The sequence below is a fragment of the Solanum tuberosum genome, unplaced genomic scaffold (genome assembly GCF_000226075.1).
Source record: "Solanum tuberosum cultivar DM 1-3 516 R44 unplaced genomic scaffold, SolTub_3.0 scf00450, whole genome shotgun sequence".
NCBI lineage: Eukaryota > Viridiplantae > Streptophyta > Magnoliopsida > Solanales > Solanaceae > Solanum > Solanum tuberosum.
Window position 1 is genome coordinate 192,280 of NW_006239379.1, and position 72,089 is coordinate 264,368.

Consider the following 72,089-nt stretch of genomic DNA (forward strand, 5'->3'; position numbering starts at 1 on the left):
AATAAACATTTGGTTAAAAGTTTACCTTGATCTCTGAAGTTCTGCAAAATGTTGGCTCAGATGACATGGCGGTATACTTACAATCTGTGCTTTTTGCAGCTGGCAAGAGAGACTTTATCATTCTGGGTGAAGGCTTTCTCTGAAGATACAGCAAAACGACTAGAGAATTATGGGTTCTTACAATTCAGACAAGGAGGTATATTTTTCTAGAGGCTAAAACATAGAGGTTTCTGAAGTATATCTTTTCATCATACAGTATCCAGATCTATGGAACCTAAGCAAATGTTGTAAAACTGTATTGACCTTTAATGTTGTTTAAAGTCTGCATATACCATGCCAGTTTCTTGTGTATTTCTAGTTCAAGATAAAAACATTGCATGTGAGCGCTCTGGTAGATTTTCTTAACATGCTAGACTCCAAGCTTGTAGAGAGGTAGTCGTTAGGAAGCCAAGATTTACCAAATTGAGATTCTCGTGTCAACTCATAATGGTGGTCTGCTGAGTTTGTTAAACAGCCTTTGGCATTCTATTTCTTATGTGTCTGTTGTTTTTTTAACATTCTAGACTCCAAAAGCTAGTATAGAGGGTAGCTGACCCGGATAGCATTGTTATCCAAAAAAAAAAGGAGATTGTATAGGTATAGGTGTAGGTCAGAGTTGCCTCTCTAGTCTCTACCATGCAAAGGTAGGGGTAAAGTGTGCGTATATCTTACTCTCCCATACCTACTTAAGGGATTACAAAGGGTATGGTTTTTTTTAATGTATTAGATGTGTCGTAATTTTCTTGATTTTAAGACTAGGTTACTTTTAAACAAACATTTGAAGGGATAAGAGAAGTAACCTAGATAGTGTCGATTAGCTTCTGCCACCTTCACTTTTCAATGTCTGACCAGGATAACTTGTGCATTGCCAGAGTTCAGTGAGGAAAGTTGTGATTCTATTTCCTTCCCCCTCTATGTGCATTTTGCGGAGTCTTTTTTGAGAGAAGGGTCCAAGAAATAACAGAGTCGTGTCTACCTGCTGGCTAGTCCTATAGTTCCATCGTGTCTACCTGCTGGCTAGTCCTATAGTTCCATGTTACTCCAAGAAACCAGCTTTCTTAGAATCTTATATCTTGTTAAACTTGTGTTCCCTTCTTGCTTCTCTTGAGCAAAAGCTACATGGTGAAGGAAAAATCAATATGGTGCACTTACCTTAAATTGTTACAAGTGCGGCAATCTGGTGCTTTCGACATGAAATAGGGATGTCATTTCGAGCTGTATTTTGTGAATCAAAAGATACTCTTTTAATCGTCCTTTTTTTTTTTTGAGAAATGAAAAGTAGTGTTGGTATCTTTGTCTCAAGATGAAGTCTTAATAGACATGGGCCTGTGTTCCTTTTTGTTTTCATTTCTTTGACTCTCTCTTCCCTTAAATTAAAAGGTGAATACCATGGAAACAACCCAGAGATGTCAAAACTGCTCCATAAAGCTGTCCGCCAAAAGAGTGAAAGTGCTTATTCAGTATATCAGCAGCATTTGGCTAATCGACCTGTAAACGTGAGTTGTTTTACTAGATTCTGTTTCTTTTACTGGGATATCTTTGCATTTTCTTATCATCTGGATATCTAATTTAATCTTGTAGTTTACTACTGCCGACTTTATGTATTTCCTGATGCATCGACAGCCAAATGTCACTCCAGAAAAAGCAGACGCATAAGGGGCATTAATAGTAATTGCTGACATAAAACATTCTAGAAATTTCCCCTTTGTTGCTTATGCTCAGCCTAATATCACTCTTGAAAAAGCAGATTCATAAGATGCATTAACAGTAATTGCTGACATAAACCTTTGAGTAATTTCCCCTCTGTTGTTTATGCACAGCCAAATATCACCCTTGAAAAGCGGATGCATAAGAGACATTAATTGTAATTGCTGACATAAACCTTTGAGTAATTTCCCCTCTGTTGTTTATGCACAGCCAAATATCACCCTTGAAAAGCGGATGCATAAGATTCAATTAATAGTAATTACTGGCATAAACCTTATGGTAATTTGGCCTCTGGTGTTTATGCACAGCCAAGTATCACTCTTGAAAAAGCGGATGCATAAGAGACATTAATTGTAATTGCTGACATAAACCTTCTAGTAATTTCCCCTCTGTTGTTTATGCACAGCCAAATGTCACAGTTGAAAAAGCGGATGCATAAGATGCATTCATAGTAAGCGCTGTGTTATCAAAGGCGAAAAGCCCAAAAAAACTCTTAAGGTCCATTGGGGCTTTAAGCGCAAAGTTCAAATAAAGCGTCGGCTTTAACGGAAGAAGGTGCAAAGGAAGAAAAAATACAAATATATATATTTTGTCCAATGCTAATAATTATAAACATTAATGAAAAATATATGAACAAAGAAATTGAAAAAAATTTATGATAAAGTGAAATATCAATTGTTTAGTGTCATGTCTTCAGCAAAGGCTCACTGGCAAGGAAAAGTATGCCTTAGAACTTGATGACACCGAAGCACATAAAGCAAGGCGAAGCACTCAACACGTTTTGAGCCTCGCTTCAAGGCTTAAGCACACCTTTGACAACACTGGATTACTCTGACATAAACCTTCTAGTAATTTCCCCTCTGTTGTTTATGCACAGCCAAATATCACCCTTGAAAAAGCGGATGCATAAGAGGCATTAATAGTGATTGCTGACATAAACCTTCTGGTAATTTTCCTTCTGTTGTTTATGCACAACCAAATATCACTCTTGAAAAAGCGGATACATAAGATACATTAATCTAATTGCTGACATAAACCTTCTAGTAGTTTCCCTTCTGTTGTTTATGCACAGCCAAATATCACTCTTGGAAATGCGGATTGCATAAGATGCATTAAAAGTAATTGCTGACATAAGCCTTCTAGTAATTTCCCCTCTGTTCAATCTGTTAAAGATGAAAGAAGGGTGAATACACAAAAACAGATTGTCGTTTCTGAAGATATCTATTTATTGCAGGTTCTCAGAGATCTTCTTGAATTCAAAAGTGATCGTTCGCCTATACCAGTTGGAAGAGTGGAACCTGCTTCAGCAATTGTGCAGCGGTTTTGTACTGGTGGCATGTCACTTGGAGCTATTTCAAGGGAAACTCATGAAGCTATTGCAATTGCAATGAATAGATTGGGTGGAAAGTCGAACTCAGGAGAAGGTGGTGAGGTATGTTGTACCTGTGTTGTGTTGAGCACAGTACCATTGGAATTGTTCTTTATCACCGACTATTCTACAGAAATGATGATGTTTTGATTGTTAATTTCAAACAGGATCCAATTCGCTGGAAACCACTTACTGATGTCATTGATGGATATTCTCCAACACTTCCACACCTTAAAGGTCTGCAAAATGGAGATACTGCGACAAGTGCAATTAAGCAGGTATGTGCACTATGAGTTTGCTCTGATGTTTGTTCGTCCTTTTCATCTAAGTTGTGTGGCTCTTCCCTTTGACGCCGCACCCATGTCGGATTCTCCAAAAATAATGTACTTTTGGAGAATCCGACATGCAATCATTGACATTCTTGAGAAGTCTGAGCTACATAGCGTTTTAAAGGTAGGTTATTTTCTTGATCACTTGTGGAGAACGCGCTTGACTTCCTTACAACCTTTTCAGGTTGCTTCTGGACGCTTTGGTGTTACTCCTACATTTCTAGCTAATGCCGACCAGTTAGAAATTAAAATTGCTCAAGGTGCAAAGCCAGGTGAAGGTGGCCAATTGCCTGGTAAAAAAGTCAGTGCTTACATTGCTAGACTAAGGAATTCAAAACCTGGAGTTCCTCTTATATCTCCACCACCACACCATGATATTTATTCTATCGAGGATCTTGCTCAGTTGATTTATGATCTTCATCAGGTGAAATGCGTGTTTTCTTGTTCCTTTCTATGGCGATTTTCATTCATGAGCAGTATCAACCCAGAAGCTAAGGTATCTGTAAAGAATAATATTCTGTTTTCATTCATGAGCAGGTCAACCCAAAAGCTAAGGTATCTGTAAAGCTTGTCGCTGAAGCTGGTATTGGTACTGTGGCTTCTGGGGTGGCAAAGGGAAATGCTGATATCATACAGGTAACCAAATAGTTGTGCCTGTAGCTATGCATCCTTTGTGCTTTGACCTGTTCAGAGATTGAAGCTTAAATCTAAAAGAAAGAGGAGAAATTGGCCATGTTTCCTGAGAGAGAGACTGCGAGCTAGCTCAGCTTTCAAACATTTTTCAGCTGGCTGTTATGGTGGACCACTTGCAATTTCTTTTTCCTTTTTTTTTTAATGAAGTAATAGCTTATTAAGGTGATGGAAGAATTGTCAGTATGTAAGTGGCAAAACTAGAGACCAATAAATGCGTTTTTCTTCAAATAACCGCTAGTCATCCATACCAAGTAGAACCTCATGTTTGCACCATAAATTAACTAGAAATAAATGGCAGACCTTCATCTGCTAATAATCATTTTTATACCTTCAGATGCTTTCCTGTTCCTTTCCCTCCAAAATTAAACGACTTGAAGCTTTGTAGGAGTTGAAATTTAAATGACCATAACTTTTTATTTTTTTTCCTGTAGGTAAATCCAAAATATCATTATTAAGGTGTAGTTTCAAATGCCCTATTCCCTAACAAAATGATACTTTCCTTTTTATGTAAAATTAAATTATTTTTTGGCTTGGTACAATTAGATAAAAATTATATTATTAATTTCTATAGATTGGAGGGAAAGGTGGGAGTCATCTTTTACATTCTTAATGTTAAGATATTTGAAATCCTAAAACTAATTTACCTTTAATGTCATTAGGTATGACATGGAAACAAAGAATGATCCAATATTAGGTTCAAAATAGAATTCGAACATCTCATTGACAATCACTTCTGCAATTATGACACATCATGTGGAGATGCTAGTTGAAATATACCAAGACATTTCCATATACCTTTAATTTGTATCTAAGCAACAGAATTGAATTAATGGTTTCTCCAATGATGGTGAATTTTTAGTTGTGGGTAATTGCTTACTACACCTAAGTACAATCATTTGTATAGTCTTGGCAAGTTATACCTCATAGGTTCATAGTTATTCTATGGCCTCTTTTGTGATGTATCTGGTGTAGACTGTAGAACCTTCCTTGTTTGGGAGTAGGACGGTTGGGGGAGGAGAAGGTGATACCTTTGTGTAAGTTTTGGTACTAAAATTGCTCAATCGTATTCATCCATAGAGGTATAGATTTATATTAAAGAGAAAGAAACAAACTAGTAACCTGATCCCTTAGTTCTAGGAGATTTGAGAATCAAAGAATGATTTCAGCAGATGCAATTTCCTGAAATACTTGATTGCATGGCAGATCTGATTTTATCAGTTCAATTAAGATACTAGTCCTACAAATCAGATCTGATCACAATTGATCATAATCATATACAAATCAGCATTCCCACTCAAGTTGACATGTATATATCTGTATGCATAACTTGCTTACGAAAAATTCAAATTTTTGATGTTATTTTGAAAATCAAACACAGTAAGCTAAGTCTTTTTGGCGGTTGTCATTTGCAGATATCAGGGCATGATGGGGGAACTGGAGCAAGCCCAGTAAGTTCAATTAAGCATGCTGGTGGCCCCTGGGAGCTTGGACTTACAGAGACACACCAGGTTATCTTTTTACTGTACAAATGAGCCATTTTCAGTGTCTATTTAATAATTATTCTTATTACATGGAAGTTCGTTGCATTAAATACTTTCTTCGTTTTAAGTATGTTCTTTTTCTGTTTTAATTCTTTGAATGGATGTGTGCAGACACTCATTGAAAATGGGCTAAGAGAAAGGGTTGTTCTTAGAGTTGATGGTGGATTTAAAAGTGGATTTGATGTCATGATGGCTGCAGCAATGGGTGCAGATGAGTATGGATTTGGTTCGGTAGCAATGATAGCCACGGGTTGTGTGATGGCTCGCATATGCCATACTAACAATTGTCCAGTTGGTGTTGCCAGTCAGGTAGCCTATGTCCCATTTTCAATCATCTTCATCATATTTATTGATAATCTTTGAATTTTTCTAACATTTTGGTTCTCAAAAACTGTTAGAGAGAGGAGTTACGAGCTCGGTTCCCAGGTGTTCCCGGAGACCTTGTTAACTACTTTTTGTATGTTGCTGAAGAGGTAACCTCACTTGTATTTCTATAGAAAATACAGACTGTTCATTTCCTGGGTTAACTTTCAGTATTCCATTGAGAAAATGTCATGGTTACATTGATCATTTAGGTTAGAATTTGAACAAGAATAGGATCGTATATATTGTCTTACTTGAAAAGGATTGTAATTTAGTGTCTATAAATAGGGCTCAATATAATAATGTAGAAAACACAATTCAATACTCCTTTTGTCCCAGTTTATATGACTTACTTTCCTTTTTAGTCAGTCCCAAAAAGAATGACACATCATTTCTATATTAAGTAACAATTTAACTTTAAAATGCCCATTTTACCCTTAATGAAATGATTTATAGTCACACAAATATCTATCAATTACTTTAGACCACAAGTTCCAAAAGTATTTTCTTTATTTCTTGAACTCCATGCCGAGCCAAACTAACTCATATAAAATGGGATGGAGTGAGTAATATTTTTTTCCTTTCTCACATGGTATCAGAGTATTAGTGAGAAACATCCGAAAAATACAGTCAAAGTGCCGTCTATCAATTTTGGTGACTGTAACAGTTGTTTGCGTCATCTTCTTCTTTCCTTCAGTGTTCGCGAAAACCAACACTGCCATCAAGCTCGGAAAGCTCCAGTGACCAAACCCCAGAAAAACACTCTGGTTGAACTCCAATCACACGCGACTTAAACCTCCGACGCCTATGACACATGCGCCGGTGCACGAGGCTTGTTCCAACATGTTCTTTCGAGCCTTGTTTTTTCTGTTGAGGTAGCCTAGGTCTTGCAAACCTTACTATCAATTTTATTTTGGATTCCGATCACTGGAACCCTATTCTGGCACCGCCAGTGGGCTTTTCTGCCGAGATTTGGATTTACCGATAACCAGATCTATGTTTCTTGTGCATACCAGTCTATTATGATAATATCTCATTGAGGGTAGGATATGGGAGTAGAGTTAGTTTTGGGGGAAATATATGGTATGGATCTTAGTTATAAGATAAGTTTCCAAGCATTTATAGGGTATCTTTTCAGAAGGAGGCGATAGTCAAACAAATTTAGGGGGACACAAGGGGAAGAAACACTGTGGGATTTGAGGTTCAGAAGGGATTTCCAGGATTGGGAGGGGAATGAATTTTAAAGTTTCTAACTTTACTCCATCAACATTGTGAGCCTTTAAACGACACGATACAATGAGATAGAAACTGGGGAACAATTGCTTGTTTTCTATAATGAGATGCTTCTGGTGAGGGCGGAGGAAATTTTTTCTGTAAGGTCGATTTGGATTCCTAAGGTGCTGAGGAAGGTGTGCTTTTTCACATGGTTAGCTGCTAGAGAGGTGATTTGATGGTGGAATACCTTAGAAAGTCTGTACAGCTGGTATTATTTATGCAAAGAGGCAGGCGAAGATCTTATCATCTTCTACTACACTGCCTGGCCAAGAGATTATGGTGAGATATGATCAGTTGGTTTGGTATGTCTTGGGTGATGCCAAGGTCTGTGAAAGATCTGTTGTTTGCTGGAAAGTTGGAAGAAGCTGGAGAAAGACCAGGACTAGGAATGCTGCACCTCAGGCTTTGATGTGGATAATTTGGATAGAGAAATAGAAGCGCTTTTGAAGGGGTAGAAATGAGTTTTGGGCAGTTAAGGAGTAGTCTTCAGTGTGTTATTTGTTTGGTTTACCCATGTAGTCCTGAATTTATAGAGGATTGAGTGTCTTTTGTACAAAACCATATTCTTTTGTAGGTTCTTTACTGTTTGGTATACTTTTTGTGTACGGTCAATTTTGGCCTTTTGATTTTTGAAATGAAATGATTTACCTGATCAAAAAGAAAAAGACTTCTTTTGTTGGAGGTTATGGACAAAGCACGTGCTCCCAGTGACACGAGATGAAAGAGAGAAAGATAAGTGAGGTAACAAAACCGGATGTGGAACTTGATTCTTGGTAGATAAGGAAGGAATACGATTAATGAGATAACATGATGTGAGAGCTGCATCAGCCAAAAATGTGATGGAACATGATTTGCGGATAGAAACCCAAATTGATTTCGGCTTTTAGCATGGGATGTCTGAAAATATTAAAACAACTCAGATGGATATTTCCTCTGCAAAATCCAAATCAACTAGAATATCAGCAAACAAAGAAAGTAGCAAAATCTTAGGGTAGAAGTGACCCGACTAGGACCTGAAGCTCTTCCTTGGTATCAAGATGTCAAGGGAAATGAGAGAAAGTATGGTTACCGAGTTATCATGAGTCACACTTTAAAGTAGACATCTGACACCAACAAGGTACCATTTTCAGAATTTATGATAAGCTGAGATGTCCCAACTTAGTATGTAATAGATGTGACCCGATTAGGACCTGAAGCTCTTCCTTGTTATCAAGATGTCAAGGGAAATGAGAGAAAGTATGGTTACCGAGTTATCATGAGTCACACTTTAAAGTAGACATCTGACACCAACAAGGTACCATTTTCAGAATTTATGATAAGCTGAGATGTCCCAACTTAGTATGTAATAGATGTGACCCGATTAGGACCTGAAGCTCTTCCTTGTTATCAAGATGTCAAGGGAAATGAGAGAAAGTATGGTTACCGAGTTATCATGAGTCACACTTTAAAGTAGACATCTGACACCAACAAGGTACCATTTTCAGAATTTATGATAAGCTGAGATGTCCCAACTTAGTATGTAATAGATGTGACCCGATTAGGACCTGAAGCTCTTCCTTGTTATCAAGATGTCAAGGGAAATGAGAGAAAGTATGGTTACCGAGTTATCATGAGTCACACTTTAAAGTAGACATCTGACACCATCAAGGTACCATTTTCTGAATTTATGATAAGCTGAGATGTCCCAACTTGGTATGTAATAGATCGAGTGAATCACTAGCACGGAAACTACGGAAGGAGGACAAGGTGTAAGTGATTTAAGATTTAGGATAAGTGATCAATGAATAAGAGATTAAAAGATCACCAGAAACATAGAGAATTGAATTTTGAAGTTAAGGAAGAACATGGGCTAGCTTGACCTATTCCAGATGCCATGGTTTGAGAACCATTGCGACTGCCGAAAGAAATCTGGAGTAAGAAATAGTAGCAAAAAGAGATTTATCACTAGAAATGTGACCGGATCCACTTGAATGAATGACTCAAATACAGGAAGAAGAAGATTGACGGCGCAAGTCACACTATTACCTGTTTGAACGACATAAGTTATCTCACGAGTTGTCTGCTTATGTGCTTTGAGTTGAAGCAACTCAATATAATCCAACAAAGAGACCAATAATCATCCGATTATTTGAAGTATTGGATTCCATTTTGTTGCAACCAAGTTTCTTGATAACCTCAGGAAGATGGCTGGAAAATGACTAAATTTTGTCGCCGGAAAGTTTAAACTTGCTGTAATATGCTCAAATTTGGCCATAAGATTTTGAGAACAATCACATGCTTGGTACGAAAAAGTGTCAAAAACATTGCAAGATCAATGTTACAAAAATGAAGAAAAACTGGAAAATTGACTATACTTGCTGGAAGACATAGTTCCCACAACTGAAATCCCCACAAAACTTTGATAGGTCGAGTGAGAAGGAGTAAGCGACTACTACAGTGTTGAGAATATGCAAAAGAGCTGTTGGAAATGATAGTTCACCAGAAAACTCATTGGACCTCGCCGGAACCCTAGTTCATGGTCAGAATACCCCTAAGAACCAAAGGAACAAGCTTGCTTTTTATCATAAATGGACGCACGCCCCGACACATCACATAGAACGTACCAGATTTTTTTTCTATTCAGCGTGTGGAAGCGCATGACGATACCTTTTTCGGCATGGCTGGATGGGCTTTTGTTGTCGAAATATGCCCGACGTTGTGGTGTTATCGGTTTATGCACAACACTCACGAAAATAGGAGGCAATTGAAACAGGTTCACAGTCACTAGAAAATTGCATGACGACGATCTTTCTTTCTTCTGGAAGTTGCAAATTGTGAATTGATTATTCTCTAACCTTGCTCTGTGTGTAAACTCCGCTTGATTATTCCTTAAAGCTACTCGGTCTTAGATAGTGAATATACAAGTTCTAAGATAGGAAGGAAAATATTCTACCTAATTACATAATCGATCTGATTAGATCCGACTAATCCTAATCGATACACAACGTCATTTACAATATTCGTACAACTTTCTTAACATTTTCACTACTTTCCCCCCTCCATGCCATCTGCTGACCTCACCCGTCTCTAAGCTGTCATTGTAGTTTCTCTAAGAACTACTCAATTTCAGTTATTAATGGCCCTTTTGAAAGCTTGAATGATCTCCTTTATCTCTCTTCCGGTAGTCAACCATTGTAACCTCCATGTTATTTACCAAATCTGAAACATGTGGATGTGTGATAGCTCAATGGATGGGATTCTCAAAACTTGAGTATGAACTAATATAAATGTGGAAGCAAAACTAAGGAACATTAAGAAGACTGAAGAAAAATTAAAAGATATGGGAAAATTCAAGGAAATAGTTCCAAGAACATCCACCAACGCAAGTTTTGATGATTTAACAAGATCCAAATAACATCGCATTGGTTATTGGATGAACCAAACACCTTTACTTAAGAAACGAATCAAACTTAGAATCATATCGTGACCGCTTCATGAGTAACATTAGACAACAATTAGTAATTGGTACCAATTGCTTTCTAAATATACCAAGAAGTAACCAAAGATATCAAAGAAGTTATCTACCTTGAATTCTGAACTAGGTAGGTCAAAAGATAATTCCCAAAGCAATCTGCCACCAAAGGTTCAGATGAACTCTCAATAATAATATTCTTTAAAATATCTGTTTCAATGAAGGAAAAATAAGGAAGGGGGCTGGTCAAATATACAATTCAATAGGAATGAAATACCTAGGGTCATAGAAGGCGGATGTCCACACATAATCCATTGCAGTCAACATAGAAATATAACTTGTAAATATAGAGTCTATAAACTAGGTTAAATAAATCCTAATTTTGGGCTGCTGTATTTTCTCCTTTTTGGGGCAGATTTGGGTTCCATCCACCTCCTTTAGAACTTCAATTTGGCCCTCCAAATAGATGTAAGACTTGGTAAAAAAATCTTCTTTGGCTAGAGATTGTCTTCCATCATAGCACACTTTTTAATTGCTCATTGAGTTTGTCTTGAAATTTCCTTGTTTTAGATATTGTCATGCGTCTTCTTGAAACTTCCAAAGTTTCATCCATGTCTTTTAATGACGTTGAACTACCATGGATGCTACCAATTTGCGTCCTACAAAGTTGTTTCTTTAGTCCAATATCCTTCCAAGATAATAGTATCTTTTCTCAATATTGCTAACGGCTACCCGATTTGCCCTGTGAATGTATTCCTTCCCTTCATGATCCACTATAGCACACTTATCCTATAAGAGTCTATTACCTCACCCGGAAACATATACTGTTCACTAATATCATATTAGGCATTTATTACACTTCTCACCATAAGGAGTACTCCTGCCAAGTGAATCTCCACACCTACTTCTCAGTATTTCTGCGTTGAATGTCCGGATATATAGTTCCCCTTCGTGTGTAGGAACTCTTTATCTTTTTTTTTCTACCACATTCCACCAAAAACTTCTTTACACCCTCATTTCCTTCATACAAGAAGTATCTCGTATTTTCTCCAAATTTCTTGCAATGCGAAAGAATACAAATAAAGACATATGTTGATCTTTTGTACTTGTAGACTTCAACAACGTAATTTCCCCTCCTTAGACTAATATTGTCTCTATCACTTGCTCAACCTTATCTCCAATTTCTCTTACAAGAGATCCTTATCTTTGATATTCTTCCCGAGAAGCAACCCCCAGATATGCTGCTGATAGTAGCCAACAAACATGGTTTTACATGATACAGTTGCAGAGTAAAGATTCAAGCGACAGACACAGAAATCACAAATTCCCCCTCCCCCCCTCCCCCCACAATAAACACACATATATAAGTGATATGAGGATGATCAATTGTGTTTGGATTGCAGTTCTCGAGTTCATTATGTGGAACTGGAAGAACAAATATGTATATTCAAAAGTCACTTCATGAAAAAATTGCAAGCAAGGATTTGATGATCTAATTAACTGTCATATTTTTTTCATTTACTGCAAATTTTAAATTTGACCTGATCAGTGTGCCCATCTTTGTTTCTCTGCATAATTTATTTTTCCACTATCTTTGTCAAGGTGAGAGGCATGTTGGCTCAACTAGGCTATGAGAAACTGGATGACATAATTGGGCGCACAGATATACTTAGACCTCGAGATATATCATTAATGAAAACTCGGCATCTTGATCTTAGTTACATCCTCTCTGTAAGTATTTTTAAAGACAGTTGATGTATCGGTCAATTGATTAAGTTACTTATAGTTGTTTGTGTATTACTTTATTCCTGTTTTATCTGACAAGAAGAATCAAGACATTTCATTATGATTTTAGAATGTTGGGTTTCCTGAATGGAGCAGCAGTATGATAAGGAACCAGGAAGTTCATAGTAATGGTCCTGTTCTGGATGATGTTTTGCTTGCAGATCCGAAGGTAAGATCACTTAAAAAATTTCATTGCATGAATTGAAATATTCAATGAATCATGTTAAGAAAATGAACCTTGAGCCTAACTCAATCCCAAGAGCTAGCTCATAAATGAGAATTGCCCAAGGTCATATAAGTAGACAACAACCCATACCCTCAACCAATACGGGACTCTAACAACCGCAGGGCTGCACACTCAGGGATACATAGTTGAAGTTTCAACAACATAACTTAGGGCCCAACATTGGGTAATCCAAGTACAGGGATGGGTCTGGATACCATGCGATGATATGAAGAAAATGAACCAAAGGGCCTAACTCTACCCTAAATGGTAGCATATGATGTGAGAATTATCCAAATCCATATCAGGAGACATCATTCCATACCATCGGTTGAAGTGGGACTTAACAAATAAAAAGGAAAATAAGGACAATTTATTCAGGACAAGTGAGTAGAACCCGTGATAAGTGATTCTTGTCATATATGTTTTACTCCTGTCCCATTCAGAGTAATTTTTCTTCGATGGAAAGCGGTTAAAAGGAATAACAAAAAAGAAAGTTGGGCAGTCTCTGGCACAGAGAGAGAAGCATCTCACATTTCCGTGTTTGTAATACATGTTTATTTGGTGCCTTAGTGAAATGAAAAATCCATTTAATTCCCATATTCTAGAGGAAATTATAAGGAACCGATGGAAAACTATTAATATGCAGATATCTGATGCAATTGAGAATGAAAAGGTGGTCAACAAGACAGTTGAAATATACAATATTGACCGTGCTGTATGTGGTCGTATTGCGGGTGCCGTGGCCAAGAAATATGGTGATACTGGTTTTGCTGGGCAGCTGAACATAACGTAAGATTATCTTTTGTGATTTGTCTTCTGTATTTGCAATTATTATATTTGGAGTCCTAGATCAGCATGAACAAGTCAACTCTTTCTCCACTATGCAGATTTACCGGGAGTGCTGGCCAATCTTTTGCTTGTTTTCTGACACCTGGAATGAACATCAGACTTATTGGAGAAGCTAATGACTATGTAGGAAAGGTTTGTTGGACAACCTATATCTTATCAATATTCACCATGTGGATTTGAAACTTTCTGTTATGGTTTCCCTAACTGGGCATTGGTAATTAGTGTAGTGTAATTCTGGATCACATGCCGCATGTGGTTTCTCTGATGTGCAAACTGCGAAGCAATATTGCCAGGCTGGGTGGAGCTCACTATATGAATTTTAAGAATATAATAGGTTTTAGGCTCGTATGGAACTTCTATTATTATTACTACTACTACTAGTTTAGTGTACGTGCATCTCGCGTTAACCAACAAAAATATATACAAGAAGAACAAAATTATTAAAAAAATAGCAATTGACACTTTAATAGCTTTAACTTTAATTAATTGCAAAGTCCTAAATATTAGGATAATAATTAAATGACAATGATTTGATGAAAATAGCAAATGACAATTTTGTCTATTGTAGTGTCTTTTAATGAAAGCCAAAAGGTTTAATCAACATTTCTAAGGACCGTCATGCTTTTAGAGTAATATACATTATTATTATTATTATATATTTTAGACATTTTTCAAGTCTATCTTATTTGTTATGATAATGTGATATGAGTTTAAATGAGAAATCAGGATTCATATAGTTTGACCCCACCTATTTTGGGATTGAGAAGTAGTTGTTGTTTACTTGAATAATTCATTCATACTAAATGAAGTTACTGAATCAAATTTCAAAAGGGCATGGCTGGAGGAGAGTTGGTTGTAACTCCCGTCGAAAATACTGGATTTGTTCCAGAGGATGCTACCATAGTAGGGAACACCTGCTTATATGGAGCAACAGGTGGTCAAGTATTTGTCAGAGGTAAAGCAGGAGAGCGTTTTGCTGTGAGGAATTCTCTTGCTCAAGCTGTTGTAGAAGGAACTGGGGACCACTGTTGTGAGTACATGACAGGAGGATGTGTTGTTGTGCTTGGAAAGTAAGTATTACTTCTTGTTCATCCTCTACTCATTATCATAAGAGATTTGAAGGTACAATTTGGACAGTGCAGAATTCGGGACATGGATTTGAGCTATGTTTTCTTGCTTACAACAGGGTTGGTAGAAATGTAGCTGCTGGTATGACTGGAGGTTTGGCATACATTCTAGATGAGGATGAAACATTTGTACCTAAGGTGAGATTTGACTCACCTTTATGAATATTTACTCGTCTATCACAACATTGATGTATTCAAGTGCCTTTTAGATTTGCTTTTGTTACAAAGTTTATGAAGAATCTGTATCCGACATAGGTCATTTTAGACTCAAAATAATCATATTAAATTGCAGAGTTTCCTTAAAATTCATGCAAAAGAGAAGACCAAGATGATCTCACTTTGTCGAGAACTGAGAGAGAAAATTAATGGATATCTGTTTGAATTCTTTATTATTTATACGATGGTGTCTGTGATTGATAAGGATCACCTTGGGGGTTCAAGAATTGAATAACAAACTTAAAGGAAACTGCAGAAGCTTAAAAAAATTAAAAATTAAAGAGAGAAATTCAACAACAATAACAACATACCCAATGAAATCCCACAAGTGAGGTTTTGGGGAGGGTAGAATGTACACATACCTTACCACTACTCATGGAGGAAGAGAGACTATTTTTGAAAGACCCTCGACTCTAGTGCAACAAATCTCGGTATAAAAAAGGAGACAATGAAGAGAATAAGCAAATAACAAGGAAACAGTGCAAAAGTCTACCAGAGAGGAGCCAAAACAACAATAAAATCATGTGATAATCAAAACTCCATAAACAACATACTAGGATAGATTATTAAAAAACAATAATAAACAATGATAAAAAAGAAAATAAACAAGAACTACAATACTACAACTAGTTCCATCGCAAACCCTAGCCACCCTAAGCAAGACAACACTACACTACCTACTAATCTTCTATCCTAATATATTCCCTCTACACCATCTTATCTAGGGTCATATCCTTGGTAACGTAAAGATGCATCATATTCTGTCTTATTACCTCTCCCAATACTTTTTCACCCTTTCTCTGCCTCTCCATGTACCCTCTATAACCAACCTCTTGCATCTCCTCACTGGTGCGTCTATCATCGTCTCTTCACATGTCCAAACCATCTCAGTCTTGCTTCTATCATCTAGTCCACAATAGAGGCTTGTCCCACCTAATTCTGAATATCCTTATTTCTAATCTTATTGCTCCTAGTATGACCACACATCCAACTCAACATTCTCTTCTCCGCAACATGCATCTTCTGGACATGGGAGTTCTTGAATGGCCAATATTCAGTCCCATACAACAATGTCGGTCGAACCACCACTCTATAGAACATACCCTTGAGTTTCGGTGGTACCTTCTTATCACACAAGACTCCAAAGGCAAGCTTTCACGTCATCCATGCTGCACCAATACAATGTGTGATGGCATCGTTGATGTCCCTACTCCCTTGAACTATAGACCCGAGATACTTGAATCTCTCTCTTGGGGATATTTTGTGTGTCAAGCCTCACTTCCATGCCTACCTCAAAAATGGAATTTAAGAACAGAAATTCAAGAATAGAATTTAAGAATTTCACCAAAGATCCTAAGAATCCTAAATGGGACCTGGTAGTTACAATTCATTGGGTAAACTAATTACTTTAACTAGAGAAACAAATCAAGAACTTGGATTAAGTGATCTTGACTTCAAATTAAAGAAAGTTGAGGCAGTAAGTTGCTTAAGGCTGATTTCTTTCTATAGTGACTTAAACCAAAGATATCAATTAAAGGAAATTTCTTTATATCCTAAAGGGATGTTCTGTAACTTCATTGGCGCCAAGCGTGAGGGAAGTTCAGTGTGCTTCTTTCACAACATGCTATAGTCCTGGTTGCCTTCCGGTGGTCTTATAGCTTTAGAAGTATATGGTCGTGTAGGAAACCCCTATATATTTAGTGTAAGGGGACGTCTAGATAAAAACAAATGGTGTAAGGAGAGGTTGGTTATAGAGGCTATAGTGTTAGGTAACTCTGTCCACGTAGTTTAGAACAGATGGGAAGAAATCACCTAGTGATTTTGTCTTGGGATTTGAACCTTGAGACCTTGTGTTGTTTAGCCCACTTCATTAACTATTAGGCCACACCCTTGGGTAAGGATAAAAAGACATATTTGTGAATTTAATGATTCTGACTGTTAATGAAGGAGTATGTGTAGGTGATGTTTCGTTTAGAAGAAGAGTATTTAGGTTAAATCTTTTAACTTTTTAATTTGGAGTTCTCAATTTTGTGATATCAATTTCACTTGAAAAATAAATTGAAGTTTGTGAGTGATAACCATTATCACTTGAAATACTCCTCAAAAGAGTTTTTCACCTTAAAATTCTCAATTTAAAGTAAAAATTGAAGCAATTGACAAAATTATAAAAATAACATCAATTTGTGAAAAATGGAATATTATATGAAAATAATGTGCGTGTATATATATATATATATATATATATCGAAAATTGTTTCTATAAACAAAATATTTGCATATGATAAATTGGAAACCGATTATAATGTGTGTGTATATCCCAACGAAATAAAATGATCTATAAAAGGAATTGGATTAGCTTGAAGCAAAGAAGAGGGGTGGGGGTGCAAATCCAGGAGGAAGAAGTGTTTGAGGCTTGAAGATTTTTAAGACCAAATGTACCAAAACAACTGCTAATATGTAACCAAAACACAGTAAATAACAACTTGGCCGCCATAATGAGTTCAGCCGCCACAACATATAACCTAATAAATAAAAGCATATGGAATGTATGTATATCTGAAGATATATACATTTTTTTTTTGAAAAGGGAGAATTGGAAGAAGAGAAATATTGCTAGGGCATTGGTTAAATTTTGCAAATATCTTTGGCAATGCTCCATCAAAGTATTTTTTTGGTCTAATCTCAAAATTCTGTCAACCAAGATAAGCAATGATTAATTCCTTTCCAAACAAGAGGATTTTCTTCAAAATCGGGTCTGATAGTTTGTGGTGACTATTCACAGAGCAACAATATTTGCCTCTATATGTAGCCTTTTTATATGTATATATTAATAAATAGGATATTTAGGCACATTAAATAAACAAGGCATTTATGGAATTTAACTTTTATGTTTTGGGGTTCTCATTTTTAATATAATATAGATAGATAGATAGATAGAATTTACTATATATAAATTGTGTCTTCTTTAACCAATAGTAAAAAAAAAAAAAAACCTCCAGAAAATGGATTTTTTTTTACTACTTTAAAATCTTGGGAGAAAAAAGTTTGTGTTGTTTGAATTGAAATGAAGGGGTGATAAGGATGGAGGAACTTGCGTCAGTAATCCAATCTTTAAATGAACATCTAATTCTAAAGATGCTTGAAGAAACATGGTACTTTGTGGGTTTGTGTTTTTTACAATGGACAATCGGGTCTTTGGGTTGGGTCTAAGAATCTGTGGACCAATAAGATAGAGTCACATGATTAATTAATGGAATTTTACACAAATCCGGTAGTGTTAAGAGCTAATTACATCCTATCCCTACTCTTTTCCAAATATCAAAAATTTCTTAAATTTGGTGGAATCCAGATACATCCAAAAACGTCCCAAAACATCATGTTCCGATGTCGGATACATCCCTCAGCGTCCCGATACATCACGTCTCGGTTTTGGATACATCACTCAATGTCCTGATACATCACGTAAAGTGATGTATCCGACCGATACATTGCGTTAAGTGATTTATCCGAGAAAAGGAGAGAGTAGGGATTTTTGTAATTTTTCAAATTGTAGGGAATTTTAGAGAATATGGTAAAATAAGTTGTGTATTTAGGTCATTTTTCCTTAATTAATTAATCCTGGTCACCACTAATTGTTCCATTTAGAAAGGGACAATTATAGACCTAAAAAAATGTTTGGGCATTTGTGGTCTAATAGGTGGAAAAGTGGAATTTTTGATATGATACATTATGGGCTTTTTTTTTTTTTGCCGAAAAAATTGGACAAGTCCAACATCCTCAGGAAAAGGAAAAGAAATAAATCCCAACTACCTAGGGAAACATTTAAATGTGCCCATTATATTCTGGGAAGTATGACTAAGTCTCCTAAAACCATGGAAAGTAAGGTTGCCTAAATTGAAGGAAAAACTCCTTAATTTGTGGGTAGTTTTAGGAGCCTTTACCCCATACTTGCCGCAAAGTTGGCCTCTTTGTGGGATGATTTAGGCCTTCTTTGGTTGGTGTTCGGCCCCCAATCTATATCCTCTTAACTTCAGTTTGGCCCATAAAACAATTGTAGCACCTGCCAATCATCTCCTTAAGTCTTGAGATCCTCTTCCACAATTACCATCTTCTTTATTTCCCACTGAAAGCCGAACCACCTTGTTTTGCAATTCTTTAGCTTGAAATCTTGTGAATGACCTTCTTGTTATTTCCAAAGCTTCATCCTTGTCCTTGGTTCTATCAGTCACACCTTACTCATACCTCGATTTTTCCATTGGGTATTTATTATCTTTCACTAGCACATGGTAACCCTGCACATCAATATTTAGACAAATGACAAAATCACCCAGTGTATTTTGATATCCTCGGGATTTAAACTTTGGTCTCTGATGATTCTTGTTCCACATCATTGATTGCTAGTATACTTTTAGGAATTCAAACTCTATGGTAGATCTATAAATTAGAAGTCTGCAACAAAATATCTGATGTTTGTTAGTCACCAAAGCTGCAGACATTCTTGCCCACTAGGGTAGGATTTGAAAAGAATAACTTAATCTCTTGGTAGACCATGTGAGTAAGCAGACATTCTTGCCTTGTTATGAAAGATTGAAAAGTACCTAAATCTCTTGGTAGACCATGCGAGTAAGCAGGCATTCTTGCCTTGTTATGAAAGATTAAAAAGTACCTAAATCTCTTGGCAGACCATGTGGTGATTTCATCAGTGACAGATACTCACCAATTTGAATCATAAAATCATATGTAGCTTTTTATATGACTTTAAGCTTTACCAACATGTATTAACAAATTTGATTTGGCTTCTTGAAACTGTGTTCTTCTTCGCACATTTTCTGATACTTTCACCATTTTGTAAAGGTAAACAAGGAGATTGTTAAGATCCAAAGAGTGGTTGCTCCGGTGGGTCAAACACAGCTAAAGAACCTAATCGAAGCTCATGTGGTAAGTACACGTATATTTTTCGTATGTGCCTGCATGTTCGCATACACATGCTCGATTAATGACAGTTCATTGGGACATAATTACATGTTTTAAGAACTTGCCATTTATCTGCCCACAATCTAATTTGATAAGCTCCCATCAAACTTTTTCTAGTATTAATCCATCTACAATTTAAAATGTGTTTGTGGGAGGTGTGGGGGGGACTTTTATCTTTCTTTATCCTATGATTAATTAATGGGTTTTGGCCTTAAGTTCACCACATGGCTTTAATCAGTAATACAGTTAATTGATGGTGTATCTGCTTTGCATGAATGGTGTCCACCCTATTTTTCTTGGGATCTTACAAGTAACAGACCGGATTCACTGTTTACTTTTCCTAATTGATATACATAAATTATACACTGATCATGCACACTATGTGCATATTAGATATGAAGTTTACATATATTATGCATTCACTCACTATTTGTGGTTTACACGGTTGGGTGAGGCCATTTAGATTAGTTCTTCATTTTTGTTCTCGGCTTTTTGAACGAGTTGCTGAGTGGTTGAGGTGTAATATGTTCTAATGTAAGTGTATTCGTCGTTTCTAGGAAAAAACTGGCAGTACAAAAGGCTCTGTTATCCTCAAAGACTGGGACAAATATTTGCCACTCTTTTGGCAATTGGTTCCACCCAGTGAAGAAGACACCCCTGAGGCCAGTGCTGAATATGAGCAACTGGCTTCTGGGCAGGAGGTCACTTTGCAGTCTGCAGAGATGCCATTAAAATAAATTTAAATACCAATTATATGCACACAGCCATGACCACGGTCTAATCAGAAGACAGTTTGTACAGGAAATTCATTTTGAATTTTTAGAATCAGATTGTCTGCAAAAGAGAACAGTGAAATCTGAGAGAGAAATACTTAAGGATGCAAGCTTACCTTTGTCAAAGAAGGGACATATCTTTCGTGGTGCTTCAGCAGTTGTACAGTGATGATGGAGAAATTGTAAATTCTTGATAAATTATGGCATAGTCGTGCCTTTGCCAATATTGCTTTGCTGAAGAACTTGGAAGTTCAGACACAATGTTAATGCTTCTACTAGTTCTGGCCACTAATTTTATTTTTTTGCGTTCCAGTGGGCTTTCATTCTCATGCCTAATAAGTTGTAACTTGTATCGTGATTTTGACTCTGATTCAAGAATGTGTAAATTAGAACAGCATATATTTACTTGTTCGGAACATATTGATATATAGCAATGCAAAATGCTTCTTTGCTTTAAGCATGAAATAATAAAAGTGGAAATTTCAAAAACCACGGTAAACCCAACTATTCTTTTAAAATTTAGTAAATCTAGCAACACTTGCTCTCCTCCTTTTCTCAGGCGCCTCTCTCCTCTATGGCTCGCATCTCTCATTCTACTTCCTATGTGTATTTGTGCATCTCTGCTTCTCTCATCCCCCTCTATTTGTGTATTTGTGTATCTCTCCTCGTGTCCCTCTGCCTTTGTGTATTTGTCTACCTCTTGTTCTCTTGTCCTTCTCCCTTTGTGTATTTGGCGTTTTCTCGTCCCTCTTCTTTTGTAAATATGTGTATTAGGTACATGTAGAATCCACAACATAGATGGATATTGTTTTACATGTTAGCAAAACCTCCCATTCATATATATAATATTTGCCTGTTAAGAATTCAATTTGCTAGTTTGTTTCGAGTTGTGAAATCAATTGTAGCTCCCAACTGCAAATCTGTGTTCCACCCTGACCTCATGACTTGGGTAATTGTTTTGCATATGATCGCTTATGCCTTGAAAAATGAGACATAGTTGAGTGTTTATCAAAAAATGGCGCAGTTGTTGGGGATTTGTTTACGATTGTCTTTTGTTGATTCCTAGATTTGAACTATTGTGCATTTTGTGTTCTTGTTACTTTGTGTTGTTGCTTGCAAAAACGGGGGAAAATGGACCAGACGGGTGACGACGAAAGTCTTGGTAGTGTGGGGTTTGCAAATGAAATTGTCGTTGAGGAAGCACCCATGGATTTGGGTGTAGCTGGAGCAATTCACCAATCATCGGAGGTACAGGATGTCGTATTTCAAGTGACAAGTCCTTCATTTGCTACAAATGGGATTTTGTGGAAGTTTGTCTCCCTTTCAAGATGTGAACCATGAACCAAAAGTCAGTCCGACTAAGGTTGTTTCCTTTCTCATTGATCGGAGAGGCTACCACATGTCTTGGAGAGTTACACCGAGGATCCATTACCACTTGGGAGGAATAAAACACTGTTTTTCTCGAGAGATTCTATCCTTCCTTTATGATGTTGAAATTGAGGGATGAGATAAACAATTATGAACAAATTTCAAAAGTTATACACGATCTGTGGCTGAGTTTTAAGAAGAAGGTAACAAAATGTCTAAACCATGGGCTATTAGATTAAGTTTTACTCCAAATTTTCTATCATGCATTAGATGAGGTGAATCAAGGAGTAGTAAACAAACTTGGTTGGAGGTTCTTTCATGAACCTGACCTACCCTCAAGCTACCATCTCTCTTAACCAAATGACAAAAAATAATATGGCATGGCATACTCAAGATAGGGTGAAAGGCGGTAGTGTTGTTGCCTCAACAATGAAAAATGAGATGAGAAAGAAAGAGGAGGAACGAGATGAACAAATGGCCAAGAGGATGACTAATATTGACTTCCTAGCAAAACAAATGATGGGTGTCGGAACCAAAAGTGTAAATGCTATTGGAGCACAAAGTATTGCTTTTCTTGAAAAAAGAAACTAATTATGCCTTATTTGATGAGGATATTAGATATTTGGCAAATCAAGGGTTGGGTTCTTGACTAGGATATCAAGCGACAAACCAAAGTTCTTAGCATCCTCGAAAACAGAATCAAGGTTGAAGAAATAGCTATGGTCAATGGAGAGACCGCGAAAGACAATGGTTCGAGCAAGATAGAGCTAGAGGAGATGATAGGTACAACCATCGAAGTTCAGATCTGTATGTACCTCCCCAAAAATCTAATCCTCCTCAAAACCAAGAATGTGTGAGTGATCCAGCTATATCTAAAATTGAAGAGATGTTGAACTGAGTTCTAAATAGAGTTGAGTCTACGTACAATGGGGTCAAGGAACTCAACAGTGATGTTTTGAATTTGACTCAAACTGTCAGCTCTCAAATAGAAATCTCAATATATTGTTGAATCAGAGTGCAGAGACCATAATGTGGGAATACTATGTCTAACAATAAGCCTCTACTACATAATACTAGAACAAGCCCTAGCTCACTTGAAAATTTTGAAAACTGAAGAAAGTCAGAAATGACATAAAAGGAAACATATGTGGCATGCCCTTGAACCATAAGGATACACCAAATCTGATCAAGCTGATAGGATCCAATACTAATCCAACTCGATGCTAAGTAAAATCCCAACATAAAATATGTGTAATCATATCAAATTCATGTTCATATTCCTTGAAATGGTAAGAATCTAGTAATACTAAGTCAATCATGGAAATTCATAATCATAGCTCCTTTAAAATATCATGATTTCATAACATAATCAATTCATAAGAGATACTTAATCTAAAGCATCTAAATAATGAAAATCTTTCATAATGAGAATACTTCAATCGGAAGTAATCTAATTTCATAAAACATGATGATACTTTATTTGAAAGCATCTTTCATTCATAAACATCTTCAATTCATAATGCATGCATATCATCAAAACTTGATTTCATATCAAAATCACTTGTATAGCATGGTTTCATGTGCAAATCATTGAAAACTTCGAAATGTGATCAAATCATGCATGATAAGATCAATAATGATGAATAAACTTATAATCACAATTGAATCCATAACAAAACCATGAAACTCTAGAATTAGGTAAGATTCATAAAAGATATTTTGGGGTTTCTTTGGAACTAATGGGTGAAGAGGAAACCATTGATGAATTTTTCACATACCTTGATGGAGCCCTAGATTGAAATCTGGAAAGAAGACTTGAACTTGAGGAAGCCCTTAAATCACGTTGAGAGAAACTTGGAGAAGAAGACTTGAAAAAGCTTTTGGATTTTGAGAGAATGAGAGTGAATGGGATGGTTAGGGTCTTAAGAGAATCAATTATAGTCTCAGAAATAGACTTAAAACGAAGTAGAATAGATATTTAAAAGGTTGGAAATGATCCAAATACCCTTGAACTAAAACTGTCGGATCACTTCTACGAATCCATGTACGGTCCGGTCCGTACATCCGACCACAGACCATACTGGTTCTTTATGAACCAAATACTGAAAGCCCAAATCTCTGATGTCAAACCATGAACCAACTATCACGATCTGTATAATCTTAGATGAACCATAAAACCTCTCATACTTTGAGTCTCAAGGATTCCCTGAAGCATAACAACGAACACTGACTACTGGTCGTATATCCATGTATGACTCGTACACTCCCACTCGTTGACACAACTTTATTGAAATCACTAAGTCTAAAGGTGCAATGACGAGACAACAATAACGTCTTGTTGGCTTGTGCACCACGGTCAGTGACTAAACCTTTCCAAGTGTCATCCACGACTGGTTCTTACGGCTTGTATTACCTCCCATGCTCTGTACGTGGGATCGTGGAACCAGTGTACCAACAATTTTCTACCAACTTTCAATCCCAATCTAACTTTTTCATTTTTGAGATGTTACATTTATCGTATCCTGAAATTATCACGTATCTTTTGGGATTAATCTGGATGCACATTCATAAAAAGTATAGATGAATGTGTGAGATCTAGACCCTTAATCACCATGATGGATACACAAGAAAAATATGGGCTAGAGGAAAAAAAGATATTGGACACCACATCAAGAGATTCCATGAGGGAACTGATTTTCAAAGTAGACAAATTGAGCACAAGAGTTGAGGTCCTTGAGGACAAAATCACGACCATGCAAGTTGCAATTGATAAGGAAAGGGCAAAGGCTAAATGGAATATGAACCCGATGTTGAGAGGGTACTACGACAGAGCAAAGTGACTCCCAACTTCTAGAAGACAAAATAGGTTTAAGCATACAAGGGGGGTATGAGCACTTTCCTTTATCACTCTTTTTGAGAAAGCAATAGCATTGAGGACAATGATAAGTTTTGTTTGGGGGTTGTTTGAAACATTTTTAAAAAAAAATAGAGGTGGGGAAGGGGATTATAATGTGGGGAATTGAACCCTTATCAACAAGGTGGGAGTTCAGCTAACCAACCAACTAAGCTACCAAGATTCTCCAAGGATTGTTTGAAACTACTAATGTGTTAAATTCTAATTTTTGTGACAACTTGACAGTTGATTTCATAATTTTCTTTTAGTGAATGTTGAAATATGCCTTGTTAGGCATCGTTGTGTGGATGATTGATTGCTTGATAGGCGAGTTGGTCTCACATTTCTCTATTGTTTCAGTACCCGTGCTTGCTTGGAATTTGTGCTTGGTGCTTTTCAAGAAGGCCTTGTTCTCACAATGAAATTATGGCACATGAGATAAAATTAAAATCGCCTTTATGAATAATAGTTAGTTTAATAAACTCCAAGGGTTTTCTTTATGTCACAGTTCTTTCCCAAGGAGCAAAATATTTTTCTTTTTCTTTCTTCTATTTTATTTTTTTCTTGAGTCATTTTGTGTCGAACCGAGTTGGTGTTCCCTATGATAGATTGAGAGGTGGCATTTTTACTCGAAAATATTAAGGTTTAGTTTTAAATTGAGTCTTCTGTCGCACTTCTTGTAAGAGGGCCGACCAACAAAATTTATTGGCAAAGAAAGTTTGTTTTAGAAATAATTTCAAAAAATGAGAAAATGCGAATTGAAAAGCAATCTCTTGTCATGGGTCGTACATTCTTGATTTTGCTTTATGATTCACAAGCGGGATCTCCCCATTGTAGTTTGTCAAAAGTCATTAGATTTAATTTATTTTGAGACTAGCTTGAGATTTTGTTGAATTGTAATGCCCATATGGAAAGGATTTGATTCTTTATTATATGTGCATGTTGTGCAGAATTTGCCCCAAAATTTATTTCAAGTTAAAAATCTAGATTTTACATGGCCTGAAAGATGAACCTAGGCCCTTTTTAACCATCCATAATAATCTAAATTTCCCTTCCATTAACGTGATATTAGTCGGCTTCATTGAGCCCAAATCCATTTTTTTGGCCACCATGTCGCATATCTTGAACATTTGAACTCTTTATCTAGACACGCTCATGTTCCATAGTTGTTAATGATTGGTGATATATGCTTAAAGCCTAAGCTTAGGAGAGAAAGATAAAAAGAAGAGTTGAACTATAGGCCAAAGCCTAAGTTTCGAGATTTGTGCATCAATGAAATAAATAGTACTTTTGAGCTGAAAGCATAGACCACCATAAGCTTGAATTTGAAAAATGTTGAAAAGATTTCATAAATAAAGTAAAACAAAAAAACATATGGGTGCTAGCTCAAAGTATGCACACATGCCTCAAGTAAAAGATGAATGGAACCTGAAATAAGTGAACTTCTTAAAAAGGGAGAAAAGGGTGGAAGGAAAAAAAAAATTGTGAGCGGAACGGTCAAGTTAAAAATAAATGGCAGCATTAGAGAGGCATCTTAGTCACTTGACCAAATGATACCCTACCTTTTTCCCAAACCTAAGTTAAACCAGCAAGTCCTTAAGCATTTTGAGTCTTGTCAATCTACATTAGTGGCGATCTACGTACAGGGAAAGTTTATGTGTTGATGTGTATGTACTTGAATTCATTTGCGAGAGTGAGTATGTTTTCATGATCTATAATGCCTTGAATTGACATTTTTAATTGTGTGTGGAATTCTCTCTTGTGTGAGCTGCATTGCACCCTTCATGTGAATTGGGATGTCTTAATTTCAACTTAGTTGTATGAATGCGATAAATCCGTGTGAATCTTTAGGCAACTATGAAGGTTGATGTCACTGACTTGAGATGCTTTGAGATTGTACTTGAATGAAAAATTGTCCTAGAATTGTGCGCAAAAAGATTTTTATTTAGAAGAAAAATATTTGCCTAATGAATGATGGTGGAACCAATGATGAAATGTGCTTGTATAGAGTTTTTTTTATTTGGAGTCTTTTGATTTCGGCTATTTTGAGTCAAGTATGTAATTATGCAAATCCTATCTTACGTGTAGCTGAGCTTAATTCCTACGCTTAGTGAGATTTTTGCTTGAAGACAAGCAATAGTTCAAGTTTAGGAGTTTGATGATTTGGTATTTTTACCAACTCATTAGACTCAAATTCATGAACTATTGTCATGTTTTAATGTTAATTAAAGGGTTTTAGGTCATAGTTCTCTTGGATGCAGGCATTTCTTGGAAAAAGCAAGTTTGATGGATTTGAAGCTGAAAATCACACTGGCGAAGGAATTGGCGTCCCGCAAGAACCAACAGACATCATGGAGCAAAGCTGCCTCTTTACCAGCATTGCAATTGGCGTGGTACAATTATTGATCGATGATTCACTAGTTCCAGCACAGATGCTCATGTGAGAACTATAGGTCGAAGTGAGGAGGCGATAGGGGCACCATATTTTTAAAACAACGTTTCCCCATTCTGGCGCAAGTCTAAAGGTGGAACTTGAAGGGCAAAAACATAATTATGGGAAGTAGTGCTTCTTTTGGAATGTTCCAAGGATAGAATAGAGATTTGTGGAATTATGTACCACTATCATTTTCATGACAAAAACAACTTCCTAGGCATGACATGGTGAATAGAATCTCGAAAGACTCTAAACGAACCACATGACATAGCATGACACTAAGATAACAACATAATTGAAATAAAGAGACAATGTGGAATAAGTCTCAAAAGATAAATTCAACATAAATATGAGAATCTGAGTACAATGACATAATGTGGAGTACTAATGTCTGACAACAAGCTTTTACTACTACATCAGTGAGGCTAGGACAAGCCCTAGCTCACAAAACAAACCTGAAAACTGAAGTATAGCCTGAAATGACATCAAAGCATAAAGGCATAATACATAAATTGGACACTTAACTTGGCTTCAAATTATAACTTTGACCTTTAACTTTGTCACTGCACAAGTAGGCACTTTAACTATCCAAAACTTAAACAAAAAAGCACTCAAATCCTACCTGGCAAAATGCGCGAAATATACCCAAATTAGGCGCGTCAGAGGTAAAATTCGAGGGGGCCAACAGTATAAAAAATATATTGAAAAGACTATTAAATCCTTAACCAATCCTTTTATATATATATTTTAATTAAATTTCACTTTACTCTCTTTCTAATTTTTTCAACATTTTCCCGTCTTTTTTTTTTTTGCATTATTTGTTGTTCATTGCAAAATGCACAAATTGTAAGTGACATTTAATTATATTTTTATTATTGTGAAAAAATAGCTATAATGAAGTTTTTTTGTTTTTCCCTATATCTATTGTATGAAAGATGTGGTGAGTATACACTTGTAAAAATTGAACGCAATCTAAGTTCGAAGACTCGAGGAGTCCACGATTTGGACTCATTTAGGGCTTAATTTTTATAGATTTAGTGTCCTTGAATGCATATTTTGTCTCAATAACTGATATAAATCCTTGAATTTCAAATATTTGAACTTAGGGACAAAGCATGGACACTATTGAGCAAAAAAGAACAAGGCAGTTAAGAAAAGAAGGCTTGAGGATCGCCTAAACCATTAGGCGAGTCGCCGAATGGCCTTGGTCTCGCCTAATGTTCCAGTGTGCCAAGCCCTGAAGGAGAAAATCAAGTTGGTGATAGACAGGAGCAGTCGGCGATAGACAGGAGCAGTCGGTAAGTCGCAGAACTGTTCTGCGATGCAGTGCTATATCGCCCAAAGTTACAAAACTTGAATTTGCTGAAGGCCAATGCAGAAAGGCGATGAACCAGATCAAAGGGCGGATCGCCGAGTGGATCGGCGATCCCGACTAACTGCGCCGAGTGGACCTTCGCATCACACTTTTTGACAACTATAAATACTCGTTCGAATTTTTAGTTTAGTAGGCAACCAGTTTATAAAATTTGATAATTACTCAGTCTTAGAACTTAGTTTTTTGGAGACGATTTCCCTTAGCTTTGGAGATTTTGAAAATTCCCATTTTGAAGAAATTGGAAGTGGGTATTGAAGACTCTTCATCTTAGACGTGTGTAAAGACCATATCAATTGTACCCACTTGATGGAAACACTTTTCGGTATCGATTTCTATCTCTTTACTATGTCTAGCTAAAACCCCAATTCTTGGGGTGTGATTATGTGAATATGGGTTGAATTTACTGCTTGGTATTGCTAATTGATAGTTCATTTGTTGTTTAAAGGTGATTTCGTTCAGTGGTTGTGTTTGAATTTAATGGGGTTGTAGTTGCAAATGCAATTTTAACTTCGTGTTTTTGGCTTGCTCGAGAGAGAGGTTTTAAAACCAAAACTACTGAATCGATGGTCTGTGGTTATTGGGTTGTTGTGGGTTCCGTTCGAGAGAGTGAATCCTAAACCCTCTCCCACACATTCAGCTCGAGAGAGTTAATGGACTAAGGCGAAGGTTGTGCTTCATTGTCCTTTATTGGTGTTTATAGAGAAACCAATTTGATTCGGGGTAAATTATTCGAGAGAAAGTTTACCCCACTATAGTCTAGCTTAGTTACCAATTTACAGCAATTTACTATCAATAGCAATTTACCCCGGTTGTTTACCTTAGCCCATAATCCTATCACATCCCAAGAATTCCGTCTCCATATTTGTATTTTCGTTTTTAGTTGTCGTTTTAGTTGTCGTTTTAGTTGATAATTGATTACAAAAACCCCCTTTTGATACTTGACACTTGAACACATTTATGCTTTTCTATTTGATTCTCAATTACGAACCGCTCCCTTGGGACTCGACCCCAACTCACTAGTTGGGTTATATTACTACTCACAATCGTTGATACTTGAACCGGAAGTAGTGTCCTGATACGTGAAATCAAGACTCTCAATCAACAACTTAGATCCACACTTAAGGGACTCCTTACGTTTTGATTAGGTATCAGATTGCTACTCAAACTTGACAAAAATCTTTGAAAAGTTCATTTAGACATTTTATCAAACAGTTTAAGTGCATTATTTTACTTAATAATTTTTAGCACTCTATGCTTATTTTTTAGCCTCCGAAAATTCATAATTGTAATTTGCTACTCACTATGATAATCATAAGACACAAAGCATCCTTTTTTTCATTAAGTATTTGACAACTTAAAGCACAAAGACACTTCAAACTAAAGAAAAGAAGAAAAAGTTGATTGATTTTCATGTCTTCCTATATCTATGGGCTGCTTTGAAATAATTTTGCAACAAAAAAGTTAGTTTCCTTTAGTGATTCCCATATTGGCTTGAACATCTGGCCAACAATATGCAATTCTTGTTTGTAAAGTATTGAACCTTGATACCTTGACTAAATTAAGGAAGAAGAATAGGTAATCGTTCAAGTATATGAAATTTCTACACATATCTTGAACAATTTTTTCTTTGATTTATATATAAGGGGCATGAATTTTAGAAATTTAGATTAGGATTTTTTTTGTTTTCCCAAAAATGAATTTGTTTTCACTTTCACCTTATTCTATATTATAATTTCTTTTTATTATTTTTAAAATCTAGGTGTATTTATTTTAGTTAGTTGGCAGCAACTGAGTGGTTCACTTATCCACGTCAAAGCGTTTGTATATCACGCGTTTTGTCTGAAAAATTAGAGTATTTTTTGTTTAAATTTTGAATAGTGAAAGTGTCTCTTTGTGCACTATCAAAGTTAATGGTCAAAGTTATAATTTGAAGCCAAGTTAAGGGTCATATTTATGTCAAGCATAAATGTGGCCATGTATTTTAACCATGAGGAATCACCAAATATGGACAAGTTAATCAGAATCTGTGGTAACCTCAAGTTAGATGAGAAGCACCAAAACCTATATTATAAAACAATATAGACAAAAGGGATGTATGCAGTCAGTTCTCGTAATGTACTAATCATGAGGAAATATGTATTAACATAGGCATAATAACATAATAAGTTTGAAAACATGATAATGCATGATCAAGTAAACATGATATAATCAGATAAGCTGAGTTCATAAAACATAGTACAAGGTCAATGCAATATTCTGATAAGAGTCATAACCATATAATAAGTAAATCATATGTCTTTTGTCATAACATATGTGGAAGTCATAAATCTTTGTGAGAGATACTGATGAGTTGGAAATTTTGACTCATTTAAGCCTTTTTATTCAATGAATTAGTGTCCTCAATGCAAATTTTGTGTTCATATTTGATGTTAATGTGTTTATGTGCAGACATGAAGGCTTTAGAACAAGTCAAGGACATTACAATGTAAAAAGGAGCGAAAAAGTTGGAAAAGCTGAAGAAAAGAGAAGTCGGAGCTCGCAAAAGCCACTTGGTGACTCACCCAATAAGTCTCCAGCTCGCCAAACTTTCCAGCGAAGTAGTCCATGTACTAAGAGAACTCAGCTACCAAAATACACTTCGGCGATGCGCCAAATGGAACAACGATCTCGACCCAACTCGACAAATCTTTCAGAACAATTGGACACAGGAGTCAAGCCAAAAGGCGAGAAGATGTGCATGTCGGTGGATCACCAAGTCGTTCGGTGATCCCAACTAAGTCGCCAAGTGGACTTCGTGCTAAGATTTTGGGAAGTTTTTAGAAACGTATAAATTGATTTTTGAAAAGAGAGTTAAAAGAGTTTTGGAGTTAGACAGTTTTTAGAGTTTTTTACTTACTTTTACTTTATTGAACACTCTTGGAGAGGATTTTGATCTTGGATTTGAGGATATAGGATTCTAGTCTTAATTTTGGCATTGAGCATTGAATATTGTTGACAATTTGGATGGATAACCTTTTTGGTAACGATTTCTTACTTTTCGCTATGCTTGGCTAAAACCTCTTCCCTTAGGAGTGTGATCATGTAATCAAATACATAAATTAGCTTATGACTATTGTTAAGTGATGAATTTAATGTTGTTTAGAAATGGGTTCAATTGTTTATTCATATTTTCATTAATGAACTGAAGTTGTAAATTCGATTCTAGCTTAGCTCTCTATGCTTGCTTGAGAAAGATGTTTAGAGTAGAATGAATTATTGATAGTTTTATTGATTTGCGTTTTTACAACCCAGCTTGAGAAAGTGGGTTTAATTAAGGAACTGGGTTGCTTTGTGTTGTTAAGCTTGTGAAGGTTCGGTAAAGAATTCTTTTACAAAATAAAATGGTGTTCTAATCATTTGTAGATGTAGATATTTTCACAACAATAAAGTAAATGAAAAGGAGTTGACAATTAATGTCAAATGAAGAGATTTGGGTCAACAATTAACAACTACAAATAACCGGGAGTAACAAGTAGAGAGGGTTTCTTGAAGGTGTGATAACATGAATGTCAATTTTGCTAAATGGGTGATTATTATTTACTAAAAGTCGTTGAACTTCAGTGGGTAGGCTAGGATTTAGGTGCAATAGTCATTTCTCAATTAACTATCACGAATTCAGCGAGTTCTTTCGAACCTCGACAAGCACACACATAAAAATAGCCCAATTCCTTAATCAATCTACTTTTTCAAGCTAGATTAGTAGGATTGCATTTAGACCACTTTCTCAAGCTAAATATACAATAACCAAATCACTACAATTATCAACTGATAGTTTTAACTCTAATACTTCATTCTCAAGCAAGCTTAGAATGATAAACTAGAATTGTATTTGCAACTACAATTCATCAATTAAAACTCGAACTATTAATTGAACCCACTTCAAATCAACAATAAAAATCAGTAAATACTAACACCCATAAGATAATTGAAGTATTCAACTACATAATCACACAACCAAGAATGTGGGTTTTAGCCAAACATAATAAAGAACAAGAAATTGTTACCAACTATGTTTTCCATCAGCTTGGACAACAATCCACAAGTCTCCAAAATGCTCAAATTGAAGTTAAAAATCAAACAAACTCTCAATCTCTACTCAAAAAGTGCAAGAACAATGTTTAAAATGTTTAGGATCAAAAACCCAGAACTAGACTATGGTGAACTCTTTTTCTTCTTTTAAAAATTGCATTTATATGCTTCCAAAATTTCAGCTTTGGAGTCACTCGGTGAAATAAGTCAGGCTTCGCCGACCTTATCGGCGATGCACTGATAGCCCCTTCCATCGCCTTCTTGTCTTGGCTTTTTACCCTTTCTTTGTTGTAACTTTAGGTGCTAAAGGTCGGGCTTGCCGACCTAGTCGGCGACGCACCAAATACTCTTATTCTCGCCTTTTTGTTTTACCTTTTCACCTCTTTCTCTGTAACTTTTGGCAAGCTAAATTTTCATCAGCGAACACTTCGGCGATTTGCCGATATACCCATCATATCGCCAAATTTGTCTTGTCAATGGGCTGGCTTGCAGGAGCTTTTGGCGAGCTAAAGGTCCACTTAGCGAGTCGATGAGTGGCTTTGGCGAGTACCAACCTTAATTTTCTTCAGCTTTTTCACTCTTTTTTTCTCGATGATGCCCTTCACTTGCTCTTTTACCTTCATTGCTGCAAATTAGCATTTTAACATCAATTTAGAGCATAAAATAGGCATTGAGGACACTAAAACTTTGCATATTAAGCCCTAAATGAGTCGAAATCCCTGACTTATCAAGCATCTCATTGTGACTAGTCAGATTGTCAAAGTGAGTCTTGCAATGACCGTTGCACAAGAGCTTAACTTGTATAGGCATGATCGATGATTGTGTTGAATGCCATGTGTGGTGAGGTTTACTTGAAATGTGTGAATGATGATACCTAGAACTTGTCCTATTGGTATGATTGACTAGCATTGGTGAATGAAGGAAATGATCTTAGGCATAAAATTTTGAGAGTAAGCCTAATTGTTATACCTTTGTGTAACCACCTGGTGAGCATGTGAACCTACCTTGGCACCATTTAAGCCTAACCTTTTATTTGGATGGAACATGAAAAAAAATGGCCTTGTCCTTCCAACCTAAAACCTTCGTGAAGCATTGGTTTGTTTGAATAGCCAACCAAGGACAAAAGCCAAAGTTGGGGTGTGGTAGGATTGAGAAGAGAAATCAATCAAGAAGTTCGTTAAATTCATCCTTGAAGGCATGTGTGGAAAAAGATGGAACCCCTTCATATAAAAAAAGATAAAAAGAAAGAAAAGAAATGATAATTTTTATCCATTTTGCAATGTTATGGAAATAAAAGGGAGTGTCCGATGAGCTATAACAAAAACATTGTTTGCTATGAATAGGGCAAGGATGAGTTGTGAAGATGCAAAAAATGAAAGAAAAGGAAAAGAAGTGAAATTAAAGCCATGCTTTATGAAGGTAGAAGTCACTAAGCCAAAATGATCATACCCTTACCCTCAGCCCAATTAAAAGCCTTGAAAGACCTTTTTTATCTTGCATGAGCCGAGTGATGTGTTGGTTAGAAAATACGGGCAAGACTATGGGTAAAGTTGTAGATGTTTTTCTCATAGGGAGTTTGAGAGTTGATTTTGATTCCTTATTTGTGATCCTTGATTGGCTTTGTGAGAGCATGGAATCATTTTTTATGTGAGGGCATTCAAATACTCTTGTTGGGCATAAATTTGCATTTAGAGTGAGCATTGTGAGCTTGAACTCTATTTGATAATTGGCCGGTCATAGTTTGAAACTTTTAGTGCACAATTGAACATTGCATGTGTGGATTGAACCTTGTGTGCATTCATGCTGAGTTTCAAGGAGAACTATTTGTAGACATCCCGGTTAGCCTGATTGATCTTGTGTTTTACTTGAGGACAAGTAAAAGTTTAAGTAGGGGGTGTTGATGAGTCAGAAATTTTGACTCATTTAGGGCTTTTTATTCAATGAATTAATGTTACCAATGCCTATTTTGTGTTCATAACTAATGTTAATGTGTTTATGTGCAGCCATGAAGGCTTTAGAACAATGCAAGGACATTACAATGCAAAAAGGACCGAAAAAATTGGAAAAGCTGAAGAAAAGAGAAGCTGGAGCTCGCAAAAGCCAATCGGCAACTCGCCGAATGATCCTCCAACTAGCCAAAATTTCCAGTGAAGTAGCCTATGTACTAAGCCAACTCTTCGAGCAAAACACACTTTGGTGATGCGCCGAATGGAATGGTTAAGCGAAAAGGTGCAAAGACGTGCATGTTGGCGGATCACCGAGTCATTCAGTGATCCCGACTAATGTCGCCGAGTGGACTTTGTGCTCAAATTTTGGGAAGTTTTTGGAAACATATAAATTGATTTTTGAAAAGATAGTTAAAAGAGTTTTGGAGTTGGATAGTTTTTAGAGCTTTTTACATACTTTTACTTTATTGAACACTCTTGGAGAATATTTTCATCTTGGATTTGAGGATTTAGGATTCTAGTCTTAATTTTGGCATTGAGCATTGAAGATTGTTGACAATTCTGACGAATAATCTTTTTGGTAACAATTTCTTGTTTTTCGCTATGTTTGGCTAAAATTCCTTCCCTTAGAGGTGTGATCATGTAATCGAATACATAAATTAGCTTATGGGTATTTTTAATTGTTGAATTTAATGTTGTTTTGAAATGGGTTCAATTGTTTATTCATGTTTTCATTGATGAACTGAAGTTGCAAATTCGATTCTAGCTTAGCTCTATATGCTTTCTTGAGAAAGATGCTTAGAGTAGAATGAATGATTGATAGTTGTATTGATTTGTGTCTTTACAACACAGCTTGAGAAAGTGGGTTTAATTAAGGAATTGGGTTGCTTTGTATTATTAAGATCTTCAAGGTTCTGAAGAACTTGCTCGAAACATGTTAGTTGATTGAGAAATGGATATCGTAGTTATAACCTATCCTACCCATGAGATTCAACAACTTAAAGCAATTAATAATTACCCATCAAGCAAAATTAGTATTTGATAGCTCATACTGATAAAGGTCCTCTCTCTCTCTAATCGTTCAGATCCTGTGTTAGTTGTCTTTGTTAGGAATTGTTCACTAAATTCTCCCCTTGATATTGATAATTAAAACCCCTTGATTTACTTTATGTTGCGTATTCGTTTACTTCTACAAAAGATTAGCACACTTCCTTACTTCGTAATTGAATTCTTTACCATATTACTCCCTATGGGATCGACCCCAACTCATCGTTGGGTTTATAGTTGTTAGTGACTTCCTACACTTTGAAGCGGAAGAAGTGTAGTTGAGCGTTATCAAATACTATTAACCAACATAAATTATATGAGCTATAACATGGAGTTCACTATATTGATCCCTCACTGAAATAGAGTTCCTTACTTGCCAAGGTAAGCACCATAATCATGAGCTTACTTGGATCCACTAGCTAATGTCTATATGATACAAGTTCTACAGGGGCACATAGTTATGAGACAAGGGGATTGCTTCTAAAGAACTCTCCATCTACTAACGGGTGAGCCTCCATCCCCAAAGTCCACTCGGTGCTAAGTAAACTCCCATCGGAAAACATGCATTATCATATCATATTTATAATCTTTGAAATGGTGAAAATCTAGTAATACCAAATCATTTATAAACTTTATAATCTTAGGAATATCTCCTTTAAATCACGATTTCAAAACATAATCATAAGAGACACTTATCTAAATCATCTAAATTATGATCATTTTTCATAATAAGAATTATAATGATGCACAATACTATATTCAGTTGAACCCGTGAAAATCATGAAACCCTAGAATTTGAGAAAGAATCAAAGAAGAGACTTTTAGGTTTCTTTGGGACTCGATCGGTGACGAGGAACCCATTGATGAATTTCTCACATACCTTGTTAAAACCCTATCTTAGAATCTAGGAAGGAGAATTGAAACTTGAAGGAACCCTTGAATCACTTTGAGAGAAACTTGGAGAAGAAGACTTGAGAGAGAATTGGAGTTTTAAGAGAATGAGGGCGAAATGGGAGGGTTTGAGTCTTAAAATCAGTTGTAGGTCTTATAAATAAGCATAAAATAATGCAATTTAGGAATTAAAATAGTAGTAAAAGACCCAGATAACCTAGAAGTAAAACTGTCGAATTCACTCTATATACCGCATGTACGGTCCGTACAAGGTACCACAGACCGTACTTGTCCCTCGTAGACCAATTACTGATAACACCAAACTTCTGATAATTAACACAAACAAACTTCCATGTACCGTAGAACAATAGACGACCCATAGAACCTTTACTACACTGGAGTATCAAACTCAGGCCTAAACCATTTGGCTTTGAACCACGGATGGTCAAGAGGGACTGTACTCCTTCAACGGGCCATATTGTCAACCGTGTACCAACTTACTGAAATATGAAATATCTAAAGACTAATTATGAGTATCCGTCCACGAGCCGTACAATGGACCACGACCCGTACATGGGCTCGTACAACCTTACACTACCAAGTTTTTACAACTTTTCAACTTCCAACAAATTTTATACTTTCGAGGTGTTACGATCATCTTCCCAATTATGGATAGTGAGGAGAAACTTCTTTTTATGAAAAAAAATAATGAGAAAGTATAGTGAAAAACTCCTTAGCTTGTAGAGGAAGAAAGCTAAGATTTGTATTGACCTAAGCTTAGAATTAAGTTTTTGTTAATCAAATTAACTTGGAATGGAGATTTCTTACATGTGTATTGTCTCTATTTCTTCTTTTATGAGCATCTAGACCCTTAACTAATTGTGTGTATGTTGGAGGGGGGGGGGTGTAAAACCCCGCATAGGTATTGATTAATCAACTCTAATATTGATTGTATGGCATGGATCTATGTTTGTCCTAAAGTTTTAATCTAAATATCAGTGGTTGAAAATATTTAATAAGCTCTCTAACATTGTTTTGAATTGGAAAAGTAAAATGGAGTTAGGTAAGACTCAATAGTAAGGACTTGTTGAAATTACTCTATGTGTTTGAGCCATGGATGGGATAATCCGAGGAATTTCTCATTTAATAACATAATCTAGGGATAGTCTATCTACTCAAACAATGTTTTGTGTTTTTTTTTTTTGAAATGGTCTTGGAGGTCGGAAGAATCCAAGGGAAATATGTTTGATAGTTTGGGAGAATATCAAAGTGTAGCCTAGACTAAGCATTATTCATGTATCAATCAATGTTATTATGATTAGTCTTTGTCTATTCGAGATGAAACTCCAATCGTTATGCAAACACTCCTAGTCCTTTCCAAACTACTTAGTAGACCTTATTTATATTGATTTCCTTTGTTTATTGCTTAAATATTTGCAAAAATTAGTTGTTTTAAAACCTATTTTAATTTATATGTTTGGTTGTGATTGTCTTGTGTTGATTGTCACGTGCTTATAACGAGTATTCTCACTGTCATAAGTGGCTTGTATATCTCCCATTAGCTGTTGAATCATAATTTTTTCACAATCGTGCCTCTTTGTTTATATATTTTTTGTCTGAGCTCGGTCGGCCTATGATGCCTACTGAATACCTTGTGTTTTGATAGTGATGCAACACTTCTGTATCTTTTTCTAATGTAGCTCCTAGTATGAGCCACCTCTTTGAGTTCAGATCTCTCATGGTTGTCGCTGATATTGGAATGTGGTGAGCTCTTAACGTCCGAAGAGTTGTTGGTTTCCCTTCTTTTGTACTCTCTATGTATTTTTTTCTTCTTATTAGACAAATCTGAAGTATATAGTCATATTTGTCCTTAGATGCTCTTGTACTAGTGACATTAGGTCCGGAGTTAGTTTTTGTGTATAGTTTTATATTTCTCGGTCATTTTCATATTTGTGCGCTATGAGCCCCTCCTTTTCTTATTATTACTTCCCCATCGTTTTATCCTTCGATATATTTATTGCTTGTAAAGGGGTTTTGGCTTGCCTACTAGGGTTTATGGTTGGCGTTATCATGGTCCAATTTTTGGGTCATGACATAAGTGTTTCATATTCATATTTTCCTTGTGTAATCCATTTTCTTCAAAGAATGGAAGGGTGAGTTCTTCGTGGTGTTTTATGGGCTGATCCCTAATGCTTTATGGGCTTATCCCTAAGGTTATTTTAATTGCTAGGAAAATATAGAGGGGATAGAATTATACATGATTTCAATTCTATTTCATTAAATCTTGTCTTATATCATGAAATTATGAACCTAGACTTTTTTTATGGTATTGGGGAAACTGGAAACTCCATAAAAGAGATTCTTTGAGCTTATGAACTTATCAATAGAGGTTAATAGGATTGAAATTCAGTGAATGGTATTGGGTTGATCATGGAAATCTCTTGTTTATGGAAATAAATTACTAATTGTTTGTTAGTTCTTTTGAAAAGGTAGAATTAGGTGGATTTTAATACCCAAGACCTTCACTTGAGGAAGTAGATAATTATGTGTGGTTATATTTTGTTGTCTTAGAATTTGAGCATTTTGAGGCATTGAGAAAAAGGGAATGCTCGTGAAATTTAGCCTATTTACTTCCAATATGTCGGTTGAGGTAGGTTACAGTTTACTTGGAGTTACACTTTTGTAATGACCCGGTCGGTCATTTTTTTCATAAATTTACCATTTTCCCCTCCCGATATCGATCCCGAGTCTTTTATGATTGCGTTTGAAAAGTTGCTTTCGAACTTTGAGTTAAAAGTTAAGAATTTTGTAAGTTTTGAATTTAAAAGGCTTATATTGTTAAAAAATGGTTTTTGGTGCCTTTTGGAGTTTTGAGTGTCGAAATGAAATTTCATCGATTCCATCAGTCCCAGAATGTAAAATCTTATTTTTGAGAGTTTTCGTTTTCTAATTTCAAGTTTCTTTGAAGATTTGAGGTTCTTAATTGTGAAATTATGGAAATTTAGCCTTTGGGTTGACTTTGGTCAACATTCGGGGTTTTTATACTTGGATCAGAATTTTGAGAGTTCCTTTGATTTTGGGGGATGATTTTAGGCCTAGGTGAGGTCTTGGTTAATTTTTGAGAAGTTCCGAGCTTGTTTTAGCCTTTTAGGCGTTGAGATAGTTTCTTATGGTTTTCACGAATGTTAGGTCAAGGAGACATATGATTCAAGTTTTGATGGTTTCATTGAGTCTGGTACGTTAAGAATAATTTATTTGCATATGTGGTTTGTGTTTACGGGGTTCCGAACGAATCTCGAAGGTCCTTTCGATGTCTTGAGAGTTGGCTCTATTTTCTGGTGTTGCAGGCCTCACTTTTAGTTGGTTGTGTTTTCAAGTGCTGCAGGCCTCACTTTTGCTAAGGTCCTGTCTCTTAAGCAACCTCGGCTTAAGCGAAGGGCCTGTCTCTTAAGCGACCTTCGCTTTTGCGAGAGCCGAGTTTTTATCACAGTTCGCAAAGCGAACCCTTGGCCACTTTTGCGACATCTATGAAGGGTTTTGACCTGCAAATTTTGGGGTTTAACCCCCATTTTCTATTTTTGAGCTTGAGAAACTCTTGGAGGCAATTTGTGAAAGATTTTCTTGTGCTAAATCATTTGGGTAAGCTTTCATGACCCTAAACCTTCATTTTCTTTTGGTTATTTATGAATTCTAACATCAAAATTTAGGATTTTAATTGGTAAATAGCAAGGTTTTTCAAGTACTCAAGTTCTTAACTAAAATGAATATTATGAACGGATTTTGAGTCCTTTTTCAAATTGATTTTCCCCAATGAGTTCCTAAAGCCATGATTAATGTTTTCAAGTATTAAATTTTGGATTCAAACCTTATTTTTGGAATTGAGTTTTGAGTTGATTGACCCATTTTTCTAAGTAATTGATGTGAGTATTATTGTTTCTGGAAAGTGGTTGTGAAAAGTTGATTGTATATAGATTGTGTGGCTTTGGAAGTGATTTGGAAGGGGAAGTCTCAACTCTTGGAGTGATTATTGATTGATTTAAGGCAAGTGATCTCATATACATTGTATTCTGGTAGAATTCATGTATTCCCTTAGTTGTTTGTGTGTTGTGAGTAATGGGGATGAGGTGAAGGGTTAATTGTCCACTTGATAAATCTTAATGAATAAAAGGGATTCAAATTGAAAAGGTTATGTAATGAACTTGATGATGTGAATTGCCTTTTAGTGATCCTTATTGATTGATTGATAAAATGCTTCATAGCATGAATGTGGACTTTAATTGCATGAATTATTGTCTCTTCCATGTGGTATGATATTGCCTGTGTGCATTGATTAATGAAAATTGTGATGAGACATGTGATAGTTGATGTCGAGGTCATTTCCAGGAAGTATTTTTTATGTCGATGTCATTACCGGTAAGTGTTATAAAACTGATGGGAAATAGTTCTGGCTAGTAATATAAAGTCAATGGGAAATGGTTCCGGCTAGTGATATAAAGCCGATGAAAAATGGTCTTGGCTAGTGAATTGATATAAAGTCGATGGGAAATGGTTCTGGCTAGTGATTTGATATAAAGTCGATGGAAAATTATTTCGACAAGTGATATTGTGCCAATAGAAAATGATTCCGGTGAGGTATTGATTATTGTGACTTGATGCATTTGATGTTTATGTGTGACTTGCTTGTTAATTGTGATTGATGTACTTGTTGCGTCTTTTTGATCTACTTGACATTGAGATTGACTTACTTGATTTGTTTGATTGTCGATTTATGACCATTGAACTGTGGATATTGGGCCTTGTGAGCCATGTATTGTAGAACTGTTAGGTTGGTATGATTCTGTGCAGGTTGTAGTTTGAGGAGGTTCGGTTATAGGGTATGGAGTATTCAATTTCTAGCTAGATTCCTTGTTTAATAGGTTGTTTGTTGGGTACCGTATTGTTGGTACTCACTCCTTGCTTCTACACTTGTGTAGGTTCCGAGCCCGGACTTGTGTGATCTCTTTCTTCGTCTTCTTATGATTTTGAGGTTTGTCGAGGATTTGAAAAGGTAGCTTTTTTTCACTCCGGCATGCCCTCTTTTTCATTTCATTTATACTTTGTTCTATTTGAGAAACAAAGACTGAGACTCATACTTATTTCTTAATTCCGCACTTTCTGTATCTAGTGGCTTGTACACATGACAATCAGATTTTGGGGGTTTAAATAGAAAGAATATTTTTCCACTTTATCTTGCTATTGCTTTATATTTCTGCATTTCTTTCATATTTTTTTGGATTGAGGCTAACTTGTCTTTGTGGGAGTTCATCACATCCATTTTTTGGTCATGACAACTTAGCTTAGTTGTTGATATGTAATATGAGTTGCATTGTATGTTTATTAGTCTTTAGACATAGTAATTGAGTGTTGCTTGTATGAACAAACATGTAAAATGATGAATTGTTTGCTTTACTGATGTTATGCATTATGACTTGTGATTATTCTATACTTGATGAATTATCATGAGAGGTAACTAGAGAGGTTAGCATACTGAGTTATGCGGGTAAAGTGATAGTATATTTACTATTTAGATGATGAGAGGCTCAAGCCTGATTTGAGCTTATAAATGAGCAGTTATGTGTGATTAGATTGGGTACCACACTATTATTTTACATGGACACCTAGAATCCCCAGCAGGTCATGTCTAGATAGAAAGATTCTGACTCTTATCACGTGTATAGATATGAGAGTGAAACTTATGGTTTTGAGATGCGTGTTAATTAATTTGGCAGATGCAGTGATTATACAATTGCAAGGCTATGATGGATATGATTTCCATAATTCAATCCACTTGTTTTATTTGACAAGTGTGTTGATGATTTGTATTGATTTATGACTGTTTGCTCAATATTTCATGACTTGACATGCTAGTTTAGGTCTAGTGTGGTTAAAGGAGATGTTTTAAATGGGGGGAGTACAGACTTGTACTCCTATTTATGAGTACACTGATATTTTCTTAGTATTGACTAAATACTATATAATTGGTCATTGAGCGGGTGATGGATTGTGACATGTTAAAATGGATGAATATAAGTGTATTTATATTTGCTTGCGCACTAATATGCCAATAACATGTGATGATTCAGATGACTTGTGACTTATATGTCGAATATGTGGAATCACATGTCCACTTATTTTTATAATTGTGATTATATTTATGTTACTAATATTATTTAGCCAATAATGCCTACCAGTATAGATTGTTTGTACTAATGCTACTCATACACTTTCTTTTGAGTGCATAATGTGATCCATACGCATCTATGAGACCTCATATTTAAAAGTGCTACTTCCAAATTTGAGATTGAGTTACTTCCGTTTGGGCTACCATAGATACTCCTCATTCTAATGTCTATCTTTCCAGACATTAAGAATATTATTTACTATCTATTTATTTGCTACTCTTAGTTAGACATTTTAGTGTGATGAACTTTGGATGATGGGGTGTTTATTTAGATTTCTGAACTTTTTATGTATCTATTTAGTTGGAGACATTATTATTATCTTAAATTTTCTTAATTTATATTTTTAACTTAGAAATTGTATGAGTTACGAGTTAACTGATGGTTCACCCACATGGGGTTAGAGTGGGTGTTAGTCACTGTGGTTTCAGTCGTGACAAGGTTAGTATCAAAGCTTTATATTCGTCAATCTCATCATATTGTCTAGTAGAGTCTTACGGAATAGCATAGAGATGTCTATATTTCTGTTTGAAAGGCTGAGATATTAGTAAAACTCACTTCTTTATTTTCTTTGTGCTATTACTTGATTCTAGTTTGTATTTGGTGATCCAAATTGGTATCTAATTCTTTTCTCTCACATATGGTGAGAACACGATTAGGTGAGTCTAGAGCTGAGATTCTTGAGCCAGTTTTGTTGTCGTGACTTCTAGTAAAGGATGGACCGGATGTGGAGTTAGAGGTAGGAGGAGAGCACATGCCGCAAGCTGGAAAAGAAGCGTTGGAACCTATATTATAAAACAATAAAGGCACAAAAGATGTATGTGGTCACAATTCAAAATATACCGAGCATGAGAAAAGATGCATGAATATAGGCATAGTAACATAATAAGTCTGAAAATATGATATTGTATGACCAAGTAAAACATGACATAATCTGATAAGCTAAGTTCGTAAAACATAGTACAAGGTCAATGCAATATTCTGAAAAGAGTCATAATGATATCATAAGTCGTTTGTGGGAGATACCATTAACCGACATAAACCATGTGAGCTATAACATGGAGTTCAGTGTACTACTCTCACACCAAAAAAAGGGTGTCCTACTTGCCAAGGTAAGGACCATAATCATGAGCTTACGTGGATCCAATAGCTAGTGTTTATCTTAGAACAGTCCTACAGGGGAACTTAGTTATGGGACAAGGTGATTACTTCTAAAGAACTTTGTCTCTATTAACGGGTAATCCTCCACCCCAAAGTCCACTCGGTGCTAAGTAAACACCCAACGAAAACATGCATAGTCATATCATATTCATAGTCTTTGAAATGCTAAGAATCTAGTAATACCAGATCATTCATAAACTTCATAATCATAAGAATAGCTACTTTAAATAATGATTTCATAACATATTCATAAGAGACACTTATCTAAAGCATCTAAATCATGATCATCTTTCATGATAAGAATTACTTCAATTGGAAAAATTCACTTTCATAAAACATGCTTGATATTTTATTTAAATGTATCCTTGATTCATAAATCCTTAAATTCATAATGCATGCATATCTTCAAAGTTTAGTTTAAAATCATAATATACTTGCAAAGCATGGATTCATATAAATATCATTGAAAATATTGAAATGTGATCAAATCATGCATCATAAAAGCAATGATGATGAATAAAACTCCATTCGATTGAACTCATAAAAAATCATGAAACCCTAAAATTTGGCAAGAATCATAAATGGAGAGTTGAGGTTTCATTGGGACTCAATGGGTTAAGAGAAAACCATTGATGAATTTCCCACATACCTTGTTAAAACCCTAGGATGAAATCTTGAAAGGAGACTTGAACTTCAAGAAACCCTTGAATCACTTTGAGAGAAACTTGGAGAAGACGACTTAAGAGAACTTTGGGGTTTTGAGAGAATGAGTGAATTGGGTGGATAGGGTCTTAGGAGAATTAGTTATAGTCTTAGAAATAGGCTTAAAATAAGGTATTATAGAAATTAAAAGAGTAGGAAAAGACCCAAATATCCTTGAGTAAGAACTATTGAACCACCCTTTACGACACAATCCACTGACCGTGGACCCTTCTACAATCTATGGAGTCGTCCGTACAAGCCAAAGGAACAAATTTTGATTCTCTGGAGTCAAGTCTATGGTCCCCTTCCACAGGCTATAAAACCTTCGATGGTCTGTGGACTCTCTAATACTGCCCAAGCCCTGAAACTTCAAGGTTTGGATCCTTTCAACTATGGTCAGGCCTGTGGTCCGTGGTTCCTTGCATGGGCCATAGAAATCTCCCGTACAACATTCCTTAACCAAAATTTCCCCAAGTGTAGTAGTGTGGTCTACTCAACCTTTCACGATTCTTAGAACCACCCATGGTCCATACTAGTCTCTCATGAACCACTTAATGAAACTCCAAAGTCCAACCAACCATGGTCCATACTAGCTCTCATGAACCACTTACTGAAACTCCAAAGTTCTAAGGTAAACCACAAGTGGTTCCCACGGTTCGTACATAGGCTCGTGAAACCAGTGCACTAGCAACTTTTTACAATTTTTCATTTCCACTCTAACTTTTTCACTTCTAAGGTGTTATATTTGGTCTCCATTATTTCTTATAAAGGTATGTAGTTCACTTCTAACTTTTGGAGGATCTTATAGGCTGAGGTGGGTTCCAGACTTGATTTTAGTACAACTTTTCATTCGCAAACTGATGGGAAGTTTAAGTGGATTGTTCAAGTGCTAGAGGACATTCTATGTGGGTGTGTGATATATTTAGATGGTCATTAGTACAAGTTATTTCCATTAGTTGAGTTTGCTTATAATAATAGTTCTTACTCTAGTATTGATATGGCTCCGTTTAAGGTGGTGTATGGTAGGAGGTGTAGATCTACTATTAGGTAGTTTGATGCATTTGAGTAAGATCATGAGGTAAGAGAGTCTTTTGCGAAGGTTAAGATGATTAAAAATAGACTTTTGGCAGCTCAGAGTAGACAGAAGAAATATGCAAATTGAAAGGTTAGAGATAAGGAGTTCTTGATAAATGAGCAAGTTTTGCTTAAGGTTTCGCTCATGAAGGGTGTGATGAGGATTGAAAATAGGGGTAAGTTGAGTTTGTGATTCATTGGTCCTTTTGAGATTCTTAGATGTGTAGGGGGGAGGCAGCCAATGAGTTGGACTTGCCTCCTGTTTTGTTAAGTGCTCAATGTGTATTTCATGTATATATGCTAAAAAAGTTTCATAGTAATGGTAATCATATCATTCAATGGAACTCTGTATTGTTTAATGAGTGTCTATCCTATGAGGAGGAGCTTGTGGCTATTCTAGATATAGAGTTTCGAAAGTTGAGATCCGGAGTTACTCCTTCTATTAAGGTCCAGTGGAAGAATCGTCTTATATAGGATGTCTCTTTGGAGACTGAATTAGACATTGGTAGAAGATATCCTCAGTTATTCGTGGAGTCTAATAATCTTTCTTTATTTCATTTTATTCTCATCTTTCCTTTTTGATGTTTGAGATGAACGTGTGTTTAATTGATATTTGATGTAACAATCTTCCCCATCATTATGGTTTTTTGGGTCTATACTCTATAGTGCTCTCATATTGGTCCTTGTGAATTGAGAATTGGAAAATATATATATATAAATATAAAAATGGAAATCCTCCTTCACTATAGTTAAGAGAGGCTTTGCTCGCCATATCAAAGGCAATGAAGTTGTGAGGCTTTGGTATAGTGAAGTGGTTGTTTGCTATAGTTTTAATTCATTTTCACATCCATAATTCGTCATTTTGAATAGAGAAAACCTCATGGGTGACTTTTTCAAGAATTAGATTTTTTCTCTCTTGAGGTAAGTGTTTTTTGTTCATCTTTTCCTTTTTGTAATTCGTTTACTTTTTGGAATCAAAGGGTGAGCTCTTCATGGGACTTTATGGGTTGAACTCTGGGGTTATTTTATTGCTGGGATAAAATGTATAGAGGGTATAATCATGCAAGATTTCATTTCTAATTCATTAAATTCTATATTCTAGCATGAAATTATAAACCTAGCCTTTATTTATGATATTGAAAGAAACTGGAAACCCTATAAAAATAGATTTTTGGGGTTTATGAACTTCTCAAGAGAGGTTAATGGGGCTGAAATTTAATGAATGAGATTTGGTTGATCATGAAAACCTCTGATTTGATGAAATAACTTTTCAATAGTTTGTTATACCTTTTCAATAGGTAGAATTAGATGAGTTTGAATAGCCAAGACCTTCGCTTGAGAAAGTAGATGATTAATGTGTGGTTATATTTTGAAGTCTTGAGTATTCAATGGTGTTGAGAAAAAGGATTATTTTTTTTTGTAATTTAGCTTGTTTACTTTCAATTCGTTGGTTGAGGTAGGTTATGATTTACTTGGAGTTAGACTTTCCTTAGTTGATGATATGTAATGTGAGTTGTATTGCATGTTGATTGGTCTCTGGACATAATTGGTACTTTTTATAAGTGAATTAAGTGTCTCTTGAATAAGCATTTAAACTAATGAACTGTCTATTTTACTAATGTTATGAATTATGACTTGTGCTTATACTTGATGAATTACCCTAAGAGGTAACTACAGAGGTTAGCATACTTGACATTTCACATTACAAGCTGTTTATTTTTTAGTTAGACTTGATAGATTATATTTTTGTCAAATATTTTAATAGTTTTATGATATTATATTTATAATATTTATCTTTTTGTCAAACATAAATTTCATCATGTTCATAGAAATCTTGTAGTTTTGTATATATGATTAATTAATTAAAATATACTAATTTGAAAAATATATCAATTTTTTATGTAATATTAGTTAAGAATATATGTTTATTAATTAATATATTTTTCAAAGATAAATTATATCTTAAATATTTAATTTAATATCATTTATAAAGGCCTTATTCGTCCAATATAAATTTTTAATTTTAGATAATTAACTTTTATTTTTATAATTTAATATAACTTATTAATTACATAGTAACAAACAAATAGGTCATCATAATTCTCTAGTAATTACACCAATTTCAATTAACAGGTGACTTTTCAAACAAACCCTTATTGTTTTTTTATGTGAATAAATTGTAGTAATCTATTTGCTAAACAGACTAACACACCATGGAAGCTGACTACAGAATAGCAAAATTAATATGTAGTAAAGTAGACTCACAAACCATGTTCCATGAAGCATTTTTCCTACTTGGTGCCCGCTATAAATTTTTGAAGTAATTTAAATGCAAATTAAAAGAGAAGAAAAAAGGGGTCATTTGGGTAAAAGTGGTCCATGACAGGTCCGGTTCTTGCTGCTTGGTCTTCTATACAACAGACACACTGGAAAAGCAACTTGTGACTTGTTTATTAATGCTCTTCCATTCAAAGGACCAAAAATAATGAAACAAAAGTAAACATATAAAAGAAGAAAAGGAGTTTTAACTTCTTTAAACTAGCAGGAGTACATTCAGAGGCCACTACAAGAAAAGTGTGAATTACATGGGGATTTTCCTGGGGATTAGTATGAAAATCCGTAGGAAACTTATTTTCCTGCAAATTTTCATACTAATCCCCAAGAAAATCCTCATGTAATTCACACTTTTCTTGTAGTCGGCGAACCCAGGTTTTGAATACTTCGGGTGCACCAATATAAGCTCTAAGCTAAACTTAGAATTAAAAGAATGAAAAATGAAATAGGTGCTAAGTGGGTCCAAACCCTGGTCGCGTAGGTGATTTCACTAGCTCGTACCAACTGCACAAGGGCACTTCTATGTTATTTATGGGTGCATTGTTAATTATATCCTACTTTCTGCTAGTTTTTTAAGATAGATACACACATATACACATGATTTTTTTAGAAGTTAACGGGTGCACGTGCACCGTCACTAAACCATGTGGTTCCGCCTTTGGGTACATCGACCAACTCACCTAAAAGATAATTATAGGTAGGTCATAATAAATAAGTTTGGTCATCGGAAAGAAATGCACAAATTATTCCCAATTACAATAAGTTAAAAATTCATAAGTATGACCTTCAGCTTGGCTTCAGTTGTTATTTATGTCCTTCAACTTTGGTTGTGCACGAGTAGACACTTAAATTTATATAAAATTGAATTAATAGATACATTCGTCCTATGTGGCGTCCTATATGAAAATTTTATGTCTTACATGTATTATGTCACATAGAACGCTTATATCTACTTGTTCAATTTTTTACAAGTTTGAATGTCAACTTGTACACACTCAAAATCGAAGGACATAAATACCACCTAAACAAAATTAAATGACATATTTATGTACTATGCGTATATTATAAGTTTGATTCCAAATCCAAAAAGAAGAAAGAAAACAAAGGGCAAGTCTGGCGGGGTTTTGGGGAATCAAAGAGTGAGCAACTCGAAGAGTTAAACAAGGCTGAATCTTCGCCGTTATTAATGTAATAATTATAATATCCAAACAGCTAATGCTTGTGATCAGATTTCAGCTAAAATCAAGCCTTTTTGCTCCTTTGTTTTTTCTAATAGACTATTTCTCTATAAACAAAACACACATCCAAACAAGTGTAAAATGACAGGACATGTTGGAAACCCCTTCACCTTAATTATTATCCACTATTACTAAAATATATTTTCATTTTTACTCGTGTATTTTTTTCATGTTTTACCCTTAACATTAATTACTTATTCTCCAAATTATTTTCCAATATCTAATACTCACTCTGTTAGAATATACTTGGCACACCTATTAAGAAATAATGATTTTGATATATTGAGTTTACTAATTTACATATATTAATTGATAGGGTCACAAATATATTTACTCATTAACTCAATGTTAATAAATTAGGATATATTAGGAAAAAGAAAATTATCCTTTCTTGATTTTGTCAAAAAATGACAAGTAATTAACAATAGAAATCAAATTAGGAATTATTTGACAAGTAAATCCAAACGGAAGAAGTACTAAAATATCAGTTAATAGGGATAGTATAATAAAATAATTATGTCAATCATTATTTTTTTTAAAGGCATGTTAAATTCAAATATGATAAGTAAAAATGAACGGAACGAGTAATAAAAACTTTTGGCCAAAAAAGAAAGAGAAAACTTATAACTTATGGAGTAAAGGTGTTAGCTTTTTCTTTCCATCATTGAAATTTTGAAACAATCAATTCATGTTGATTAGTTTGAATGAGTTAATTACTCGAAGAAAAGGGTCATGCATCTCTTTTACTTTTCCCCTATTTCAAATTCTAATTTCTAAACTGTAGCCCAAACCCCTCTCATCTAACCTATCAAAAATTAGTGATGAATTCTCAACATATATAGTTCAAATAAGAAAGATTTAAGAAAAAATTACTAAATATTAGGAATTTTTTTGTTTTACAATTAAGTGTTAAATATTAAAATAATAATTATTCAACAAAAATAATAAATGACAATTTTACCTTATAAAGTATTTTAATAAAGGACAAAAAGAATTCGACGGTCTTCATTGTTTTAAATATAGGATAGTTATTTTAATGCATTTTCTTTATTTTTATCAACAGTCTAAATCTCAAAAGTATCAAAAGCTTGGCCCGCAGGAATAGAAACAAAAGCGAAGGAACTTACGGACTTAAACCCCACAAAAGGCAAAGAGATAAACCCAAATGTCACTATCCTTAAAATATGTGGATATAATGAAAACGGTAATACGTTCATACAGATAATTTTTTTTTTTTTTTAAACTCCAGGATAATTGATAATAGCTACGGTCTCTTTCATTTGGATGAGCATTTTTGTGTGTATCAAATGTAATAGACTACAAATCATACATACAATGTAAATTGCATTAGGCAAGTCCTTTCCAACAGACTCGACACCGATGAAATTTTAATGAACCAAAATTCAATGTAAATTACCTTCTTTTCGTTATATGGCATGAATAAAATATTAGAGATTTATATGGGTTTTTTTCTTCATAAAATTGATAAATTTTTAATCATCTTTATAATTATTTCAACGATATAAGGAAACAAGGAAACCTCTCAAATAGAAATTGATTGAAATTGTTGATATAGTAGAAGGATTGTAATAAATTTCAGATCTCAAAGGTATTAACATATGTCAATGAGAAGAATTGCACAATTCTCCATACCCCCATCTAGCCAAGAGATTTTCCTTCTCTTTACTCCATATTCTATGGTTATATAATCCCACAAGACCTACCTCTCTAAATTTTAAAATAAAAAAAATAAAAAGAAGTCCATGCACCTTCCAAAATATGAGAAAATTATCAAAACATACAACACCAACCACTAAAATAATATTGGATCATACACTTCTAGCCAACATTTCTTGAAATCTCCTATAAGATTCAACTTTCTCCAACCTAAACCTTTCATGAGAATTTGCAATGAACATATCAGCAAGCTTATCAATATCATTATTACTATTGTCCTTGTCTTCAAGCCATTGAAGATAGCCAGAGAGTTCTGACTCATCACAAGCAGTAGATATAATAGAATTCCATGTAGAATCATAATAAACATCAAATGCAGTTGGAACAGGCACTGGCATCACATGAGAAGAACACCAATTATAATGCAATCTAAATGAACCAAGAAACAACTTCACATTATTCTTCTTCTTGTTCTGATGAACTAACTGAACATTCTTCATAATTTGAATTAATAATGATTTCGCTTTCGCTATAGCTCGGTATACATGGGAGAATATGAAGGATTGTACTAGGCTCTTCAGCTTCATAGAATTTAAGCTAGTAGATGATGATTTCAGGGAAGTTTTTGGATGAGAGGGGCAAACCATTTTTTTGTATTTTCTTTTCTTTGGATGTGTAATGTGCCTTGTTCTAATGGGATATATGAAGGGTCTTTCAGTACCAATTTATCACTAGTAAGTAGGTAATTTATAGAAAGTGTCAACCACTTTGCAGATTTTTCTAACACTTTTTTATTTTCTTTCTTTTTTTAATTTCTTCCTTTCATTTGTTTTTTGGGGTTTTATACTAGCTTTAGACAACTACTGTACCTCCTTGTTTGGTGGAATAAAGCAAATCACAATATGGAATTTACTTCTATTTGATTTTGATTTGTATTGTGAAGAAAGTATACAAATATGTACCTCTATACTAGCTATTTGCAAAGGTTCCAACTTCAACCATAGTGTCTTGATGCAATGACCAAGAACTTAATGGCACAAGCAAATATCATTTCAACTTAAAAATAAATACCACATTTTTCCAAATTCCACAAGTGATTACTTTTTTTACAAATTACATTGCATGTTGTTTTTATTCTGTCACGATCCAAAAATGAATGTGATGGCACTTGTTTAAACTCACCAAGACAAGTCAATCTAAACCCAAAAGTATGAAAGAAATGTGGAAATAAATCAACAATAGCGTAAGTGCGAAAAGCTTAGTTAACTTATAAACACCCCCAAAATATGGTTGTCACGTGTACAAGCCACTAGGATGACATAGACAAGAATCAACCTCTTCCCGTTGAGCTTTTGATGTATCGCAGAATTTGAAAAGAAGCTTCTAAGTGAGATGATCCCGGCTTGTCCATATAAAAACCGGTTGATCACTCCCTCCTATTTGTGTAAGTGTAAGCAATCTTTGGGCGATAATTAGTTAAGTAAAAAAGAGTCCCAACAAGTCTCCTTGCAAGTAGATGGGTTATCCAATAGCTCTCTTGCATTTGAGGCTTAGTACAAAATTTGAAAGATAAATACAAGTCTCAATGTCTTTGTTTCTCGAATAGAACAAAAGACAAAATAAGGAACAAGAGGTCCCGCCGGGATGACAAGCAATTACCACTCAATATATCCTCTGAAAGCCTCAGAGAAAGATGAAGGAGATAATCACACGGGTCCAGGCTCGAAACCTACACAAGTGTAAAACAAAGGAGTGAGTACCAAACAACATGATACTCAACAAGCAACCCACTAAATAAGGAAAAACTAATTTAGAATACAAGTACTCCTTTCATCCCAACCGAACCACCTCAACTACAACCTGCATAGAAATCAGCCCAACCTAACAGTTCATTTTACACAGCCCACAAGGCTCAACAATCAACATTCATAGTTCAACAATCAAGAAGTATCAAGTTAATCAATCACGAGTACCAAGTATGTCAATCACAAACAATAGGTATCTCAATCACGAGTATCAAGTTCAAATCACAAAGTCAAACGCTTGCCGAAACCACTTCTCATCGGCACAATACCACTTGCCCGAACCATTTTCCATCGATACAATATCATTCGCCGGAACCATTTTCCATCAGCACAACATCACTCGTCGTAACCATCTCCCATCGGCTTGGTATAATGTTACTTGTCGGAACCATTTCACATCGGCATAATCACCACATGTCTAATCACGGTGTACAGAAATTAATGCAAATAAAAAATTTCACATCATAAGGAAGAGATAATAAACTCAAGCAATTCAAGTCCACAATAATGTCAGCAAAGCATTTCATCAATCAACAAATTAGGATCAACACTCAAGGCAATTCATGAAGCACAATTATCAACACATTGCCTTTTTTATTCATTAAGATCAATCAAGTAGAGTAATTGATTCATCACCTCATTCTCATTACTCCCCAACACACACAATGAAGAAAAATACAAAATTCTACAAGTTTTACAAAGCTTGGAAGTTCACTTGCCTCAATCCAATCAAAAGTCACTACAAGACTTGGGCCTTTCCCTTCCAAAAAATGTCCAAAGCCACACAATTTAATCAAACAATTAATCATAATAAGATTCCAGAAATAAAAATACTCATATCATATACTTTGAAAAATGGGTCAAATCGACTCCAAAAATCCAATTCCAATAGGGTTTGAATCCAAAAATCTTAACTTGAAAACATCACCCAAGGCATTCGAAACTCATTGGTGAAAACAATTTTGAAAAAGAAATTAAAATCAGTTCATCACTACCATTTTACTTTAGAACTCACGTTCTTGAAAACCTTTCACTTGGTCAATCAAAATCCTATTTTTTAATGTTAAAATTCACAAATGATCAAAGGGAATTGAAGTTTTAAGGTTACAAACACTTACCAAATGATTTAGCACTAGAAATCTCTTTAAAATCGCCTCCAATAAATTTTCCAAAACTCAAAATGGAAGATAATGGGTAAAACCCTAAAATTTTGTACATAAACCCTCTTAGGTCTCACAAAAGCAACCTCAGGTTCAATTTCTCAAACTCGTAATCGCGACCTTTGGTTCACAAAAGTGAACTCCAGAAAAATGTGGTTGCGAAAGCGATAGGTCCTTCGCGAACGCGATGGTCAATGGAGTCTGACCCCTCGCAAATGCGACTAAGACCTCACTAACACGACCCTCGCTAAAGTGATCCATCCTTCATGATCGTGAGGTACACCAGATATCATAAAATCAGTCAACTCTCAAATCTCCAAATGGATCCTTGGAAATCGTTCAAAACCTCATACATACAAACCACATATCACTACTAAAAAAATTGTTTAGTGATGTTTGCGTAATCAAAGACACAACTTCCGATGCAAGTGTCTATGATCGTGCAATAGTATAATAACCCAACCAAGGGTTGGGGTCGAGTCCCAAGGGAGTGGGCGTGAAAATTAGTGGTTTAAGCGCAAATGTGCTAAAGCTAATCGTAGCTAAAGATTTTAATGGTTAAAAACATTGTAAGTTAAAGGGAACACAAGAGTATCACTTAACAATGGGGTTTTTGTCACTAGTAAGTAACAACAATAAAATTAACAAAGATTTCTAAGTAATGAGAAGGGATTCTTGGAATGTGTCCGGAATACGGGTTAATCTAAATTATTGGGTACATGCTTTCGATAGAAAATTTATAGAGTAATAGTGACTAGGCTAAGCTATACGTGGGAATAAATTCTCTCTCGAACAACTTACCCTGTTTCAAATAGGTTCCTCTCGGACACTCACTTGCCGCATAAAGACCAGTCTACGCCCTACCTCACTCACTCTCTTGAGCTGAGTGTTAGGATATGGGACTAGGGTTCACTCTCTCGAGCTGAACCTCATGTCGGCCCACTCCTTAGGACATCAATCTAGTAGTCTTGGTTTCGCGACCTCTCTCTCTCGAGCAAGCCGAAAACATATAAATAAATTTGTATTTGCAACTACAAATTTGGTAGATTCAACCATAACTACTAGACGAAATCACCATTAAACTATATCTAATCTATCAGCAAGCAAGACCCAACAACAATCTTAACCTATATTCGTTAAATCACACCCCAAAAATTGGGGGGTTTTAGCCACACATAAAGAGATAGAAATTTATACCTAAATGCGCTTGGATTCAAATGGGTATGAAGATTTAAGTCTTGTTACAGGCCAAGAATGAATAATCCAAGAGACCCAAGTCTAAATCCTTAGAGATGAAACCCTCTTCTTCTTCAAGTTTTCAAAAGCCTCTCAAACTCAGAGCAAAAATAAAAAGTACTAAAAATTATATTAATTATTTCACACTAAAAATCTCTTACTAAAAATCTGATACTAAGCTCAAACTCTCTACGAGTATTTATAGTTTTAAAGAAATCTGTGTTGCAGCGGACCATTCGACAGATTAGTTGGAATCGCCGATCAACTCGACGATTCGCCCCTTGATGTAGTTCATCGCCGTCTTGCACCATCCTTCAGCATCGTCATGCTCTGATTCATTGGGCGACATAGTACTGCCTCGCGAAACATCTCGGTGATGCGCCGACTGCTCTCATTTTCCGTCGACTTGATCCTTTCCTTCAAGGCTCAGCACACTGGAACAAAAGGTGAACTGAGACCCTTCGGCGGCTCGCCAAGTGGACTCGGCAATCCCCAGGCCTTCATTTTCTTCATTCTTTTCAGTCCTTTTCGTTCCTTTTTGCGAAGTAGTGTCCATGCTCTCCTTCAATCTTCAAATACTTGAAACTTAAGGGTTTTCATCAGATATTGAGATAAAATAAGCATTTGAGGACACAATTTCTATTAAAATATAACCCTAAATGAGTCTAATTTGTGGACTCATCATTTAGCGACAAATAATATTCTGTCACTACATAACGACGGATTTGCGGCGAAATAACCATTTTGTTGCAAAATTAACAAATGATTTTTTGATTTATAATATATCGACGAATTTGCAACGGAATATTTATTTTATCGCTAAATATTAGCGCGAAAGTTTGGCGCCTAATTTTCCCTACAGAGTTAGTAACAAAGTAGGGGTGACAAATTTAATTAATATTGGGCGACGAAATTAGTGACGGAAAAAAGGTTGCTAAACTTTTAAATATATTTTTATAAAATTTATATTATATAGGGATGAAAATATCCATCAATATATTTTTTTCTAAATATATATATTTAATTGAAAGCGACGGATGTTAGAATCCGTCACTAATTCTGTTGCAAATATTTTTAAAATGATATATTCTAGGGCACAAAATTTTCAACATGTCAAGTCCCTCTCCATAAACTCACACTCTCAAGCTCCAAAGAAGCTTCCAAATCTTTCCAAGTCTCCGTTGCAAACATTTTGAAGTCTCCATCTCGAAAGGTAAGTGCTCAAACTCTCATCTCCATTTCGATTTCATTTAGCTCAAACCCAAACTAAATAGGGTTTCGGCAACATTCCTACATTTTGAAAATAGGAGTACCTTTCAACTCTTCTTTCTGCAAAATAGGAACCCCAACTAGGAATTTTGGTCAGATTTCTGCATTTGGATATCAGATTCATTGGATTTGGGTATCACTCATTTCACTCGACACACCCATTGTTTACCAGTTTCAACTCGTCTTCTGAAAATAGAGATTTTAGTGGTTTGGGTGTTATGAAAATATGATATTTTAACTCTGAACTCTTTTCATTTCATTTAGCTTGAAGTAAGATTGGTATTTTCTCAAAATAGGGGTTTTAAAAATTTGAATGTTCTAAAAATAGGGGTTCTTTTAGAAGTAAAGTTTTCTGAAAATAGGGTTCTTTTAGAAGTAAAGTTTTCTGAAAATAGAGGTTAGGGTTCAAGAAAGCATTTGGAGTTAGGGTTCAAGCATTTTACATTGATTGCACACTGATTTATTTTAGTTTTATACTGCAGCTAACTTTTGTTGATGTGACTACTCACTACCGACTCATTCTCTCTGGTAAAAGGTATCTCTTTTTTTCTCACCTACACAGTAGCTTTTTTTTCCCCAAAAATGTGTTGATATAAATTTTCTGTTTATACTTTTGTTTGGTTTATTTTTTGGTAAAAAATAATGTTAGTGTAATATTGAATCTAGTGCTAAAAGTTGCTTATGGTTGATTTTGGTATTTCGATTTAGGATCTTTTGAACTTGTGTGATATATAACTTCTTTTTGGTTTTGTGATTGATATTCTAAGTGGTTCTTTATGTTTTTCTCACTTGAAATGTACTCGAGCCGAGAGTTTATTAAAACATCCTCTTTATCTAAACCAAAAATATTAGATTAGACATTTAATAATCATCAAATTTTCTATTCAAGGAGAGAATTATCAGTTTATACACTATTAAGTCTAGGCTAGATGTGGTACAATGAATTTCTGCGTTACAATCATTTATGTATATGTGGGCTAGACTATCAACTATGAACTTTTCAAAATTATGGTTAGTCATTGAACTCTTAAATGCAATTATGAGAACTCATGATAAATTATGTGAAACTTCAATAACATAGTAATATAATTATATAAAGAATTTCTCAAAGTGCTAAAATAAGCCTCAATACCTCAATAATTTGTTGAAATAAGGAACTTCTTAGAGTGCATTTAGAAAGTACATTGAATAATCTAATGTTCCATGCTGAAATAAACCTCAATTAAAGTTGACGACTCCTAGAAGCCGGCATTATCAGTTGTAGAATTGTCTGAAATCAATTCTGGTTACCTTCCAGAAAATCAATAGATCATCGCTTTTTCAGTTTAAGTTCATCAGTGTCTTTCTTCTCTGTCAAGTTTTTAGAAGTTGACGATCATCATCATTACCACCTTCATTTTCTCAATCAACATCGACAACAAATATGGATGAGTTTGTAAAGAAAATGATGTCTGCACTTACTAATCATCTTCATCCTGTTATTGTTGAGCAGGTGCAAGCAGTGATTACTCCCATTGGCAACCCAACACTTGTGACACCCATAGTGCCTTTTTCTACTACTAATGTGGACGAGGTTGATCCCTCAATTTCAAGTGACGATTGTATCCCTTTATCTCCCACAACTTTAATTTTTGATATTGTCATGGTTTTTTGGAAACTACAAATTGTGTAGTAACAATTTTTGATGAACCTAGAAGTTCATTTAAGAATAATTGATAGATTGCTTTGGATATTTTGAACCAAAAACATGTGGTTCAAATTTCGCTATTCATATATTTTGAATCGTCTATGAGTATTATTTTATATGAATGTTGGTTTTTTTGGAGTAATTAGTAATTTACATTGAATTCATTTCAGCAATGCATATTTAAAATAAGTAAATCAAATACTTTTAGAAGAAAAAGTTTAGCAACTATTTGGTCGTTGCTATGAAAAGAATGTTGGTGACGGACTATTAAGAGCCACATATGCTAGATCAAACGACAAAATATGTTGTGACGAACTAGCAACCAAAACTTCGTTGCAAATTTATCCAAAATGAAGAAATGAATTATGAAATTAGCAACGAAACTATATAAATATAATGACGGACCAGTTGGTCTCTAACAAGTGGCAACAGAAATCGTTCGTCACTATGACACCGCTAAACTTGCAACGGAACTCATTTTTTTCGTGACTAAGAGATTATTAACGAGCGTAATAGTAAAAGTCAACAATCCATCGCTAATCATGTTTAGTGACGGAATATAATAGATTAGCGACTGAATTTGCCCGTCGATAAACTCTGATTTTTTTGTAGTGTATTCTATCCAACTACACTTGATGTTTCAGACATAATGGAACTGTCGAAACACAAATTTGAGGTCTCCTAAACCTGAAACTCTTAAAAGTCGCAGTGAACAAACACAACATCTAAAAAGCTTAAATCAAGCTCGGGACCTCTGAAAATTCAACCAAGACCAGGTTCTAAAATCATTCGCCAAATCCAGCGGAACTTTTAGAAATCTGATCCGAGAATTCAAACTCCAAATGTTGACCAAAGTCACTTTAAAGGCTAAAATTTCACAAATTTCTAACATAGGACCTCAAATCTATGAAAAGACTCCTAATCTAAAACTGAAAACTCTATTAGATCACTTTTCATAGGGAAAAAGGACAAAATATACCCCCGAACTATCGTAAATGATATGCAAATACCCTCTGTCATACTTTTGGGATATTGGTGCCCTTGCCGTCCAAAAACTAGAGTATATATACCATTTATACTAACGTACATACACGTGTCATAATCATACCCACCGATCCGATATTTATCGACGGAAAAGATTGTGCCACGTGTCCCTAATTAGTCCTCTGTTAGAGTGAAGGGCATATATGCTCTAGTTTTTTAACGGTAAGGGCACCAATGTCCCAAAAGTATGACGGAGGGTATTTATATACCATTTTACGATAGTTTGGGGGTATATTTGTCCTTTTTCCCATTTTCATATGTCGAGATTGATGAAATCGACAGAATTCCATTCCGAGACTTGAAACTCTAAAAAACAACGAATTCCGGCGAAATAGAAGATCTACGTGACCAAATTTTCCTGTTAAAAAGAAGATCTCTCTTCTTCTTCATTCTCAAGAGGAATGCATCAACAAAACTGCACAACCGGAAGAAGAGGGAGAATGGGCACAGCCCCACTAGCAACCCGCGTTTCCGACCCGAAAGGAATGGAAAATGAAAGAAGAATCTGTGTGCACTATCTATGGAGTGGAGTGACTATCCTTAATCTCCTCTTCCCTATCTCCCCCTTTTATGCCTTCGGCTATTACCGGCTGGCAAGGCTTGGCCCAACATTGGATTTGTTTGAAAACTACCAAGGTTTTTGCCCAAACAAATTTCCTTTTTTTGGAAAGGAAGGAATGCAGGGAAGAAGTCTTTCCTTTCCACTGGTTCTTGAAAGCTATCAATCCCCGCTTCTCCCTCTCGCATCGGTTCTGCATCAGATGATGAGCCCATGCGAAAACTCTCTTTTATTGGCGCCCGATAGGTAGGCTATTAGATTGAGTCGAAAGCCTACCTACGCATAAAGGTTCCGATTCGAGCGAGAGCCTCACAACCACTTTTTAACAACTTTAGCCTTTTGAATTCAAAAACTTTCATAATTCACAATTTTTTTCTCAAAGTTCGAAACAAAATTTAAACTCCAATCAGAAATGACTTGGGGTCGATATCGCGAGGAGTAAAATGATAATTTTATGAAAATTTCTAAAAATGACATTCCGGATCATTACATACCCATTGCATTTTTTCTATAGTTTATGTCTGATACTAAGAATTAAGGATATCTCTTGATTCCATTTGATTCAAAAACTGAAAGAACATTCAGGCATCTAAGGTTGAATTTTGCAATGGATGATGAAAATAATCATAGAGTAGTCGTTGAGGCTGCTGCTACAGTAATTCCTGCACAAATGGGCCATGTCGGGGAATTCAACCTCCCATACTAACTGAAAACGCAAACTTCAATATCATCAGCACGATGTTGCACTGACTGGAGTTGCAAGGATTATTTGGTGGTCTACTTCTTGAAGACCCAAACAAATATTTAAAAAACTTTATTGGAGTGTGTCTAGCATAAAACCTCCTAGATATCTCTCAATATGGTAAGCTTGTGTTTGTTCCAATTCTCTCTGACAAGGGAAACAACACATGTTTAAGAGAGTTGTCAGAAGCATCCATCTCTACATAGACAAAGCTCATAGAACTATTCTTGGAGAGGTTTTTTCCTCCAAGTATACGTATTATGTAATGATCCATCCCGATTGTTATGACTAGGCCAATGGTGAAAGAAATTGAGCTAGAATTTTTTTCGGTCATGACTTAAAAATTCTAGGATAGGCCAGTCTTAAACGTAATTTGAACAAGGTGAGGTCTAGGGTCATCTAGGAATGGGTAGGGTGAAATTTCTAAATTTGGATTATATTTTCTAGTATTCAAGACATTAAGGAACTCGTAAGACTTCACAGATCGAATTTAAGTGAGTAATACTTCCATATTTGAACTTGATGTGAAGGGGATATATCAAAACATCAAGGGAAGAAGGTATGTTGTAAAAATTAGTTTTTTTCAAGAATTTCTGAGTCTATGAAGTTTGTGTAATCCACTATAGCGTAAGTGTGAAGGCACTATAGCGAGCTGATGACTGCTATAGCCGTCGGGGTCTCTATAGCGGGATGGGTTGCTATAGCGGCTTGAGTTGCTATAGATGGAAAATTCATAATTTTATGTAGAAAAAATTCCAAAACCTCTTATTTTGTATAATTCTTCTTGGGTTCGAGAGTGCAGACTTAGCGTTGTTTTTACTTGATATTCCACCAAATTCATCGGAAAAGGTAAGTCCATTACTCTCTTATCTTATAATTTGATTCTTAAACCTTAGAATCTAGAATATTTATCTTAGGAGAGAGTTTTGACTTGATTTAATGGTGGAAAAAGCCTTGGGTTGGATAGAATGATCAGAAATTGGCCTGGGATATGATTTGGTTATAATTCAAGTATAATTAGGTTATTTGATTGATTGTTGTATTTTTATTATTGTCTTAGACCAAGAACAAGTCAAGGTACTTTAAAAGGAAAATGTTTGAGTTCTTTAGAGTTTTCAAGAGATTTGATTCGAGATAGATGATGGTTGTATGTTTTCTAATTTATATATGTATGCATGTCTACTACTTTATAATATCACTTGTGTAGTGCATGTTGGGGGGAAATATAAGGAGCATATGAAATGACGTCATGTTGATAATCTCATGCAATGAACTTGTTTACTTTACTTGTGGTTTCAAGTGTTATTGTTTATTGTGATTGTTGTTGTGCATAATTTTCAGTGATTGTTGATTGGCTCGGGTACCATATCGGTAGAAATACTAATGGTCCACTCGATTACCACATCTGATATGAATACTAACTCGTGTTGACTTGGGTACCACGCCTTTAAACTAACAATTTGTGTGTGGATTCCTTGAGAGAACCGGGCATGTGTATTTGTGGTTTCGTGAGTGAACCAGATTTATCTTTTTATAATGTGATGTATGTATGATAGATCCTTAAGCGGCCGGTCCAAGTTACTTGAAAGGTAAGTTGGACTCAATTGTGGCTTGTATGTGATCATTTAGGACATGTTTCATGTGTATGTTAACTCAGGATAAGGACTAGGAGTCCGGGTTGTTTCATATTTGTTGATGATACGTGTTGATTGTGTTACTACGTGGTAATTGTTTGTTTACATTCATGATTTGGACTGGCCGTGTGATCCTATCAGTACATTGTGGTTGTGTACAAATATTGCATCTGCTCTTTTCTATTTGAATACAGTCCATCTTTCAATAGCTGATACGCGACTTCAGTTAAGGGACGCTTGACTTTAAATCCAAGGATAAGCTTTTCTTTCAGGCTGTCATCGGATCCTCTACATTTCTTTCCCATATTTTCAGACAAAGAAATTAGACTATTAATTCATGTTTTCTAAGTTTTGTGGTTACATCTTCATTCTTGACTTATTTAGAGTTTGGTAGTAGAATTTTCTGTTTCTAGGAGTTTTATTTCCGCAATATTTTGACTATTGATTTAGTTTATGGGGACTCAATCATTTTATTGTTTTAAAAAAAATTCCCTCTAATTTATATATTGACTTGGTTTTAATAGATGGCATGTTAGGTTAATTTTGGGTTGATAGTTGATTCTCCCACCAGTGGTTTGGTGTGCGTGTCACTCGCAACGATCTTGATCGTGACTTATTCAGTTTAGGGACGAGATTAATAACTTCATATAGTTGCCAGGTGAAGCACTACATGAGACTTAACTCATATTTAAAAAGAAAGTGGTTTAATGTCTTAGTTGAATGGTTTTGGGCTGAATTATTATATTTGCATGTGTTGATAGTTATTAGATAGGTTGAGATATTATGCTTGCTTTATTTTATTTTAAATTCCTCAATTTTTATTTTTGATATTTTTTTTTATGATGGTCTCTTTGAATCGACTAGATTGTTTTTATTTCATAATAATGATAATTTATAGAGGTTAGTATTAATTTATAGTAATGATGTTATTCTTAATTGATAACTTTACTATCCTTATATGTACATATATTGTCATGATTCAAATTACCGGGTCATGCGGGCACCTACTTTTACACCTAGATAGGATAATACTTACCTCCCGATTTCAAACTAGGAATGCAGAATTTAACAACAACAAAAAAGTAGTGTGATGTCTTAATATAACCATTATTAATCCCAAAATCTGGTTAAATAGAAAACTTTTACAAACTAACAGAAAAACCTCCTTAGGAAGTAATCTAAACAGGTACAAGAACTTTTAAGAATAAGAACAATATGAAAACAGATACAACTCCACCATAAGGAAGAGAGAATATTTCACTCCCCGAGGCTATCCCCTTGACGTAACACGGGACCTAGGATCATGAGTGACCCCAAGCTAACCCTAAGTCAGACATATCATAAGAATAATGAAATTAACTAAGTAAAACATGAACTATGTGAATGATAAATTAATAAATATCTAAAGAGGAACAAGCTCAACTAGTTTGAATGTAAATATAACATAATATACAAGTTTTAGTGAAGACTGAAATAACACTTAACAACTCTCAAGCTGAACTACTACTATGTTTGAAAAGCCTCTAACTGAGTTGAGTTGCTGGGACATCCCCCCAGCTAACTCTAACAAAACTGAAAACTGAAAGTAAAGACTGAAATAGAAAGAATGTCTATAGTCCTCGAAGTATGAGGACTCACCACTGAAGCTGTTGAATGTGGACTGAGAACTGATCTATGCGTGATATGGATGCTGAGTACCCGAACCTACATCATGAAACGATGTAGCGCAAAGTATGCGTCGTTACTTGAAATGTATAGAGCATGTAGGATATGGATACTAAGCTGAATAAAGTATATAGGCTAAACAATACATAACTAAGCAGTGATAAAATCTGAACAAAGATACAATATGTACTGAAATATAACTAGAAAGATAACTGAACTGAATGCAATGACCAAGTACTAATCATGAAGGTAACATGTTGAACTGTATATTGATGTAAATGTTGAAACACTGGTCAATGCACTAAGAGTCTGACTGTGGGAGCTACTATCAACCGACATAAATTACGTGAGCTAAACGTGGGGTCCGATGTATACACCCCATCGAGAGGAACCATTATACCTTGCCAAAGGTATAAATGTGTGACTATGGCGTGATCACAAAACGGATACCTAACATAGGGGACTTATAATCCTACGCAGGCACGTAGTTCTGGGACTATGAGGGTATGTTGAACCCTAGTCCAACTTGGTGCTAAGTCTACTCCCAACTTAATACATATAAAGCTTAAATGCACAAAATGTTAAATATCTCAAAATATTGACATGCTAACTGAGAATGCAATATTTATATATTGAGAATGTGACATTCAAAATCTGCAGCATGATTTTCTGTTTAACTGACCTAGCAAGTATAATTCATGAACTAAGAGAATTTACACAAACTAGGGTTCTGAATTTGATACAGGGAATTAAGCAAACTTTCCAAGAAACATGTTATTTCGATTAAGGATACTACAACAGCTAAATCACAACCAATCTCCAAGGTTTTAGAAACCCTAGGTTTAAACAAGATATGGAGAATCAAGGAACTGACTGAATTCTAAGGACATAGTGGATGAAAGGAATCCACTAGTGAAATCCCACATACCTGATGATGAAATCTACGGAGAAATCCTTTGGATTTTGGGGACTGCTGCTTGTTCTTTAAAGAAATTGGCGCGTCTTTCTATTCTTTTCGTTCTAATTTGGATGATTATTGGAGAATGAGTCTTCTGGTATGTGTAACTAGGCTATTAGGCTTAGAATGAGTAAAACGACGTAGTTTAAGTGCCCAACGCATAAGAGGAAGGACAAAAATGACCCTGACTTAAAGCTGACGATGGCCATCTACTACGGGACTGACGGGCCGTCGTTTGAACTACTGCCCGTCAACTGGGCCGTGGTTCAAGGTCTGCCCGACAAGGTTTAACTAAAACAAGCATAACTTTTTATTTCGAGCTTGGATTTTAGCAAACTTGGTGGCGTTGGAAAGAGGATTCACTTATCTTTAATTTGACAGGTCATGGTCCACCTAATTCATTTTGTGCTAAAAGATGTGACCATTTAAAGTTCAACCAACAACCATTTTCCTCTAAATAGCTGCTGACCCTTACCTACGGTCCGTAGGTCCAATCACAGACCGTACTGGTCGGCCGTGGGTGGGATCAGATGCCACTGAGTCTTGAACCCCAATGACGGACCCCACCTATGGTTTATGGGTCCATCAACAGGCCGTGGACCACGGGTGTAGGTCTCATCTCTTGATCATGAAATTCCCTTAAATATGGGACTCAATGACGGGACCCCACCTACGGTCCGTGGTCTAACACACGGTCCGTCAGTGGCTTTCATCGGTTCTAACACCAGATCTTAGAAAGCTCTATTTTTTCATCTTCTCGAATCAAAGGTGTTACAATATATCCCGATTGGGAAAATTCTTCCTCGAATGAAGTCTAAACATAGAGGGAAGGAGCTGCAATCCCTACCACTAAGTACTACAAACTGATATCTAACTGAACTAAGTTCCAAGAATATGCAAATATGCTGAAATGCAAGAATAACTGAGGGAACAAGATACTGAGACTTAATTACTTAAGAGTAAACTGAGAGACTGGAGAGGTACTAGTACCTCAAGCTGACACGGAATCAGAAGGAAGAGGTGAGGATACTTGGTCATCATGGTTGCTTCTGCTTCCTAAGTAGCTCCCTATACGGACTGACTCCTTCAGAAAATCTTCACTGAAGCGACTTCATTATTCCTCAACCTACGAACCTGACGGTCAAGAATTTCAATTGGAACCTCTTCATAAGTGAGACTATCCTTCACAGCCACACTCTCTAATAGTACTATTGATGCCGTATCACTCACACACTTCTTAAACAAGGAAATTTGAAAGACTGGATGAACCCCTGCTAGTTCTGTTGGCAACTCTAACTCACAAGCCACATTAGCTTCCCTTTATTGCCAATCTCATCACCCCCTTCATAGGTGACACATTAAGGAAGACCCAATCCTCGATTTCAAACTCAAATTCCCTTTTTCTCACATCCGCATAGGACTTCTAACGACTCTGGGCTATCTTTAGTCTATCTCTGATGAGCTGAACTTTCTCCATAGCCTCATGAACCGAATCTGGCCCAATCAAGGCTGCTTCACTTACTTCAAACCAACCAATTGGGGATTTGCATATACGCCCATATAGTGCCTCTAAATACTAGAATGGTAGCTATTATTATAGGTGAACTCTATGAGAGGTAGGTGGTCATCCCAATTACCCTTGAAATCGATCACACAAGCGCTCAACATGTCCTATAAGATCTGAATGGTACAATCTGCCTAACCATCAGTCCGTGGATAAAATGCTCTAGTGAGATTTACCTGAGTACCAAGACCTTTCTGAAATGATTTCCAGAAATAATAGGTAAATTGAGGACCTCTATCTGAGATGATAGACAAGGGAACCCCATGCAACCTGACTATCTCATTGATGTAGAATTAAGTGTAGTCCTCCGCTGAATTTGTAGTCTTGACAACCAAGAATGAGCGGACTTAGTGACTCTGTCCACTATCACCCAAATGGAGTCATGTTGTCTGCAAGTACGAGGTAAACCCGTAATGAAGTCCATGTTTATCACTTCCCACTTCCATGTAGAAATGTTAATCTCTTGAGTTCCTGGTTTTCGATGTTCTACCTTAGCATGTTGACAGTTAGGACACTTAGCCATAAAGTCTGCTATTTCCCTCATTATGTCGTTCCACTAAAAGACTTCCCGCAGATCACGGTACATCCTAGTGGCACCTGGATGAATGGAATATCTGGAGTTATGAGCTTCTGTAAGGATCCACTGCCTCAACTCACCCACATTAGGAACACATAAGCGACCCTGGTAAAGAAGCACACCATCTCTCCCTTAGGAGAAAACCTCAACTTTTTGTTGATGAACTGCACTTTTCAACTGAAGTAATATATGATCACTGTCCTGCTTTCTCTTAACCTCCACTACCAATGAAGATTCTGATCCATTCTGAACTATCACACCACCATCTGATGTGTCTGTAAGGCAAACTTCTAAGCAGCAAGCTAGTGAACATATTTGGCTAATTCTTTCTTTTCTTCCTCAACATGTGCTACACTACCCATAGACAGTCTACTAAGAGAATCAGCCACTATATTGGCATGACTCGGATGGTAAAACACATTCATGTCATAGTCTTTGAGGAATTCAAGTCATCTTCTCTAACGAAGATTCAACTATTTCTGGGTGAACACATACTGGCTCTTATGATCTGTGAACACATCAACATGAACACCATACAAGTAGTGTCTCCAAATCTTTAAGGCAAATACTTCGACTGCAAGCTCGAGGTCATGAGTTAGATAGTTCTTCTCGTGGACCTTAAGCTTTCTAAAAGCGTAAGTTATAACCTTACCTCACTGCATCAACACACAACCTAGGCCGACCCTGGATGCATCACAATAAATTACATAACCATCTGAACTATCTGGTAGAGTCAAGATAGGAGTTGTAGTCAACCTAATCTTCAGTTCTGAGAAGCTTTTCCCACACTCAAATTTGACCTTCTTATAAGTCAACTTGGTCAATAGGGAAGCTATGGATGAAAATCCTTCAACAAATCTCTTTTAATAACCTGTCAAACCCAAGAAACTTCTAATATCTGTTGGAGAGGTGGGTCTGGGCCAATGCTGTACTGCCTCAATTTTCTGAGAATCTGCTAGGATCCCTTCGCTGAATACCACATGACCAAGGTAAGCGACGGATTGTAGCTAGAATTCACATTTGTTGAACTTAGTGAATAGCTGGCGATCTTTGAGAGTCTGTAGGAAAACTCTCACATGAGTCGCATGTTCCTCATCACTCCAAGAATAAATGTGGATATCATCAATAAAGACAATGACAAATATGTCCAAATACTGTTTGAACACCCTATTCATTAAGTCCATGAAAGTTGCAAGAGCATTTGTTAGTCCAAAAGGCATATCTACGAATTCATAGCGACCATACCGAGTCCTGAAGGTTGTCTTCGGGATGTCACTATTTCTGAATCTAAGCTGATGATAGACAGATCTGAGGTCTATCTTAGAAAAGAAACTAGCACCCTGAAGTTGGTCGAACAAGTCATCAATCCTAGGGATGGGATACTTATTCTTGATTTTGACTTTTTTCAACTGTCGATAGTCAATTCACATTCTAAGAGAACCGTCTTTCTTTTTCACGAACAACATTGGAGCACCCCACGGAGAGATACTAGGTCTCATGAATCCCTTATCTAGAAGGTCTTTCAACTATCCTATCAACTCCTTAAGCTCAGTTGGAGCCATTATGTAAGGAGGAATCGAAATAGACTAGGTATCTGGAAGGAGATCTATTTCGAAGTCGATTTCCCTTTTCAGAGGAACTCCAGAAAAATCTTCTAGAATACTTAGGGAAACTCATTTACTACTGGGACTGAGGGATAACAAGGATCTAACCAATCTATGCCTAGAATGATATCGACATCTACCATTTTTAACAATACAAGATCTACTGAGGTAACTTTCTGAGAGGCTGTGACAGGGCAATTTTTGTATACCTGTCTAGATATAACTAGGTCACCAACTGGAGTAGAAACTGAGAAGGGTTTTGTGAGAGTTTCAGGACTGACACTTAAATTTACTACTATATAGGGAGTTACAAAAGACAGTGTAGCCCCTGGATCTAACAATGCATAAACATCTAAATGAAAGACTCGTAACATACCAGTGACCACATCATAAGAATCTTCCTGGTCCTGGCGAACCTGGAGAGCATATAACCTATTCTGGCACTGACCACCACCTGTACCAAACGAAGCACCCTATTGAGTTGGGCGACCTGATGGTGCTGCTGGAGCTATACACTGAGCCCTATTATTGTTACCTCATTGCCCCGGCCTGGCAGAAGGGCAATCCTTCAACCTATGGCCAGCCTGACCACACCCAAAGCACCATTCCTTGCATGTAAGACACTCGTCTGGATGGTTCTTACCACACTTTGAACAAGTTGGGAAAGTCTTGTTACCTGAAGTACTCCCCGGAGACTTAGAGTCTGATGCCCTACCTTCCTGATCCTGTCGAAACCTTGGGGATGGAGCACTAGCTGATGAAGGTGATAGGGCCGTAGTCCTTTGCTGAAACTGTGAGTGATTTCCACCGCCCGACTTTTGCTGTGAGTATTCATAATTTCCTGTTCTGGCCTTTTTGTTATCCTTATTCATTTACGTAAGCTTATCTCCCTTAACCTGTTGAGCATGAGTCGTTAGTCATGAGATATCCATATCCCCTAACAGCATAGCATTCCTGCACTCGGTCTTTACTAAATCGGATAGTCCAAACAAGAACTTGCTCATTTGTGCCCTCGAATTAGCAACCATATGTGGAGCATACCTAGAGAGCTGAGTGAATTTCAGTTCGTATTCTTGGAATGACATTGAGCCCTGCTTCAAGGTTCATAAACTCTTGTGCCTTAGCTTCTCTCAACTCACTTGGGAAGAAGATGTCCAAAAAAGCTCCAGTAAAACAATCACATGTCACAGGATCTGCACCCGCACCCCTATTGTCTTTCCACTGAGTGAACCAGATATGAGCCGCATCCTTAAGTTTATAGGATGCTAGCTCAACACTCTCAGTTCCAGTCACTTGCATTACTCCAAGAATCTTCTTAACCTCATCAATGAAGTTTTATGGGTCCTCGCCAACCTTTGACCCTAGAAATTCTAGCGGATTCATACGAACAAAATCTCAAACTCTAGCTGCAGCTGATCCACCATTTATGTTTGCAGGAACTGGGCCTCCTGATTGTTCTGATTGGATACACTCTGAGCCAAGAGCTGGATCGCATTCTGAAATTCCGTATTCGAAACCTCATCATTCGAGACTGGAGGAACTGTGTTACCATTGCGTGCATTAGCATTCTATACATTAGCTCTATGAGGAGGCATGATCTGAAACGCATAACAACGGATTAGAAAAGAGAAGTTGAATCATACCTCATGCATGATAAGAACAGCAAAAGAAGTGAAGTTTTCCTAGTAAACTTCGTAGCCTCCCCCTCATAGATGTGGTGCGCTTCATACCCATGAAAGAGAATATACTCAGTGCGGATTTCAGACATTCTAGGACTCTTGAACCAAAGGCTCTAATACTAAGTTTTTCATGCCCCGAGGCTACCTCCTTGACGTAACACGAGACCTAGGATCACGAGTGACCCCAAGCTAACCTTGATTTTGTCATATCATAAGCATACTAAAATTAACTAAGTAAAACATGAACTATGCAGAAGCTAAATTAATAAATATTTGAAGAGGAACAAGCCCAACTAGTTTGAATGTAAATTATAACATAATATACGAGCTTTAGTGAAGACTGAAACAACACTTAAGAACTCTCCAGATGAATCTACTACTATTTCTGAAAAGCCTCTAACTGAGTTGAGTTGCAGGGACATGCCCCCAGCTAACTCTAACAAAACTGAAAACTGAAAGTAAAGGCTGAAATAGAAAGCATGTTTATTGTCCTCGAACTATGAGGACTCACCACTGAAGTTGTTAAATGTGGACCGAGAACTGATCTATGCGTGATCTAGATTCTGAGTACCTGAACCTACATCATAAAACGATATAGCGCAACGTATGCGATAGTACTTGGAATGTACTGAGCATGCAGGATATGGATACTAAGTTGAATAAACTATATAGGCTGAACAATAAATAACTGAGCAGTGATAAAATCTGAACAAGGATATAAATATGTATTGAAATATAACTGAACTAAATGCAATGAACAAGTACTAATCATGAAGGTAACGTGTTGAACTGTATACTGATGTAAATGTTGAAAATTTGATCAATGCACTAAGAGTCTGACTGTGTGAGCTACTATAATCGACATAAACCATGTGAGCTAAACGTGGAGACGATGTATACGCCCCATCGAGAGGACCCAATAGACCTTGCGGTGTGACTATGGCGTGATCACTAAAACTGATGCCCAACAAAGGGGACTTATAATCCTACGCGGGCATGTAATTCTGGACTATGAAGGTACGCTGAACCCTAGTCCAACTCGGTGCTAAGTCCACTCCCAACTTAATACATATGAAGCTAAAATGCACTAAATACTGAATAGCTCAAAATACTGACATTATAACTGAGAATGCAACATTTATATTATGAGAATGTGACATTCAAAATCTGGAGCATGATTTTCTGTTTAACTGACCTAGCAAGTAAAATTCATGAACTAAGAGAATTTACAGAAACTAGGGTTCTGCATTTGATACAGGGAATCAAGCAAACTTTTCAAGAAACATGTTATTTAGATTAAGGATATTACAACAGCTAAATCACAACAAATCTCTAAGGTTTTAGAAATCCTAGGTTTAAACAAGGCATGGAGAATCAAGGAACTAACTGAATTATAGGGACCTAGTGGATGAAAGGAATCCATTAGTGAAATCCTACATACCTGGTGATGAAATCTACGGAGATATCCTCTGGATTTTGGGCCTGAAACTTGAAGAACACTGCTGCTTGTTTTTAAAAGAAACTGGCGCCTCTTTCTCTTCTTTTTGTCCTAATTTGGGTGATTTTTGGAGAATGAGGGTTCTGGGTATGTCTGACTATGTTATTAGGTTTACACTAAGTAAAACAATGTAGTTTAGGCATCAAATGAGGTAGTTTAAGTGCCCAATGCATAGGGTAAAGGACAAAAATAACCCTGACTTAAAGCTGACGATGACCATCTACTACAGGACTGACGAGCCGTCGTTTGAACTACTGCCCGTCAA

At 35.9% G+C, this 72,089-nt stretch overlaps 2 protein-coding genes across 2 annotated transcripts in view; one reads left to right on the forward strand and one right to left on the reverse strand.

Moving 5' to 3' along the window:
- Positions 1-21,182, forward strand: part of LOC102600112 (ferredoxin-dependent glutamate synthase, chloroplastic) — a 45,896-nt gene extending 24,714 nt beyond the window's left edge. The window contains exons 17-33 of the mRNA XM_006363706.2: positions 100-196; positions 1,420-1,535; positions 2,981-3,178; positions 3,283-3,393; positions 3,629-3,868; positions 3,982-4,080; positions 5,550-5,645; positions 5,790-5,987; positions 6,077-6,151; positions 12,370-12,498; positions 12,623-12,721; positions 13,425-13,567; positions 13,666-13,759; positions 14,459-14,697; positions 14,814-14,892; positions 19,825-19,908; positions 20,502-21,182. Of these exons, the coding sequence (XP_006363768.1) occupies positions 100-196; positions 1,420-1,535; positions 2,981-3,178; positions 3,283-3,393; positions 3,629-3,868; positions 3,982-4,080; positions 5,550-5,645; positions 5,790-5,987; positions 6,077-6,151; positions 12,370-12,498; positions 12,623-12,721; positions 13,425-13,567; positions 13,666-13,759; positions 14,459-14,697; positions 14,814-14,892; positions 19,825-19,908; positions 20,502-20,681 (2,277 nt within the window). The 3' untranslated portion in view covers positions 20,682-21,182. The remainder of the gene's footprint in view (positions 1-99; positions 197-1,419; positions 1,536-2,980; positions 3,179-3,282; positions 3,394-3,628; positions 3,869-3,981; positions 4,081-5,549; positions 5,646-5,789; positions 5,988-6,076; positions 6,152-12,369; positions 12,499-12,622; positions 12,722-13,424; positions 13,568-13,665; positions 13,760-14,458; positions 14,698-14,813; positions 14,893-19,824; positions 19,909-20,501) is intronic.
- A 29,783-nt stretch (positions 21,183-50,965) lies between these two features.
- LOC102600449 (uncharacterized) lies at positions 50,966-52,002 on the reverse strand. The gene has a single exon (XM_006363707.2). It carries the CDS (start codon positions 51,788-51,790, stop codon positions 51,296-51,298), a length of 495 nt encoding a protein of 164 aa, XP_006363769.1. The 5' UTR covers positions 51,791-52,002; the 3' UTR covers positions 50,966-51,295.
- Positions 52,003-72,089: the final 20,087 nt, after the last annotated feature.

Coding starts and splice junctions, on each gene's coding strand:
- LOC102600449 (XM_006363707.2), bottom strand. CDS start 51,790: ATGGTTTGCCCCTCTCATCCAAAAACTTCCCTGAAATCATCATCTACT.